This window comes from Neltuma alba, unplaced genomic scaffold (genome assembly GCF_004799145.2).
Source record: "Neltuma alba isolate B1F8T4 unplaced genomic scaffold, ASM479914v2 tig00010686_pilon, whole genome shotgun sequence".
In the NCBI taxonomy this organism is placed as follows: domain Eukaryota; kingdom Viridiplantae; phylum Streptophyta; class Magnoliopsida; order Fabales; family Fabaceae; genus Neltuma; species Neltuma alba.
In genome coordinates, this window is record NW_021635526.1 from 1 (window position 1) to 72089 (window position 72089).

The 72089-nt window shown below is 32.2% G+C and overlaps 4 protein-coding genes across 13 annotated transcripts in view; 2 read left to right on the forward strand and 2 right to left on the reverse strand.

Annotated features, from left to right (window-relative positions):
• Positions 1-8899: 8899 nt before the first annotated feature.
• LOC114758321 (quinone oxidoreductase PIG3-like) lies at positions 8900-11812 on the reverse strand. Its single transcript, XM_028947360.1, has 6 exons — positions 11528-11812; positions 10841-11020; positions 10210-10291; positions 9945-10052; positions 9673-9831; positions 8900-9317 (listed from the first exon to the last, which is right to left on the reverse strand). The coding sequence occupies exons 1-6, from the start codon at positions 11777-11779 to the stop codon at positions 9121-9123; spliced, it is 978 nt and encodes a 325-aa protein (XP_028803193.1). The 5' UTR covers positions 11780-11812; the 3' UTR covers positions 8900-9120.
• A 7365-nt stretch (positions 11813-19177) lies between these two features.
• LOC114758323 (pentatricopeptide repeat-containing protein At5g46460, mitochondrial-like) lies at positions 19178-29233 on the forward strand. Of its 10 annotated transcripts, none has more exons than XR_003741778.1 (5): positions 19178-19520; positions 20605-20726; positions 25454-25577; positions 27179-27346; positions 27423-27793. XR_003741778.1 is itself a non-coding variant. In XM_028947363.1 (4 exons), the coding sequence occupies exon 1, from the start codon at positions 22039-22041 to the stop codon at positions 24190-24192; it is 2154 nt and encodes a 717-aa protein (XP_028803196.1). In that variant the 5' UTR covers positions 21657-22038; the 3' UTR covers positions 24193-24491; positions 25454-25577; positions 27179-27346; positions 28799-29233. The 10 variants fall into 10 exon arrangements, 8 of the variants coding, with proteins under 8 accessions (XP_028803196.1, XP_028803195.1, XP_028803197.1 ...); XR_003741779.1 differs by having other exon boundaries at positions 20631-20726; XM_028947363.1 differs by lacking the exons at positions 19178-19520; positions 20605-20726; positions 27423-27793 and adding exons at positions 21657-24491; positions 28799-29233.
• A 3891-nt stretch (positions 29234-33124) lies between these two features.
• LOC114758322 (uncharacterized) lies at positions 33125-35364 on the reverse strand. The gene is made up of 5 exons (XM_028947361.1): positions 34766-35364; positions 34150-34596; positions 33874-34059; positions 33384-33754; positions 33125-33297 (listed from the first exon to the last, which is right to left on the reverse strand). Exons 1-5 carry the CDS (start codon positions 35362-35364, stop codon positions 33125-33127), a joined length of 1776 nt encoding a protein of 591 aa, XP_028803194.1.
• Positions 35365-69000: 33636 nt separating this feature from the next.
• Positions 69001-72089, forward strand: part of LOC114758325 (putative E3 ubiquitin-protein ligase LIN) — an 8520-nt gene continuing 5431 nt past the window's right edge. Inside the window, exon 1 of the mRNA XM_028947371.1 lies at positions 69001-69236. The gene's annotated coding sequence lies outside the window, so the exon portion shown is untranslated. The remainder of the gene's footprint in view (positions 69237-72089) is intronic.

Here is a 72089-nt window from a genome sequence, read left to right on the forward strand (position 1 = left end):
AAAACAAGCACATAAACAATGGCATCAGAAGTTAGATGAAGTTTTAATAAGTGGTGGTTTCTCTACTACGTTGAAGTAAAAAGATGTGTTTATACCAAAATTGTGAATGATGATTGTGTGATTATTTGTTTATATGTGGACGATATGCTTATTTTTTGGAACTATATGAATGCTGTGCTTGAAACAAAAATGTTTTTTAATTCAAATTTTGATATGAATGAAAGATCGGGGTGAAGCAAGGTGATTTTAGGTATTAAAATCACAAGAGATGAGAATGGCATCTTACTTTCTCAGGGACATTACATTGAAAAAATTCTCAGAAAGTTTGAACATTTTGATGAAACTCCTGAGTACCCCTTATGATGCTAGTGTGCATCTAAAGAAGTATAAAGGAGATCCGATTGCTCAATCTAAGTATGCACATATTATTAGGAGTCTATTGCCTTTAATGAATTATACCAGGCTAGACATAGCATATGCTATGTGCAAAATTGAGCAGATATACTCACTTCCAGGCAGTGAACATTGGGAGGCTTGAAGAGAGTATTACGATATCTGAAGGTTACCATGAATTATGGTATACTATATAGTGGATTTTCTGCTTATTAGAAGGATTCAATGATGCTAACTGGATCTCAGATTCAGAGGAGACAAAGTCCACTAGCAGTTATGTTTTTACTTTGTGGTGGTGGAGCTATCACTTGGAAGTCAGCCAAAACAAAGCATCATAGCTAGATCTTCAAGGGATTCTGAGTTAGTTGCTATGGAATTGGCTGGTACAGAGGGTGAATGGTTGAAAAACTTCTTAGCAAATATCCCATTAGGAGACAAGCCAACACCACATCAATATCATTACACTGTGATAACCAGGCTACAATAGCCACGCCCAACAATATAACATTTAATGGTAAAAGTAGACACATTCAATTGAGACACAATATTTTAAGGCATCTACTAAAGGACGAGGTGATCTCAATTGATTTTGTGAGGTCAAGAAATGAACATAGCAGATCCGTTAACAAAACCCCTGAGAAGAAAGAAACAATTATCGAGACATCGAGGGGAATGTGACTGAGACCAATTCGAAATTAACAAATAATAGCAACCCAACCTTTGTGATTGGTGATCCTATGAAGATGGTTCAATGGTAAAAACTAGTTGTTTGTTAGTCTTGCTAGCAAAATAAATTACCAGTTCCCTTCCCAGGATGTGTGAGAAAGTGCTAGTCTGCATATTGGTGAGGTTGAGCAAAGCTCTTAGTGATTTCATAATCCCATAGGATGGTGTATTCAATGCAGGTACACTTAAATGAAATAACCTCTACGAATTTGGAGTAGGTATGCTCCTATGAGATTGTGGCAAAGTCTTTAGAGCATTCATTATGCATCCAGCACGCGCACGGCCATTATAACGCTCAAAACTGCAGTTAACAGGGAAAATGTGGGGGTATAGTCTGACTCTTAATACCTCTATACACACCCAAGAGATGTCGATTCATAGAAGCAAGCTTCACTAGCATCTTTGTGTGCTAAGTGTTATTGGTTTAGGTCTAGTTCATAGTCAAAAGAACCACTAGATACAATGGTTATACCCATGTGTGTAACTCTGGCTCTTTATTTGACACATAGGGGATTGTTGTGAAAACATTACAAAGTGTGTGTCAAATAAAGTCCCACATGGGAAAGGCGAGAGGAAGACCAAGTGTATATATGAGATCAAGCTTCCTTGGGGAGGTAAATGGGCCAGGAGGAAAGTGGGCCTCGCACACACAACAATAGGCCACCAGGAGGGAAACGCAATTGAAAACTGGCAATTTTCCCCCTGCGAGTAAATTAGACATGGTAACACATTCATTTTACAAAAATCAGTTTTAAATATTTTGCTAAATTTTATTAAATAAAAAATGCTTACCAGAAAAGTCTATTTTTGAACCTATTAAAATTAAAAACGTTGCCGTGTTGTTTTGTGGCTGATCGGATGTGTCTTGCGGAGTGCTGTCGAACATTGTGTGCACCAATGTTCGGATCATTCCGTCTTCAACGAAACCTAGTGTCGTTTCTGTCATCTCTGTTTGGCAAAACAAAGGGACATGTTCTCTGGTGTGTGGCCGTTCACGTCTATATAAGGGCTCGTTGAGGGGGAACGTGAAATAATCTGCTGTGATCTTCCTCCTCCTCTTTGTTTTAGTGTTCCTTGTGTTGCCACTACTTTCGCTATTCTGCCACCTTGCTCCACGAGAAGGGTTTGTTTGATCCTGGGGAATGCCGCTTCCTGTTATACCGAGGGGTTGCGGAATAGCTCTCAAGGATAGTGTCCTTGTGACACTACTCGAACCAAATTTTGCTGGTTTTCCTTTGCTGCAGCCAACAATTGACAATTAAGTTCAATGGGATTTCTCCCGCATCCCCTTAAGAAATACAGCATATACAAGTGCATATTCATATTTAATCAGTGCAAGTTAAGTCACTGGTTAGTCCTTGGTCGTAAAGGTAGACTCTTTGACATCACAAACTTTTCCAATGGTTTCTTCTACCAATAATCAATAGAGTTAAATAGGTTTCTTCATATGCTCTTTAACACCTCTTAAGATGAGTAGATTGAAACATCTTTTTCTCCTTCGCAGGAAGATGACATCTAGCTTGCAAGACAAAATTATCTATTCCAAGGAAGAACCTTAATATTGAGGAAGAAAACACACTATTATTTTTCTCTTTTTAGGACCCTAAGATCACGACATTATTGAGTTCACTTATGTGGCAGCTATATTTTACAAGTTTAAGAAACCAATCTAAACTTTAGCACTAATGAATCATGCTTTTCTCTCTATATTATTATCTTTGGATTCATTAAAATAGAGAATTTTTATTTGAGTTATTAATACTAAGAATGAAGTGTTTTAAGAGTCATGTTATTTTTCTTTTCCTCTTTTTTATGTGCTCCTCCTCTGCCTCCTCAAAAATTTTCTCACTGATTTCTCAAAACTTTAACTATACTCACAATAAATAATAAATATCAGGACCCCATATATGGAAACTGATTTTGCTCCTTTCTATATAAAATTTTAGCACTCATTCCTTAACATTAAAGCCTCCCATGAGACACAATTAGAAAGCTCTTAAATTGGCAAAAATCCTAAACGAAACTATCAAATCTTTTGTAGTAATATTAGCCGAGACAAGTGTTGACTATATTTTTGAATGTTACCAAAATCCATAGCTAATTTGCTACTGCAATACGGGGGTGGATCTACACATCCATTTCAAGACGAGATTATAATGAGACACGGTCCATTATCTTCTCTAATTGGGACCTGGAGATATTTCACTCTTACAGAGAGATGCTAAGTTGTGCAGACTATCTAGCAAGGAGTGCTCATCATGTTTCTACGAAGGTGAACCAGATCCAACATCCTCCAAGTTTTTGTGTTCAACAGATGCAACGAGATTGGGTGTATAGCCATAGGGCGCCTCTAGATTAATTTCTTTAGGCTATTTTTTGTATTTTCAAGCTAAGGCTTGCCGTTCTCTCTTTAAAAAAAAAAAAAAATTGCTACTCTAGTGAATACCAAATTTGGGAAGCTGAATGGATATTCTGTTTGGTGGTCTGTATCAAGTGAGGAATAAAAGATCCTTCATTATAAGAAAATTAATCAGGAGTTAGGATCTAATATCTGAAGATTGTGTCATCAACAACAGTATGCATCCCTCATTTGCCAAAGTAAATTTACTTTTTTATTAATCATTTAAACAAGATTCAGCTTCTTAAACTGATATTTTTCCAAACATAAATCATATCACATTATCTTACTTTTATCTAATCTAATTTTTACAAAAGTCAAGTTGGAAAAAAAGTAACTTCTCTCACTGCTAATCTAAACACATTCTTAAACAATTTTGTAGGGACTTTCAAGCAAACATCTTTACAGTAATAAGACTCTAACACTACCATCTTCCCTTTTGAGTCTTCTTAATCATGTCAATAGCTAGTTTCTTTGGTTTTCTGACTTATTAAAAAAAAAAAAAGACTCTAACACTATCATAGTAGTCATGACATCACAGGATCCCACAAAACACACCAATTTAGCACCATATACTCCATAGGTTTACGAAACATAATAAACCACAATCACTTTTGCTAACTGCATCATCTGTTTAAAAAAAAATGTAAAGAAAGGAGTAAGTCTACCATTGACTCAGTGAGAACATAAATAACAAAATGCGGAGAAGGGAAGCAAAGGCGCATAAGAGTTTTTTGCAAGTGAATTTCATTAAAATAAAAAAAAAGATTATTCAAATGTGACGTTGAAAATTTTACACAATAAGGAGAATGAATACAAATTTTCTTAATCTTCATCTACAAAACAGACAATTAAGTATCATTCATCAAACATTCAATCACAGTAACCTTCTAATCAATATCCAACACCAATCATGTGGGGAAATAACCATCCCTTCTATAAATATATAAAAACATTCCAACATATCATATTTTTATCCATTCCGATATCTCATATAGCATATCGCAAATAACTCATAGTGAGGAATAACCGTCCCACCTATAGTTATACATTCCAATATACTTCATATACTCATATATCGTATAACTCATGATAAGGAATAACCATCCCACCTATATACACACACACACAAACATTCGATGTACTCATAGTTCCAATACTCGTATATGTTCCAAATACGTACGTACATTCCCCACACACACACACACAAATGTACATTTCGACATTTATACATTTCAATACTTATATTGCAATATATATACATTCTAACACTTCTATTCCAACATATATGCATACCAATAAGCATTCCGTATATATACACCATATATTCCAAATGTGTGTTACACACTCCAATACTTCTAGATATACTCCAATACTTACATACATTCTACACTCACACACACCATACGTTACAAAAATATATTAAAAATTTTAAAACGTAAATAAAACTTGAACTCAGTTTAGTTATGGAGAAAGAAATAAAAAGATTTGAAGAAGAAAAATGACAAAAAATATTTGAGGCAATAGTTTTCCTCCATTAAAAAAACTAAATCAGTTTTTTTTAAAAACATCAAGCAAGTTTGAAATAAATAAAAGAAATGATTAATTGAAATGATAAGAAAGCATAATTCTTTTCCTCCGCTAAACTAAGTCAGTTTTTTTTTTAAAAAAAATAGCATAAGTTTAAAATCAAGTTAATGAAAAAGATTTAAAGGAAGTGAAAATGAAAGAATTAACTGAAATAAAACCAACCTATTTTTCACTGTTAAAAAATTACATCAATTTAATTTTCGAAGATATAAAGAAACTTTGAAATGCAAATAAAAAAAGATTAAGGGAAGAAAGAATTACTTAAAAAAACATAATTCTTTTGCAATAAATCAGTTTATATTTTGAAAACATAAATATCAAAATCAAAGCTGGTTAAAAAAAGAAGGAAAAGATTTTAAAAAAAAGTTATAAACGGTAGAGAGAGAAAAAAATAAACATAAATATAAAAGTACCGGTTGAAGACCAATGCTAACAAATATTATTGTATCTGTTTGAATTCAAGAAACAATCCTTTGCCAAGGCAAATAAAACACAAAAGAAATCACCGTAAAAAAATTATTGGAACAAATTCCTATGATTAGGAAGTACTCCTCCAATCCTTAATATAGGACCAATTATTTAGTTAATTTTAGTCCTAAATATAAAACATATTTATTATATTTATTATTTTTTTTAAATTATCCTTATGGATACTCCATCCACCACAATTAAGTAGAAGAGGGGAGGAAATATTAAGGAAGATGATTATGATATTTTAAAAAAAATATATCATATTTTTTGTAATTAACTAATTTACCCAACTTTTTAATCTAATCAAATTAGTTTAAAATATTTTATATTAAGTATCGGAGGAGTATAAATAAAGAGGTAAAACAACCAATTTGAAATTGCTTCCCAACCAAACTAGAATAAGAAAAACAAGAAAATTGTAGATAAGGTTAAGAGTATGGAAAGGTGAAACAAATGGTGCCACCTTGCTATTTACACCTTCACCTGATGAGAACGATAGCAAAGATCCCCTTTTGCTACCGGTGAAGATTCATCCCTTATTACTATAAAAATCTTCCTAACATCACCTAGTAAAAAATAGAGATCGCACTCTACAAAGTTCTTCCAGGATTTTGACGTCCAAGAAGAGAAGGAGGATGCGGCAGGAACAAAGCAGGAGGAATTGAGGGATGAGGTGACGTTAGAGCAATTTTTCCCTCTTTACGCTAGCAAAAAGCGCGTGTTATGTATATCAACGCACACTGTCCAATGTTTCTTTGTTTTTTTTTTGCTAATTCCTTATAATTTTAATGAATTTTGAATCAAGTCCTTATAGTTTTTTTTCTTTTTATCAGGTCCTTATACTTTTATTTTTTTTAATTAGGTCTTTGTATTTATTTTTCTTTTAATTAAATCCTTATAATTTCACTAAATTTTTAATCAGGTGCATGTAGTTTTAATTTTTATTTATTAATTAAATATAAGCTTAATTAAATAGATTAATACTGGAATATAAAATATTAATAATTAAATTAAATTAATAATTATGTAATAAAAAAGTAATAGAATTAATTAATTCAGGAAAATTTTTTAGAACAATTAATTTTTTTGCTGAAAAAATTAAACTCATTATAATAATTCAATATCTTAAGAATATTATTGTTTATAAATTAATATTAAATAATATATACTATTTTATGTTTATATAATAGTATTATTACAATTTATAAAATAAAGAATAAAAAAGTTAGGGACTTAATTAAAAATAAGATGAACTTATAAGGACTCGATAAAAAGAAAAATAAATACAAGGACCTAATTAAAAACAGGTGAAAGTATAAGGACCTAATAAAAAGAAAAAAAACTATAAGGACCTGATTCAAAATTAGTTGAAACTATAAGGAGTTGTGGATTAATTATCCCTTTCTTTTTTATCCTTTTTTATAAGAAAATCATTAACCATACCTATGTGATGCTTATTTTAAAATTATTAAATCTAAGTATTATTCCTCACATCCATTCCATTCATTTTGTGTAAATGTTGACACATTTTTTTCTTATTTATAAGATACGAAGAAAGTTGCTTAATTTATTTTGAAATTTGAATTTTAAAATATTTTGTGGATTTTCTTTTCTGGCGAAAGTATCTTAGATAATATTCGTTGAAAGTAAGTTAAATTTAATAAGGAGGTAATATTTTTTTAAAAAAATATATCTTCTCATAAATCAAAATTTTTAAGTGTATTATGGATGAAGAGAAGGTTATTATAAACATCTAGAATTTTATGTCCCTTAGTTTACTAAATATAAATATTTTTCATGATTATATTTTTTTGTCAGATTCAAATTATTTTATTTTAAGATTGTGTTAAGAGTACTAGGAGAATCTTATTGGATATGGGATAGATGTATGACTTAGAAGTTAACTTAAATTTTTGAAAAAAGGTTTACGAAATTTTTGACGCAATAATTTAACGTTACCTTTTTCTTTGATAAGAGGGAAAAATAAACTACTGATCCACATTACAAGAGGCAAAATCAAAAGCGGCAATAGTACTAGATAGGTGAAGACCAGCCGGAAGGGATAAAGCTTTCTTGGCAAGTATGTCAGCTTCGGTGTTGTTCTCCCTCCTTGAATAACCGGCTTCCCCAAGCCATTCTTGCTGGAGCAAGTCCCGACATTGTTTGGAGCAAATTTACCTATCTTAATTCTCAAAAAGAGCACCACGCACCATGATAAATTTTTTTGGGGGGTTGATCTCAATATTTTTGGCCTTTTCTGTAGTTACAATCAGATTTGCCTCCACAAGAGAGGATTTTTCTCCTTTCTAGATGCCAAACAAACATTCCTTGCCCGTTCTTTTGTAAAATTTCCCCGTATTAATACATATCACTCCCTTCAGTTTTAAATATAAAACTCATTTTATAGTATAAATTACAATAAAAAATAGATTTTATATTTAAAACCGGAGGAGTATAATTTTATCCCTAAATCTATGTGACTTTGGCTGCTTCATGCTAATATAATATGAGAACATATTTTGCAACCATTTTATGGCAATCTTATTTTCCATACACTACTTGCATTTGGCGGACAATATAAATTCTTTAATATTCCACAATCCCATTTATATATATTTGTCCAATCCCAAGTAACAAATAACTCTTCATAATAAATAATTTTTTAAAGGCTTTTCCGAATCTCAATTCTAATCGTTATCTCTAATTTCCAATATTCCATACAAAACAAAACCACAGTTCTGGGAAACTTGAAGATGATACTTAGGGATGTAGTGAGATCTGACACTCTCATGAGCTTGAAAATCATCACTGTGGAATGATGTCCAAAACTAAAGACTCAATTCTCAGAGACAAATTTTACTTCAACTTCAGAATCTGGAAGAAACTAGAATCCGCAGTTGTACTGGCATGGAGCACATAATGAAAGGAGAAGATGGGAGATTTCATGGGAGGTGGTGATTTTGGAATTTAGCATCCAAAGTTGAAGAGGATGAAACAAAGTTCATGCCTTTTTTGATGAATAAATATGATGGAACTTGAAGTCTTGAAATAGCATCCTGTAAAGCTCTGAAGAGGCTTCCTCTTGATTTGTCAACAACACGTACTCCTCTTGAAGAAATCAAAACAGCCATAACATGATGGAACTCATTGGAGTAGGATCAACCTGATTATAAAAATGTCCTGCAGCCTTACCTTCCAGTTGATAAGTAAGAGTGGCAAGTAATTTATCTCCTCAAGGAGCTCTTAAAATCTTTGATATGAGATAATTTTCATTTTTTTCCATTATTATTTTTTTCTCTTGTCAATAGCATCACTCCATTCTTTCTTAAATACACACAACTCCATCAATTTCTAAACTCAATCACCTCAAAGAGAATCCTCACGGATACAGTAGCTACATACATTTGTTGTCTCGTACAGAATCAATTCATTATGGGATGCTTTATTGTTAAGCAACCATCATGTAGCTATAAGCATTATAACTTCCTAGACAGAAAGACGTCCGAATTCTAAAGGCTTGGGTCAGAATGGCCTGTGCAGGTTCATGGAAGAAGCAGAATCTTCCCAATATGTTTGCTGCTTTCCATGAGCCGATGAGCATCTGCCGCTTCAGATAGAGGAAATGATTTGTACACCACTGGCTTAACCTTGCCTGCTTCAATTGCCGGCCACACATGCTTCTTCACTTCACTGACGATCATGGCTTTATTTTCAGGACTCCTATTTCGCAAGCCAGCACCTGCATAGAAATTGACCATGTGATACAACTTGGGTTCATCTGTAAACCCAGACAAAGTGCATAATTTAAAAAGAAAAAGCATAATGAAAGGAGAGCAAATATAAGGTTGAAGTTATGTTGAGAAATGAATTAAATCAGCCAGGAATCCGGTCCCCCTATAAAGAACAAGGCTTGATTGTTAAGATGCACTCTAAAGTCAAATTATCACTATCGTTTTTGCAGTAGTGGAAGTAAGCTTTATCAGCTGTTGGATTATATGGATTGAAGTAAAGTGATCTTGAACCCAATTAAAAAAGCAAACGAAGAATCTTTATCAGAACTGAAACTGAAAAAGAATCAAGAAAGAAAGCAATACCTTGAACAGTAAGACGCTTAGCAAGTAAAGAAGCAAGATTTACTTCAGTAGATGTACCCCCCTGAAAGCCAATAATGAACAGCCTCCCATCAACGCTCAAGCTCTCAAGGTTCCGGCTATAATAGGATGCTCCCATACAATCAAGAATAACATTGACACCTATCATTAAACATCAATTACATTATGTAAACATTAGATCAATCAAGCATCAAGGGGTACTGAACAGATTCAGATCAATGCTTAAATGCTTAGGCCTTCATACAACAGAATACCTTGACCACCTGTTTCTTCCTTTACCCTCGCAACAAAGTCCTCCGTTTTGTAATTGATGCATACATCAGCACCAAGATCCTTGCAGAAAGCTAATTTCTCTTCACTTCCTGCTAATCCACATCTAAAAAAATGAGTGCTTGGCATTCACTACTCAGAAATTTCAATCAAAGAGATGCATGGTTAGCTCACGAAATGTGCCAATTTTAATGGACCTATTGAAGACAGTTAATTTACAAGAAAAAAGTCGTATAAAAACTCCTGGACCTGCTGTAACAAATACCCTGACTCCATGATACTTAGCTATTTGAATGGCAAATGTACCAATTCCACTAGAGCCACCGTGCACCTGAGAATTAATGAATTCAGGTTAACATAACTATTATTAAGTCATAACTAGAGACTCAAAGAAGGCCAGCACCACAGAAGGGAAAAATTCAGGTCATTTACCTAGAGCATACAGAATCTATAATTTGTAAAGGACTAAAGGTACTTCAGGAAGTATAGATGTATTAATAGAATATATTTCAAGTTATGAATGGATGTTATCCAATAAAATATTTACATCCTTGTGCGTCTTAAAACTAATTCAAACATGTTTTAAATTCCCAAATCAGTTGTGAAAACCAAATATAACATCAGAGTTGTGAAGTTCTATGCATGCGTTCAACCCAAACTCTATGCATGCATTCAACCAAATAAGAGTTAATTAAACAGAAGGGGGGGGGGGAAGCACTAGTAAGCTGCATAGCTTCATTTAGAGTGGTAAAAATTGACAAGATCGGAGTCATGAGATATGCTGCATCTGCCGACTTAGTTCAAAACAATATAGGTATTGAACATTAGCTGAAAAAATAATTTTCTCTTCATAGATTAAATTATTAGAATCAAAATTTACCAAGAATGTTTCTCCTTTAGATAGCCGGCTCATCATAAAAACAGTAGACCACACAGTACATGCAACCTCAGGAAATGCAGCTGCATCCTTTAGAGAAACTGCAGGTGGAATCGGAAGAACTTGTCCACCAGGGACGGCAACTTTCTCAGCATAACCCCCTCCACCAAGAAGAGCACATACCTATAAGCCCCACCTTATATATTAATGCATTTTTAATTCATTCACACATTACACGACTAGCAGGTTTCGACCACTTGAGTAAAACAGAAACTTCAGGTTAATGCTAATCAATGGAACACAAAGGACCCCAATATCAGTGTATCCGATCATTACTGAGGTTAAACGCATTGTTTTATTCAATAACCTTCATAGTTCATTGCAACAAGAAGGAGAAGTAATTTCAGCTATCAACCTGAGCATACTAGAACATAACAACACATAAAGCTTATTCCTTTGAAAGGCGTATGTTCTGCTTGTCTCCAACTAAGAAAGGTCCACAATACACAGAAACCGTGAAATTATCACAAGACGCAGTAGAAGAACTTTCCATTTTTGAGAGACCCAACAACTAAGTGCACGAACGCAATATTCCCTTGATATCTTTCTCATCGTTTCCTCAGAAACGTAGATTCTTAAAAATATCACCACCCTGCAAACCCAAAACTCGGAACATTCAAGGTTGAGTACCTGGTCACCGATTTTCCACCTGACAACATTTTTCCCCACAGATTCAACAGTTCCGGAACACTCCAATCCTGGGTAAGGGCTCGCACCTCTCGGGGGAGGGTATGAACCTTTCCTCTGAACCGTATCGGCCCGATTCAGCGCGGTTGCGGCTATTTTGATGAGGACCTCGTCGTCTTTGATCTGTGGGTCTTCTACTTCTTGAAGTTGCAACACTTCTGGGCCACCGGCGGTAGTTATCACTACAGCCTTCATTTTGTGAAAGCTGACTTTGCTTCGTCTCCCCCCGTCGCTAGAACTAGAAGGTCACTCACAGAACTTGCTAGCAATGCCCCTTGTATTCCTCGGCACCCATCATCGTGAAATAATACGGTGTCGTATCCTGATGAATGATTTTGCGCAAATCAACCACATATTCGAGCCGGTTATCACATTTTAGTTTTATATCATTGTTATATTTTGCATTTGTTTAACCAATGCCCATAGTAGTTTTATTAGACTTTTAGTGAATGTATATTTGCACAAATTATTGTCATTTTCAAGAAAAAAATCAATTCAAAATTAAAAGAACTCTATTATATAGGCAATGATGTTAAGACGACATGGAAAATTTTAAAAAAAAAAATTCACACCCTCACATATTTTAGCATGACCAGCACGAGGTATAAAGAATTTCTCACTTTATAAGCCTATTTAACTTTATATTTTTCTATTTACCATCAGCAAAGTATACTTCATTACTATAATATCTGGTAAAATTATGATATTTATTCATTAAACTTTGTGAAATTCAACAAGGATATCCAAACGTAATTCTAACAATCAATCAGCCCTTCCTTTTTTGTTCAACCATGATTTGAGACCTCCCACCCCTCCCTCTATACATATATATATATATATATATATATATATATATAACACATCTTGCGTACAATTTTGCGAAGCAACTTTCTTTATAACAAAAAGAATAAATCAAACTTATCATAAAATTAACTTTATCGATCAGAACAATTAATACCACGTTCTAATAACCAAGTGATTCTCTCTACAATAGAGATGATTGAGCAGATTTATTTATGCATTTTGAAATACTTATGCTTGATAAGTATAAAGTCACACAATTTATTACTGAAATAATTTAAGAATTTGTGAATAAATTTTGAATCATCTCGAGAATCATATTTCAATTATCAATATCTATAAAGTGCCTAAAATAAATGACTGTAATACATATTCATTGATATATTTCACAGTAGCAAATAGATAGTTCTTATCACTGAATATATTGATAAAACATATTTATAATCTTAACATAACAATGAAAATAACCATAAACGGAACTTTAATAAAAGAATTTCTTTTCAATAATACGAAACAATTACGAAAACCTTTTTCCTGGACACTTTTTTGGCAGAGGAACAAACACAACGAAAACAAGTCCAACTCGAAAGCAATGAATAATAAGCGTAGCAGGCGCAACTCTTAGGTTGCGTTTGGTAGGAAGTACTGGAAATGAAGGATTGGGATTGAGATTACAATTGAAAAAATCTATTAGAAGAGTGTTTAGTATAAGAGATTGTTTGATATATGGGATTAATCAAAACATATATGGGGATTGGGGAATACCATGGGGGAAGTGGTATTCCCCAATCCCACCTTTATGGGTTGTTTAATCCCATATAACAAACAATTACTCATACTAAGTACTATTTTAATGATTTTTTCAGTTGCAATTACAATTCCAATCCCTCATTTTCAATGCTTCGTACCAAACGGGACCTTAGGGTTTGAATAATAGGCGTAGCTTGAATGCTACAAATGACAAGCACAGCTTGACTACAAATAACTGGAATAAAAATTTTCAAAATATTATAAGAAACCATTCGTTTCAATTTAAGAAGATATTGCTCTTGTACATTATGAAAAATCGATCGTGTGAAAGACTTTATACTCACTTGTTAACTAATGATTTCAACTAGAATGATCAATTTTTAGCTTTTATCGTAACTCTATTTGCCTTGATTTTTGAGCAGTTTGTTTCACAAAATAGGTGCACATTTAAAACTTAAACCAATCTTAATATTGCCTGACAATCATTTCATATACTTATAAAATCAAGTAAGATAATCATGCAATCTTCAACAGTTCAAACAAATCTGTGAATCCAGATAATATCGAGACAATACAATCAAATTACCTTATCAACATTAACAATGCTTTATATCTGGACCTTTGGGCTACTCTCTAGAGAAACCATCTGAACATAATATAAAGGCTGTCATACATCTGTATGGCCATCCGCAATACAGAAATCCAGATGCATCCCCTGTTGATGTCATACTCACCAATTTAAATGTAGTTCATAAGCCAGAAAATGCACTAAGAACTGAGTATCAGCATTAAATTTATTCTTCTTTTCTTCCGTAACCCACTCTAATATCCTTATCTTCAATTTCTAATCTCTAAATCCAAGTGTTGTAAAATAAAATTTAACCAAAATTATGACAATTACCCATACATTCTCTTCTAGAAGCATGCTATATGTTCTCTTCTGAAGCCATTTTAACAAGCAGTTAATATGCACTAGCTGACCCATTTATTAGACACGTATGCACAAGTTCGTTTTATTTTTTTCCTTCATACCGTTACCAATCACCCGGTTCAAGTTAATTGTTTATACATTCAAAGACACTAAAAGCTAATAAAGAAGTGGTCCTATCTCCTTGAATTCCCGCCAACAATCAGTCATTTTTCTCCAATGTTTAGAGTTTACAATCAGCAAAGAAAACTTTTCAAATAGGTACAAATAATTGTAGCCTAGAGAAACAGATTTTACAGAGAAGAGGGAGAGGAAGAGCTCAATTTGCGTGAAGAAAAGAACCTCTTGCTCAACAGTTGAGGTGTCAGCTGAGATACCCCTTAATTTTGGAATTCATCCCAAATGTTTTTTTAAGCTTCTTTTTTATTTTTCAATTTTTTATGATTTTTCAAAGATTTCATACTCTAAGTTAAAAAGAAACCCGACCATTTAAAACATTAGTCTTTATAATTTAATAAAAACTGAACTATTTTGCTTATTGAAGGATCAAAATATACTCTTATTCAACAAATATCATTTAAAGACTCTTTAAAATGATCTGGGGATTTCCAGCTTGTTATAAAGAGTACTATTAACTGGGAATGAATTTAGTGATTGATAACAAAGGAGAATTTGAATCTTCAGCTATTCTTTTGACTTCTTAATTTCCTTTACTCTATTCTTTTCCATGATTGCATTTATACTTGTTTTGTGCTTTTACTTTGTGTAGTTACAAAAGCAAGAGATGCAAGATACTGTTTGATATGTCCCAGTCATTTTTCTTCATCAGTGGTAATATTGCTATTAATAACATGGTAATAGTGAAAGCAATGTAAGTGGTCCTGTTATGCACGTATTAATGGTTCTATACCAAGAAAAGTTGCATTGCCATGATCCAATATCTGAAACTTGTAATCTCCGGAAGCAATTTTTCTTTATGAACAATGATTATCTTACTTGCATTGTAGCTTTACTAGCTATTAAGTATCTGAACTATTGTCCTTTGTCTTGGCTGAAACTCTGGCATTCTGGTTTAGATCCATTTAATTAGTTTCTATTTGCTCTATAAAAAATGTTGCTATTAAATTTCAGGGGAAAGACAGTCTACAACACGTTGTAAATGTGATGCACAATGGACATCAACCTGAAATTCGGTGCTCCTTTGTGAAACTTATAATACTTTTGCCTAAACATCGTTCTTTTCTTCTTCTTTTTTCGTAGTACCTAAATATCGTTCAATTCATGTTGTTGGAGACACGAATTGGATTCTACCAAGTGGTTTTTTCCCCTCCAAAACAAATGCTTCTCCAAGTACAATAACATTCATTTGTAGGGAAACACGGTGTAAAACCTGCAACTAGTGCTTCGTTGAAATTTTTTAATATTTTTGTCCAAATTCTGTTCACTTATAAGTTGCAAATGTTCTCTCATCCGTATCTACTACCTCCATTCCTTAATATAAGATCTAGTTGATTAATTTGAAAAAATTAAGTTACTAAATTACTTAATTATAGCATATATTGTAAGCACTAGTGCAAAATATTACTTTAAAAAAATGAGGCAATATTTATATGATTTAAACAAATGTAATGAAAAAGTGCAATTTTTACTAAGCTTTTAGATATCTTAAGCATGTATGATCCCTCCGGTTATTAAAGTAAACAAGTAAAGTTTCTTTATCTAATTAATTCTTCCTCTTATTGTTAGTTCTTTGGTCTCATGTGTGGTAACTAACAAATTCGATAGAGTCTAATTAACTTTATTCACGTGCATATATATATTGAAATTACTTGTACTAATAAGCAAGGTAGGAAAGTTAAGTTGGAAGGAGAAAATTGAGAATTGAGTTGATGTGCCTTTGCATTCAAATCCTTCTGGCATATACTGTGTGTGTTTAACTCTTCATGAACCCCCCTTAAATTTACATATCAAACTTGCAAAAGGAAATCTACCAGGAGTGCTTGTTTGACTTATTATTCGGTGAAAAAGGAAACATTTTTGAAGTCTCTTAACATCTTTCCATCCTATCAATAGTACATGCGTGTGTGTGTAAATGCCATGGGTACAAATTCCATGATTTCTGCTTCAATTTCTCAACCTAACAACTATATTTAAATAATCAGCACAGAATAAAATTGCTTCAATTTGCTTAACTTTCACATGCCAAGTACTAAACACACAAACCTCTAAGCCAAAAAAAAAAAAGGTTTCAAACTGTAACAAACAGGGGAAAACAAAAAAAAAATCCATTTTTGGAGTTACCAAATTAATGAATCTAAAGCCTGTGAGCAAAATCCCAATGAATAATTTTGCAATCGAAACATATTCACTTCAAGAGGAAAAGAGGGATTGGGAGTTGGGATGAGGAAGAAAAGGATTGGGACGAAGAAGAGAGGAGAGGCCAAGAGCATCATCAACTAGCCGAGATTGAGGGAAGATAGCGTCGATCGCTGAGCTTGAGCAGATAGAGACGTGCTGAGAGGACTGGGTCTATGAGGGGAATAGTGTCAAGAGCCACCACCAACGATGCAAGATCAAGAACCAGAGCAAAGTGAGAGAAAAGGGAGTTAAGTGTAGTAACGACGAATTTGAGGGGAGAGGCAGAGAGCCCGATATGAGAAAGGGAGAGAGTTGGGTTAAGACTAGGGGTTCAAGGTTAAAAGTGTCGTGGGAGGAGGAGAATGAGGGAAGGAAATTCAATATATTTTAGGGTTAATGTACAATTTTAATAACAAAATTTACCCTAAAGGGTACTGGACACTATAAAATTTATTTATGTATAAAAATATATATAAAGTTATCAAAAGGGGGTATTTGGCACTACACTGTTAATGCTTGTTAGTATACTGTTAGAGGGATCTACAAAGTCAGTTTTAAGATGCATTTTTAACAATAAAGTTTATATCAAGAGGTATTAGATATCATGAAATTTACTTGGGTGTAAAAATATACATGACCTTTCTAAAAATGAAAAAGATAACAAAATTCTCCAACTCTCATAAACTTCCATTAACTTTATTTTTTTGGGTCTTACTAAATATCACTTCTTCTCTCTACTCAGTCCTACTTCCTCTTCTCCTTAGTATAATAGATAAATTTGAAAAAAATTAAAGAAGTAAAACAACTGCTTAAACATAGCATATAGTATATGATCTCTCTAAAATATTTATATGCATCATTTGATTATATATTAGTTTATAAGCCAAGTAAATTAATTTAGAGAAAAATAGTAAATATAATATTTTAAAGTAATTTATGTAATTTTTTTTAATCTTCTCGAATTAGTCATCCTACATTAAGGATTGGAGGTAGTACTTGGGTGCAAGCAATGAACCTCGTATCCTAGAAGGGAAAGACATTGTTTTGTGTAAATATATATAAAAGGCTTGGAGATTGAGAAAACGATATGACAAAGAGAGTGTGCGTGTTGATTATAATGAAAGAAAAATGGATAGACTTTGAAGTGAAAATTAATGAAGAGAAAATATAGCATTTGGTGGGACTCAAAAGAATAAAACTAATGGATGTTTATGGGAGTTAGAGAATTTTGTTATCTTTTTTTTTTTTAGAAAGGTCATGTATATTTTTACACCTAAGTAAACTTCATGGTACCTAATGCCCCTTGATGTAAACTTTATTATTAAAAATATATCTTAAAACTGACTTTGTGGGTCCCTCTAACGTAAACTAACGGACAATAAGAGCATAGTGCTAGATGCCCTCTTTTAATAACTTCATGTATATTTTTGCACCTAAATAAACATTATGGTATCCAGTACCCCTTAGGTAAACTTTATTGTTAAAATTATACTTTAACCCTATATTTTAATATTTAATCAGATTTTTCTAATTATTATAACTATTTTCTAACTTCAGTCATAGGTGATATCTTTTACTATTATTGTTTTCACTGCAACACATGTACAGAAGTCATAGGTAATATCTTTTACTATTGTTGCTTTCACTACAACGTATATACAGTAGCAAAAGGCTATTTTTAACAGATGTTGTATGGGTATTTGGCATCATCATATGATCTCTAAAATACTTATATTTATCATTAGATTATATATCATATGTTCCTCATAGGAAGACTGGAAAAATGACTTCCTCTGCGAGCATTTTCTTCATCTTTCTTTTGAACTTCAGCAACAGTCATAGGATCCATGGGCTAAGCAATGAGTGTTATTGTATTTAGAGAAGCATTTCTTTCAGACAAACAACATTTAGTAGCATCTAATACATGTTTTACTACCTCTAGTTCTTAATATGAGATCCAGTTGACTAATTTCAAATAAATTAAAAAAAGTTACTAATTTACTTTAAAGTATTTATAAGTTTTTATCCAAACTAAGTTGCTTCTTTTATAAAATTATGACTACTACAAAATAGTGATTCAACTACTATTTTTAGTATCAGTTATACATGGAACAAAAGCTGTATATAACTTGCTTTAGGTTTCCACTGACCCTGATGCAATAAGCTAACTTATGGCTTCTGTTTAACATTGAACAGATTCCATAAATACTTAAAATGATTTTAAATTGCTTTTCATTGTATATATTAGAAATATGATATCTTTTCCTCTATGAAATAAACACACAATTACTTTACTTTTAATCTTTTTAATATCTTTTCCTCTATGAAATAGACACATAATTACTTTACTTCTAATCTTTTTAAACTTACGCTTTTAAAAAATTTTAATTTTTTTAAACTTAGATACTTGAGTTTTAACTAGTTTTTAATTTTCCCTTTACATGATTAAAATTTTTTAGTTTTTCAATGAGAACCTTGTTTCTAATTGATTTTACAACTCATGCAGGTAAAAATTTGAAATTTTTTTTTTATATTTAGATGAAAAGGAGGCAATTTTTATTCTACCGCATCTGGCTCAAGGCAGACCAGCAGTTGTATGTCCTTTCCAAATCTACCGCGTCTGGCCCAAAATGAACCAGTCTTCATAAACCTTTTATCTACGGCGTCTGATCTAGATTGGGCCTGTCGCAGCAAGTATTTTTAATTTTTCTTAATGTATGGTGTCTGGACCAAGTCTCAACGAGCCCCTCCCCAACTTATTTTCCACTACCGCCTCTTCACTTCGCTCGATTGCTCGATCTCTTGCCTTCCTCTTGTTCTTTCTTCACTTCTGTCTGTGGATCTTCGTTGGGTTTCGTCGTCTATCTTCTTCAGTACCCCGTGAGTCTCGCGCTCACTTTAATTTCTTCTTCTCTTGCCTTCCTCTTCCGCTCTGTCTATGTCTCATCAGGGGTTTTCTCCAGTTTGCCGTGAGTGTCGCCTCCTCCACTTCTTTTCACTCTCGTTCTATTCATGGTTGTTCTCCTTTTCGTTCTGGTAACACATTCCGTCTCTGGCTGCTCCTTTTCACTGTGCTCACAGTTTCAGGCTTAGCTCTTGGTAAGTTTTTCGATTTTGCTTCCCATTCTGGATTCTTTTTCGTTTGGGTTCTTTTTATTCCTCTTCTTTGTTATGTTTTCAGCCAAGTGTTGAATTTTTTATTCTGTATTGAGATGATTTTTGTATTCTTGTACTTTGTTATTCTTTGTTTATTGTTTAACCTAGTGTTGATTTTTGTAAAAATATCTGGTTGAAATATCATATGGCTTGACGAATGTGGTATGTAAATCATATAATTCATATTGTACGATTTTTGAATACTATTGAAACAAAGTTGCTGGTCATGGTTCCATTTTTTTAAAACATTTTGGGGGGCGTCGAGCATCTAATGATATTTTCTTCAGAGTTTATTTCCTGTTTGATATTTAGGGAAAAGAAAATCATGTTACCATTTTACGTAAATACCTTTTTAAAATTCTGAACGAGAACAAAATGTGTAGAAACCTGCGAAATTGGTGGGTTTTTCTCAAATGTAACCCAACGTGCCTTCAAGAGTTCTAACACACAAGTCAATGCATTTTTCATTATGCAATCAACCCAAGCAAATTAAATGATGACTTAGAAACCTAGGGCACAACACAAAAAATGGATCATTCCCTATGTTTTTATAAAGCAAAAATTTCAGTTCATTTTTTAAAATGTTTTTTTAGCTATGGCCTATTAGTGTTTATTGATAAAATATTGCTAGTTAATTAATAATGTTCTTGAATTGAAATTCTGAACTCCATTTATACGAGGAATCAAGATACTTGTGCAGTAGTTATCATCTAACATTCAACAAAGTTCAAACATAATATGCTCGTTATTTACTTTGGGATATCAAGGAAAACATTTTTGTTGCCTCTTCCTGAGGGTGTATTAGTTGCTACTGACCTTTTATGGCCATTTTCTTCTACATTATCTAGAGCTCTTCCTGGCTCAAATTCCTGGAAATTTTTTCAATCCTCTTAAACTTACCAAGTTCCTTAACTTTTAAGTGGCATTCCTTTTCTTTTTCATGGGCTGGAATTGTTTTTATTTTATATGCTCCCTAAGATTAAGTTGTTTAAACTTTTGATCATGAAATTTGTTTCTTAAATTTTAGCTGCTTTTTAGGGCCTTTCTTGCTAGATATAATGGAACGGTTAGGGGACTGGCTTTGATATTTACTTCTCCATGCCGTGAGGCAATGCATCTGTAGCTGCTATGGAATGATCAAGTGGTTGAGTAAGTAGATTATTCATTCATTTATTTGTTTCTCTTATATGGAATACTGTGAGCCATAGTTTCTGCATGAATGCAATGGTTATTAACTTGAATCAATGGTCTTGAGAATGTATGACTATACTATTTTATATTTGTTTTGTAAAGTATTTTATTATTGGAGTCTTTTCTCCTTATTGACACCCTTCTGCTTGATCATAATGTGCAATATGATATTGTCTCCCATCTACTGTGGATGATTAATAGTGAACAGCTCTAGTAATACCTTTCCTGAAAAACTTCAATGTGCTTAGGCATCAAATTCACAGAATACAACTGGTAAACCGTACACGTCCAAACATACTCCTATCTTTAAAACTTATTGCTTATTACATTACAAAGTAATTTACTTTTCACGTTGAGATTCAAGTCATTTATATTTTTAAGTTGTAAAAAAGCCTTCTATTTTTTATGTTTAAGGTCTAGAATGCTTTGAAAGTTTTTGGGTTATGACAGAAGAAAGTAATTCTTGGGATATGGTCAGTGAGAATGATCTATAGAAAAGTAAAGATATTGAGTCAGACAAAGAATGTTATGTCCTCATTAGACCATACTAAGGTATCTCCACAATTTAGGAAGCTTTATACATGTTATGCTTTACTTGGGATTTAATAGCGATCTGTATATCCACAAAACTTTATTTATTATACAGTTCTGTGTTTATAATGAATTGAAAATATGGCATATTTGAGTCCTAGTGCTTCTTATTGGATCCCTTATTTGGACAAGTCCAGCTACGTTGGTATCTTTTATCAGCTCCAGATTTTAGGGTTATTTTTTTAAATTATTTGTCAGCTTCAGTTTTCAAAGGTAACATCTCGTATGAAATAATGTTCTTAGGTGGAGGATTTTCCTTGGGTTTCTGTCATTCCTGCAACAATACTTCAGGCTTGAAGAGCATGTTAGCCAAGTTAGTCAGAGCATCTGGCTTTTATATTTACGTGTTATCACAAATTTATGCAACTGCTGAAATTTAGGTTGGCTTTGGCATTTTTAGTCCTTGTGACATTGGATATGTACAGAGGTGCTTGTACGTATTTGTTCATGAGTAATTGGCAATCCCTGGATTTGTGTGTTTTATTTATTTATTCATTTTTTCTAAAAATGACTACTTATGGCGTTTGTTGCATTGAGCAACAGAAGCCATAAGTTGTGACTTATGGTGTCTGTATATGCAGAGGATTTGATTGCCTATATATGGAAGGATTCAATATATATATGTATTTTAACTTCAGGATGAATTCGGAGAGTTTTATTTAGGACTCAGACGGCATTTATGACAGGTTCATGCATGGTTATGACAATACTTTGTGCTGCTTTTATGAAGTTCATATATATACCTAGATCAATTTCATTTGTTGTTGTTAGAAACTGTACTACTTTAGCCACGGCAAATTCTTTAAGTGGATTCAACTGTTTGAAGAGTAACAGCAACTCAAGTTCTTATAAGCATTTGCTCTCTCATCACCTAAAGAATCTAAGTTTAGATGAAGCTCGCATCGTCTTTGACAAAATCCCATCTCCTGATGTTGCCTTGTATACCATGATGGTGATGGGTTACTCGCAAAATCATAGACTCAGAGAGGCTTTGAATCTCTTTCATAAAATGCCGTATAGGGATGTTGTTTCTTGGAATTCAATGATCAAAGGGTGTTTGGATTGTGGAGATTTCATTATGGCCAAGAGGCTTTTTGATGAAATGCCTAAGAAGAATGTTATTTCCTGGACCACCATTATGAATGGGCTTTTGCAGTTGGGCAGAGTTAAGGATGCTGAAAGATTTTTCCATAAAATGCCTTATAGGGATGTGGCATCGTGGAATGCTATGATTCATGGTTATTGCAGCAATGGTAGAGTTGAAGATGCGTTGCTTTTATTTGAGCACATGCCTACACGCAATGTGATTTCTTGGACTTCTATGATTAGCGGGCTCGACCAGAATGGAAAGAGTGATGAAGCTTTACTTCTTTACCAAAAGATGGTCAGTTTGGGCGTGCATCCCACATCTACTACTTTAGTTTGTGGGTTGAGTGCTGCTGCTAAGATATCAGCTTTGCATGTAGGGCTTCAGATTCACTGTTACATATTTAAGCTAGGTTACTACCTTGATGAGCATGTATATGCTTCACTTGTGACATTTTATGCGAATTGCAAACAAATGGAGGTGGCATACAAGCTTTTTCATGATATATTGCATAAGAATGTTGTGGTATGGACGGCTCTTTTATCAGGATATGCTTTAAACAATAAGCATGAACACGCAATTAAGGTCTTCAGAGAAATGATAAAAACAGCTGTCTTTCCAAATGAATTTTCTGTAACGAGTGCTTTGAATTCATGTTGTGGATTGGAGGACATTGAAAAAGGGAGGGAGATCCATACTATAGCGAGTAAATTAGGTTTGGTGACTAATCCATATGTGGGTAACTCTCTTGTTGTCATGTATAGCAAATGTGGATATATCAATGATGGGATAATTGCATTTAAGAAGATTAGTGAGAAAAATATTGTCTCATGGAACTCAGCCATTGTTGGCTGTGCACAGCATGGGTGTGGCATGTGGGCTTTAATAGTCTTTAAGCAAATGCTATATGAAAGAGTAGATCCAGATGAAATCACACTAACTGGTTTACTTTCAGCATGTAGTCGCTCGGGGATGTTGCAAAAGGCAAAGTGCTTCTTCAAATACTTTGACGAGAAAAGATTAACTGAACTAACAATTGAGCACTATGCATGCATGGTGGATGTACTTGCTCGGTGTGGGGAGTTGGATGAAGCAGAAGGGCTAGCAAGAAGCCTACCTATGAAAGCTAATTCCATGATATGGCTGGTTTTACTGAGTGCATGCAGGATGCATTCTAATTTGGATGTAGCTGAGAGAGCTGCCAAAGAAATTTTTGAACTGAAACCTGATTCAAGTGCAGCTTATGTTTTATTATCTAACTTGTATGCTTCTGCAAGCAAGTGGAGCGAAGTAGCTAGGATACGAAAAATGATGAAACATAAAGGAGTTTCAAAACAACCAGGGTCCAGTTGGATATCCTTGAAAGGTTGGAGGCATGAATTCCTTTCTGGAGATAGGTCCCACCCTCTCAGTGAGAAAATTTATCAAAAGCTAGACTGGTTAGGAGTAAAGCTAAAAGAAATAGGTTATGTTCCTGATCAACAATTTGCTTTACATGATGTTGAAACTGAACAGAGGGAAGAAATGTTGTCTTATCACAGTGAAAGGCTTGCAATTGCATTTGGGTTGCTTAAGACTGTGGAAGGCAGTACAATAACAGTGATGAAAAATCTCCGTATATGTGGGGATTGTCATAATGCAATAAAGCTTATAGCGAAGATTGTTAATCGTGAGATCATAGTAAGAGACTCGAGTCGATTTCATCACTTCAAGGATGGCATTTGTTCTTGTGGGGATTATTGGTAATATACAATTTTGTCCTTCTAATGAGTACTGCAAATCTACTACCAAGGCATTTTATATAATGCTGGAAAGAGGCGTCACTATGGTGCTTGCATGTTGGTTTTCATGAAACTAAGTCTCTTGGACTTCTTTTCAGCCAGTTTAAAGTGATTTTTGGAGGCTGAATTTGACATGAATACCACCACTTGAGCCAATGCTTCTGAGGCAATGAAAGAGTAGCCTAAGCTACATACAGAACTCTTTTCTTGTACTGGTGGAGTGGCATTTCTTTTGGGAGATGTGCTCCTTCAATCTCGATACAGGTAGTTCATATAATGGGTTAATAACCATAATTGCTTATCGATTTTCTCACTGAAAATGCATTTATTCAAATTGAGGCACTGAATGTAGTGTTATTCCTTGCTTTGCAATTTTGATTCATGGAATCAAACAATCAGTTTTTGAAAGTATTTTTTCTATATTTAAAGCTCGTTCCTGTTCATTTTATGCTCGTAGTAGTAGCCAAATTAAGTGCTGAGATAGTTTAATGATTAAGTTGCAAATGATTGACACATTCGACAAATGGACTTGGAAGAAGCCCAAAAATGGGTGCTTCTATCATCAAAAGGAATGGGTTTTGGCTGCAGCTTAGTACTTGTCAAAAAACAGTATTACCTCAACTAAGGCATGTAATTGATCGTTGTTATTTCTTTTGCTGTATCAAAGCAAATACCTAATAAAATAGTAGTCCTGTAATGTGAAAATTGTGTGTATTCAGATACACCTTTGTCAGACCTCAGAAACGTTAATATGTTTGCTTTGAATCAATTGTGATGATTTGTCAGCTATAGTTGTGTTGTCATAACATTGTCAGCATTTATGGCTTTGAAGAGGCTTTTTGTGCGTGGCCTTACAAATGCCTTGGGCTTATGAGGGATGAGCTGGGGTGGGCTCTTATGGCCGAATAAGTTTTCATACTTTTATGGCCGAATAAGTAAATACCTAATAAAATGAAATGTACGGAACGATTTATTTTTATTATGAAGAATCTAGTATGGCTTTTGGTTCCCCTCCATGAACTTTTCTTTTGCATTGGCTGGTGAAATGCTCTACTGTTATCGCCTTCATATAGAGGTTACTTTCTATTAATGACGATCAGAAGAACTTTGGATCAACCATTCTTTTTGCATGCATTCTTTAGTGACATTAATTGTAATAGACTATGGGGATCTTTGCTTGTGAAGTGAAACTGATTCTGCTTCCGTCCTTTTGTGATAATTTTCAGGTTGTTGGTGAAGCTATTGGATGATTTTTTTTCCCTTGTTAATTCTTCTAATATGCTAGAAAACCATTTGGGTTACAACAGAATCTCTTGCAACTCTATTTTCAGTGGTTCTTATGAGACGAAGGTAAATTTATATTTCTAGCTCTTGCTTTTCTTTCCTTTAAGAAGCTTGCCACGTTTTTGCACTTAACTGATTATATGTAAATTATTGACCAATAAAAAAAAAAAGCTCTTTATATAAATTAAACTGCAAATTCAAGTTAGACTTTCTGTGCTAGAGCCAAATCTTCGTGGGCTGTAAAAACTCATTTGTGCACCCTCTTGTATCTAGATCCTTACTTCTAGGCCTATTTGATTGCATCTATTGGAAGAAAATATCTTTCCTTTTTTGATACATAAAGGGAATATCTTTCTATCATGCAAAGAATGAGATATAGCATATCTGTTATTTAATCATAATCATCCTTTCTTTTTAATTTTTTAATTTAATGGATGAAAAATATCTTTATCTATGTTTTAGCCATATCTTTATCTATGTTTTAGCTTTTCCATTCCATTTTATTTTACATATCAAAGCTGCGTGCTTGAGTTTTGCAGCGATTCTTACAGTAGCTTTTGAAGCAGATTTATTTAAAATGGAAAAAAAAATTATAATGTATGATTTTCTAAATTCACCCACTGGAGACTTATTAACAATTAAGCAGTATACTCGTTTACACGTTCAAAAAAGTGTCTAGCCGTTTATCCATTATCTAGTTAGGTTTCAACGGTCAGGAGGAGCTACTCTATTGAGGTGGAACCCATTAATGAAGTTAGTGGAACTCCATAATTTCAAGACTCCTGGGGTACTACATATACATGCGAAAATCTGCTCATGCTATTGTTTGTCCTATATTTCTGAGATTTTTATGCATCTGGAGTTGCTCTCAGAGTTCCAAACAGCTTAATTTGTACATTTTCATGACCTTTTGAAACTATTGGCCTGTTTGTTTCACTTAATCATGGGAAACTCAATGGATTGTAATGATAGGGAATGGAATGTACTGTAATAATGTTTACATACTTTTATTTGTTATGTCATCAAGGAAAGATAATGCTTTGGTATCGAAATGTTTGGCTGGATTACAAATAACGTAGGAATAGATAACAACAAACCTAGAGACAAAATCACCCTTTACCAGATTATGCTCCTTGTATGTGGGTGTCTATATACATGACATGTGTACAGTGGCTTTGCTTTTATACTGTTGCAATCATGTTTATTTATCCCGTTAATTCTTTTCTCTCGTTAGCTTTTATGCAGGACATTTATAATTAAATTCCCTATGTAAATTCTCAACAAACTCCAATATTGAGTGGGCTACTGGAAGACGAGTCCTTCAAAAGCAAGCAGTCATTAGTTGGCTGCAAATGTTGTTGCTTAGATGTAATGAAATTTTGTATCTATGTTAAGTCCTTGCTTAGCATTAAATAATCTCAGCTTCAATTTTAGACACACGGTCTTTGCTCCAAATGTGATAGATCTTCAAATTAAGGCAAGCATTTATTCCTGAAATTTCCAGGTTGCTTCTTAATCTGAAAATGAAGAATGAATAGTCATACAATAATTTTAGCGTCATCATATAACAATATACATTGACACATTAATAATAATATAAACACGGTTGACACATCTATCATCAAACAATTTATAAATTGAATCAAACCTTTTGTATTCCATGCCAGTAGTCATACTCTTGCATCGCTCGGTGAAAATGGCTTTCGCAGCGTCTTTCATCCTTGGGCCTAACCAACAAGACAAGAGCAGCTGCTGATCCTCAAGTCGGTCTTTCGAGGGAACTGGAGAGTCACGAAATCGCCATAGATGAGCTCAACCATCTTCCATCTTCTAGGGTATCTCCTTTTTTGTGCTGCTTTTTCCTTTTTTCAATTCCCATTGCTCGTCTCCTAAATCGTTGCTCCAAAGCAGGGAACTCAGTTGATTTAGCCAGCGGAATTTACAAACATTAGGCTGTTAGGCTTCGGTAAAGTTTGGAAGAATTAACTTTTACAGTTTTGATACTTACGAGTCCAATGGAAGAACTGGCTGTTTAATCAATTTGTAAGCTGAATGGCAGTAGGCTTAGCTAAAGTTTGGGAGAACTAATTCGTAAACCTATATGGATATTTAATGGGATGTTAGATTTTACGGTTTTTCCTTTGAGTTACACATAATTTGTGTATGATATTTTTTTGACGGTTTAATCATGGAGCACTGACCTGTAAATAGAAATTTTCACTTTAGAGAAAATGACTGCAAACACCTTAAATAGAGGTATCTAATTTATTTCCAATGTAATATCTTTTGGATTTTATGAGTGGATTGAGAGTGCCGCTATATTCTTGCCTCTCCCTGTTATTGATGCAAGGGATCTTGCCATGCCTTCATGTAGCTAAACCAGTGAAGATATTTAGGGGCGTGGTGAAAACTATGAAACTTTCTTATTGCCCTGAATTTCCTATGTTGCCATATAACCCTCCGGTCCGCGATATATGTCCTATTCTCCCTACATTACCTGGTCCAAAATATAAATTCACTTTGATAATATTTAGACTATTTAATACTTTTTTCCTATTTTCCCTTTTGTACAATTGAATATTATAAGTAATTAATTAATTATAGTTGATATGTTCTTCACGTTAGATTTGGGAAGTTTTACAGATGTTTTATATCTTTAATTATGTAACTTCCATTCTACTACCAGTTTTTGTTTGTACGCCGTAGTTAAACTGGACCTATGTTGAGGACCAAAGAAGTGTAATCCATGAACGTGACCTGTTCCTCAAATTCCCTGAAATGGGGAAAACGTGTCTAGGGGGAAAAGAAAACGAATTTTCTTTATGCCATGTCTCAGTTTTGAAGGGCCCCCTTTGTCCTAAATTTGAGTGTTCTTCATGTGATGGTGGAGAAATGATGGATGTCTTGTGGGTATGTATTTAAGAGGGTTTTGTAGCACCTATCACTGAAGCCCTATTGCTTACTAAAAATAACCTATTTTAATCAGCACAAGATGATTATAAGCAATAGAATATAGATAACTGGTTGAAATGATAGCTCGTAACCTTGTCAATTTAGATGGCCGGTCACTTTGTTTTGTTCTTTTTGTCTGTTGGTCACTTCTTACCTGCTATGAATAATAGTTTTGTTTTGTTTTACGACCTCTTTCTTTTTAGTTATTGCTTTCTCTTCTATTTCTTGTTCTTGTTCTTTCTGTCCCTTGTGCTGGGGAAACATGCCTTCGTAGTAACTGACTAGGCTTGAGAAGACACATAAAGAACTTTAGGATTTCATTTTTCTTGATGCAGGCTGTCTATCAGAGAAATGGGAACTTATTTTTCCGCATAACCATCCAAAAAGCAACAGCAATGGAGCAGAATAAGAAATCATTACCATTTGACTTTGTTCTTTCCTTAAATAAAACCAAAATGCTTTTAAGTTGCCAAAAAGAAGTCCTGATAATATTTTCTCCGTACACTATTCTTGGGATGAAGAAGAACTTGATTCAGCCAAAGCAAAACTGAAAGCTCTGGATTCTTCCTCATGGCCATAGTGCTTACCCACTTTCTGAGCGTTGATTGTAAGGCATTGGAGATTCACTCGAGATCTGTGATAGTGTGATGTACTAGATTCTGTTAGTTGCATAAAATGCTTTCCCTTCGATGATTTAACTCTAGGCTACATGATGAATGTGTTGTGAATATATGAAAGGACCTAAAAAGATTTCCTTTTTGGTTTTTCAATTTCTGTTACAAATTGAGTTCAATTTATTCTATATTTTTCTTTATTCGTTTTTATTCTGTGCGCTCAATAGAACTTCAATATTTGATCAAATCGTCGAATCTAATAAATTAATAATAGCGTTCATTAGAGTTCGAAAGTATCCTGTGCCTTTCGGTCCTGAATGCCCTTCACAAAGTACTAGTACTTGGTACTTTTCATATAAGTGAGCCTAACAAAATTTGTCAGGTGGGTCTCACCCCATCTGTCTTATCACTCTCTCTCCTGCACGAGAGAATCCGTACATGTTTTCATCCCCATTCGGACTGGATGCTGGACTGATGGCTTGCACTATTTTGCCTCCGCCAATAAACAGTGTTTTTCTCTTCATCATGGTTTTCCTTTTAGGCCCATGCCCTTGTAACTTAGTGGCGTCAAGCTCCCTTATATGTGAAAAAATTACGAGTTCGATCTCGCTTATAACCTTACATCTTTGGGTTTCTTTAGTATGAAGTATTGAAGATGAGAGATAGATATTAGAATTACAGCTAAGAAAAATCATTAAAAAAGTATTTTGTATGAGTAATTGTTTGTCATGTGGGATTAGACAAATCTATGAAGGTGAGGTTGGAAAATACCACTTTTTCTTATAGTATTTCCTAATCCATATATATGGGTTTGTCTAATCTCACGTAACAAGTAATCTCTCATGCTAAACACTCTTTTAATAGATTTTTTTAATTTTAATCCCAATTCTTATCCTTCATTTTCAATGCTTTACATCAAATAGGACCTTGAGGAAATAGGTACTTTGTCAAAGAGGCCATTTATCCCCTTGCCCTTAGCCCCAACATGGCAACATCAACCACGTAATGTGATTCTATTCTTCACCCTTTTTTGGCTTTTCATTTCTCATTTTGGCTCTCTTACCTACCCTTCACTGTCACTACCTTGTGAGGTTGAGGATTCTATCAATCAATCATCAATTATATTCTTGAAAACTTGTAATACCTGATTCGTTTAAAAACGGGTCGGATATGATATTATAGGATCCGAATATCTTTAATTAATGAGATTTAAATAACATCTTAATTGAGATTTGAATACATTGAGTTAAATGGGAAATATTATAAATAAATGCAATTTCAAATAGAGATTCAAATGAAGAAATTAATAATTAACTTTCAATTTGAATAATATCTTAATTGAAATTTGAATATATTAAATTAAATGAGGGGTATCATAATTAAATAGCATGTCAATAAAAAGCTTAAATAAAAAAAAATTTAAATTTTCATCTATTCGCCATAAATTCTGTATCTCTAATTCAAATTCCATTAAAATGAATAAAAAAAAAATCCTATTAGAAGTAAATTTTAAACTATCTTAAATAATGCAATTTATTAAAATTTTAAATATAATCAAATAGGTATAACATGAAGACATCTGAATATATTTAATTGATAAGATTTGAATAATATTTTGATTGGGATTTATGTATATTGAATTAAATGAAGAGTATCATTATTAAATGGGATTTCAATTTGAGAGTCAAATGAAGGAATTAATAACTAATTTTGAGTTTAAATGATATCTTAATTGGGATTTGAATATATTGAATTAAATAGAAAACATCATAATTAAATAATACGTCAATTGGGGGTTTAAATAGAGAAATAAATAAATAATTTTAAATTTTTATATGGTCTTCTTAATTTTTAAATCTCTAATTCCAATCTCATTTGAATGAACAAAAAAAATTACACTTCTATAAAAAGGGAATATAATTTTAAGCTGCCTTAGATAATACTACCTCCGGTCCTTAATATAAGACCTTGTTTAACTTTTATTTTGGTCCTAATTATAAGATCCCAATCCACTTTGTCTCTCATATTTATGCATTTTTTTCCAAGATAGTCCCTCTAATAATTGTAGTCCTAACCAATATAATTGATTAGTAAGGATATTTTAGGAAAGACAATGCTTATTTATTACAAATAACTAACTTAACTTCTTTCTTTAATTTTCTCAAGTTAGTCAACTGGATCTTATAATTAGAACCGGAGGTAGTACAATTTATTATCATTTAAAATTTAATCAAATATTTTAATCCGTGCATTGTACGGGAAAGAAATCTTTAGTTATGGACTAAAGTGGGACCTTTGAACTAACAAGAGTAAAACAAAACACTCTTGCTTATTCGGAGTCTGAAATGAGTTGAATTATTTACTATTTATAAATTATGTATAATTATATTGCGTGTCGGATACCAGATTGATGATAGGTTTAATGCCTATGATTCGGAGTAAAATCTCGTCCAATAATTAATATGGTCTATCTCTTATTCGCCTTGTGTTTAATACTTGTTTTCCTGATCAAACCAAAACGTTCACATTGAAACTGAACTCTTTAGATTAAGCGGATGGTGAAAATTGGTTCAACAATATCAAATGACATGTAATATATGACAAACAACATTAGAGAAATCATAAATTACCCGGTTGTTATGAGCATCCTGTATAATTTATTCGCACATGCAGTTTGTATAAGGCAGAATTTCATTTGACGGAGCTAATTTCAGTTAGGTTTTTCCGAATTAAAGAAACCTCATTCAAGTCTTAAACGATTCTAATGAAATTAGAAGCTAAAGCGTTAAGATGCAAATCTACCCATAATATATTCATGAATGCACAACTTGCGTCATAAAATTCACTTGGGTGTAAAATTGTCAATGAATGTTTCAAGAAGGTGCAAAGATGCCATGATTATTAAATGTGAAAGACAACCATTACTTTCCTCTATGTGGCAAATGTTTCACTACCACAAAAACAATTATTTTCGTCTGTTCTGGAAGCTTTTTTTCATTTGTTTCATAGGAAACATTGACAGAAGAGATGTAGATAGGAGATACATATTCGTCTATTATAAATAGACGAGTATGATCAACTCATACTCGTCTGCTTCTAGGAACAAACAAGTATGAATCCATCGTACTCGTCTATTCCCAATAGAACAAATGAGTATGCTGGAACATACTCATCTATTCCAGTATGGTGATTCATACTCGTCTGTTCCCACTTGAGCAGATGAGTATATTATTTTTTTTAAAAATAAAATAAAATTCATAATTGTACATACCATAGTTTTCAGCAGAGCCTCATTCAGGATAGTTTCCATACAAATCGTATCTTAATAACATCCTAAATAATAACTTATGAAAATAACATCCTAATTAACTCAATGAAGAGGGGGGAAAAAAAAACTAAAGTCTCTAAACTATGCCTTTCAACCTCATGTATCATTTTGAGAGAAATACTCTTGAAGAAATTGTCCTACCAAACGATCTCGAACAGTATCAATGTCTTCATTAGTGTTGGGGCTGTCATCATCAAAAATTTGTAAGTTTGTAAATAAAAAATTTCAATTTAATCAAGGTAAGATAATTAAAAGAAAGCAAGAAATCAAATGAAAAAAAATCAAATAATTATAATCAAACTAATTATTACCATCTCAAAATCTTTAGTACATCTAGACTCAATAATTTCATACATGAAACGGATAATATAGTATCCGCACTCTGTACTTCCTGGTTGCAAATGACACTATAAATCAAAAGTGAATCAGGGTTATCAAACCGAGATACAAATCGTGTATCGGAAAGCCGGTTTTATGAATCTTAAATCATACGGTATCGTGAATCGTAAGATTCATGAACAATTATTAAGGATAATATATAAGTAATTTTCATATGAAAAAATATTAGAAGTTTGTAAATATTAGATGCTATACATTGTCCAAAAAAAATAAGATAGCCAACATATGAAATTTTAAACATAAATAGTCCCCAAAATCAATTCAAAAACCAAACTCCTAACTTAAAAAGACTAAAGTCACTAAACATAAAATTCAATTCATCATTCATCATCTCCAAGATCAATGTCACTCAATTCATGATCATCCTCCATTAATAATGTCGCTTCTTCATCGTCTTCCTCTTCCCCATCTTCAACATTATCTTCATTCTCATTCTCTTGTTCCACTATAGATTTCCCTTTGCTACTGATTTTGGCATTCAAATTTCTTGGACCTAAGGAAAAAACAAAAAGCTTAAATAAGTATGATTTTATATATTTAAACTAAAATCAACTTATGTTTAGTTTTAAAATATTATACCTCTCTTTCTTTTCTTGCTTGGAGCTCCTTCATCAAAAGTGAAACTCTCATGTATGTCCATCCATGACCCATCCACTGGCAAACATGGGTTTTCTTTTTCAGTGATCCACTCATCATCAAATTCAATATCTGATAAACAAATTGGATCATATGTCTCTCTTTTTTCCTCTCTAATCTTTTGTCTCATCTCAAGTTGAAGGTTGTACTTGACAAATACAAGTGCATTTAACCTTTGTTGTTCTAAGCGATTTCTTCGTTTAGTATGCACTTGATCAAATGTGCTCCAATTTCTTTCACATCCAGTAGCACTACATGTGAGACTCAAAATTCTCATAGCTACCTTTTGTAACTCCTTGCCTTCTCCTCCATAACTTTTCCACCAAAGAGCTAAAAGAAAAATAAAATAATTAGGAATGTTTTTCAAAATTTAGATTTATTATTAAGGTTAAAAATTAAATTCTTATAAATAGTATAGACCAGAGAACGATACCATTGTTTTTTGTTTCTAGTATCTATTGCCATGCTCCTTCCAAAAAGTCCCTTGGCAGACTTGAATGCCTCAAGCTGTTGATCAACTAAAAATCTTGTCTTCCTATCCGAAATCATTTTCTCAATAGTTTCATATAAACCAAAATAAACTTCTTGATCCGCATTAAATTTTTCATCATAATGGAACCTAAAAAAATAATGAATACGTTATCTTTTTCTAACATACAATTAAATAATAAATATTTAAATTTTAAACTTTAAATTGTATAAAACTTACTTAGGATTAAGAAAGTAGGCAGCCGCATGGAGGGGTCTATGTAGTTGTAAATTCCAACGAGTATCAATAATCTTCCATATCTTTTTATACCTTGATTCTTTCTTTTCAAAATTATTAGCAATCTCTTCTTTGGCTCTATCCGTTGCTTCATAAATATATGGCATAGCAGGTTTAGAGTCACCATCTACAAGTCTCAAAACTTTTACAAGTGGACTCACACACTTTAAGCAATATTTGATGGAACTCCAAAATCTAGAATCCCCAAAAATCATGTCTGCCATTTGCTTACCGTCACTTTTACTAGCAAAAGAACTAGAAACCCAATCATTTGAAGCAAACATGGTTCGAAGAGCATTCTTTTGCTGCAATATGCAACTTAGTGTAAGATAAGCTGTTGCAAATCTTGTCACTGCTGGTCTAGCTAATTCTCTTCCTTTGGAATATTTTCTATACAAGTTAAGGACCCATGTATGCCTATAAATGAATGTTGTTATTTTCTTCGCATTGGTGATGGTATTATAAAATACTGGAAGTTGCCCAATGTCTTCAAGGACTAAATCAAGGCAGTGAGCTACACAAGGGGACCAAAATAATTTTTTTTCCCTTCTCTTCTAACATTTTCCATGTTGCCATGAGATTTGAGGCACCATCTGTCACAACTTGGACCACATTATCCTCCCCAATTTCTTCAACTATATTGTCTAGTAATTCAAACATTTGTTTAGCATCTTTAATCACACTACTTGTGTCCACCGACTTTAGGAAAACAGTCCCACCAGGACTATTAACTAAAAAATTAGCAAGAGACCTCCCTTTTCTATCAGTCCAACCATCACACATCAAAGTACAACCCCATTTCTCCCATTCCCTCTTATACTTCACTAAACTTTCTTGAATTTTATCAACAGCTTTTTTCAAATGAGAAACTCTCACCTCATGATAACTTGGAGGTTTCAAACCCCTACCATATTCACCAACAGATTTTAACATTTGAATAAACAATGGACTTCTTACCAAGTTGAATGGTAAAGCATTACTATAGATGCATTTACAAATATCTTGAATTACTAACTCTCTATCTTTTACCATCTCATTCATCGTTTTCTGTTTGATAGTTTTTGATGTCCCTTCCTTCCCCTTAGCATCTTGAGCAGTTGCTTCTTCAAATATTTCAACACTACCAACATCTTTATTTTTTTCTCTATCTTCTAGCATTTTAACAAATCAATTTTTAACTTCATCAGGAACACTTGTATAGGTACTCACATTCTCTCTAGTTCCAGCCAAATGATGTTTCATCCTGGCTACCCCACCCCAACATTGATGTGAATAGTATTTGCATTTAACCATAAGTCTATGGGGAGGAACACTTTCACAATGTTTCCATGTAATGTCAGCTTCCTTTTTTTTCTTATTCTGATTCTGACTGATTTTTCCCACCAATATAATATCCAATAAAAAAATAGAGTAAAAAAAATCATCAAATAGGAGTAGAAGATTAGAGAAAGAACCAGCAAAGGAGAAGACTTCAATATTCAAACTTCAAAGCTTCCAAATTTCAGCCCCATGGAACCAGTAGAAGAGAAGAAAAAAAGCAACTAGCGTGGGGCACAAGATATGGAGTAAAACGTAAAAAGAAGAGCAAGAAGGGAATAAAAAATAGGGTTTGGCAGTTACTTCCCATATATAACCGAAAGAAAACAAAAAAATAAAAAAAAGAAAATAGGGGGTTTCACTGTGTCGGGTCGCACATAGATTCAAGTCGGATTTGCGCGACCCGACGTTGCCTAGAATCACACGATCCACCAATGTCGCGCGATTCACAAGATTCCGGCCTGAATCGCGCAATTCAGGCTGCGATACTGATGCATTGAAGATACACTGGGAGATTCATATCTCCCAGTGCAAATTTTGTAATGAATCGTGCGATTCGTATCCCTAATCGCACGATTCTGATAACCATGAAGTGAATCACAAAGATAAATATACGTATATATGAAGTAATTGTTGATGAAATTGAAGAACTTAAATTGAAACACTTACTATTGATTTGTGCCAGGTCATCTTGCTATTTTTACCGTTGCGCTTCCCACGTCGTATATAATATGTTTTCAAAGACCTATGACCAAATAAAAATGACCAGATATTAGAATAATTTAATGAAGTAATAAAACCATATATTAGATTATAAAAACTTACGTATTGAAAACACATTTAATATTTCCACTTGGACGACGACCCAATAAATCAAACCAGCAAATGACATTGTTTGTGAGGCAAGTAACGCACAATGACCAATGTTTGCTGAAATATTAAAAAGAAATGAAACCAATGAATTCATGAAAAATTATATATGTATAAATAGATATAAACTACTTATTGTTCAATAATTGGGGCAAAATAGCAAGATGATTGGGTTTCTCCAATTGTGTTATCCATGTATCTCATCCGCTTATCAACGGGGTTCTTCAAAGGTTGCAAAGTAGCTTGACACATGAATCCATATAAGTCTCCCTTTCCTATAGGAGTGCACAAGTTGTGGAAATAACTATAATCAAGTTAAAATGAGTCAAAAATTATTTCATATGCATAAGTTAAAAATGACCAGATGAGATGAATATGATAGGCCCATGCTCGTCTGTTGGCCCCCAATAGACAAGTATGCACTACTAGAAAAAGTACATATAACGACGCAAAACAACAACTTAAGAAGAAAAACGCCGTAAAAAAAAACGGTGGCATTTTTGTAAATAAATGCCACAACCCTTCACTTTCCACAGCGGTTTTCTAAATAATTGCTGTGGAAAGTTTCAAAATATACCGCGATAGGGTTGTCTTTTTCACATTTTCACAGTTTCATATGAGTGCGCTGTGGTCCCCCTCTGTTCCACCACCACCAAACTGCCATTATTGGCCATTCCCTCTCCTTTCTCGCTGTTTAAACTCCTCCATTTCACTTGTAGTTGCTTGCTGCCATCTGCTGCCGTCTTTACCGCCTATATTCTCACATTTGCATCTTCTCCACTAAGTGACTATCCTCTTCTTTCATTCTTTTCATTTTTTCTTAGTTTTTTTGGATATTTTAACCATAAAAATCTATTGTATTTCAAATGGGTTGATTGGTTTTACATTTTGGATATCTTGTGTTGTTCATTTTACATTTTTTATGTGCTTGAGATGTTGATTGGTGGCATTTGGTCTTAGAAAACCTCAATTCCTTCCTATATACAGCATTAGAAACATATTTAAATGTTTAAAGTTGATTAGTTTTGAAGTTTTTTATTTTTTAAATAATTTTTTGATATTTATTTCAAAATTTTGGTATTTTTTGGTAATAAATTTGAGAATTTACTAATAAATAATTTGTTTAGTGTTTTGTGAAATTCTTTTTTCATTATGAACTTTGATTGATGATAAATTGTTGTTTAAAATTTCATGATAAATAGATATCATTTATGTTTCCATTTTGGATTCAGAAATTTTAATCTTAAGAATCTTTATTCATTAAATTGGTTTAACATTGAATTGTTACTTTTGTTTTATTTGTTATATTTCTTCAACTTTATCCTATCTTTGTTTATTACATTGTTGGTTTGGTTGATTGATTGATTTGTCTATTTTTTAAATGATTTGGGATTTGTAATGGGAAAAATTAGAATGGACGACCTGAAGGGAATAATATTTTTAGAAAAATTTATTTCTTTAAGTATGTGTTTTAATTTATTTTTGCAAAAAGCTAAATTTTATATACAAATCTAATTTTATTTGTTCTATGACATTAAATTAGAAGCAAGTGTTCCAAAAGAAATTATATTAAATTAATTTAAAATTTTTATAAAGCTTTATGCATGTTGAAATATGTTATAAAGAATAGTTTTGATTTAAATTAAAATAATAAAAATAATTTATTATTAACTATTTTACAAAACTTATATATGTTTGTCTGATTATATATTTTTATTGACATTTTCGTTCATTCACTATGTATGACTATTTTTTTTAGAAATTACTTAATCTAACTTTTAAAAGTAATTACAACTATGCTTATTGACTCTGTAGAACAATCAATCGTAGTTGGATAAAAGCTAAGAGAATTAACAAAGAATATGAGGATGGTGTTGAAAAGTTTCTTGAGTTTGCTAAGAGAAATGCCCTTAGTAAAAGAGATGGATTGTATTATTGTTCTTGTGTCAAAAGTTCAAACAATAGTCAACGGAGTATTCCTGAGATAAGAGAGCATCTTGTTTGTGATGGGATAAATTTACGGTATACAAATTGGATATGGTATGGAGAAATGAGAAAGACTACAATGTCTAGAAAAGAGAAAATTGTGAATGAAGACTTTGGTGATAGAATTTCGAATATGTTTCGTAACATATGGTCTGAGTCCTCTACACAGTTCTCTCCCACATGTGAAAACTTGTGTAGTGATGCAGAGACGTCTTTGTACCTAGAGTGTAAAGATGATTACATAAGGTTGACAACCGTGTTGAAATTGATGAAGTTGAAGACAAGAAATGGTTGGATTGATACTAGTTTCACAAAATTGCTTGAATTGTTGAGTGATATTCTTCCAAAAGGGAATTCACTTCCAAAACGAATGTATGAGACAGAAAATTTTGTGTCCAATGGGTTTGGAATATGAGAAGATACATGCGTGCTCTAATGATTGTATATTGTTTAGAAATGAGTATGAAGGGTTGAATAAGTGCTCTAAATGTGGGACTTTAAGATACAAAGTTAAGAAAGATAATGGTGATTATAATGAGATGATCAAAGGTCCTCCTTTGAAGGTTCTGTGGTATCTTCTAATAATATCATAATTTAAGCGTTTATTTGCTAATGCCACAGAAGTGAAGAACTTGAGATGGCATCCCGATGAGAAAAAAGAAAATATGTGATGGAAAGCTTCGTCACCTAGCAGATTCTCCTCAATAGAAAACAATATATCAAAAATTTTCTCAATTCGGTAGTGAGCCAAGAAACCTTCGATTAGGGCTTTGTACGGACAGAATTAATCTATATGGTAATCTTAGTAGCGCACACAGTGCTTGGCTGGTGCTCCTCATAATTTACAACTTGCCTCCTTGGTTATATAGGAAAAGAAAGTATATCATGCTATCTTTGATGATCTCGGGGCCAAAACAGCCGAAAAATGATATTGGTGTGTATTTAGCACCTTTGATTGAGGATCTAAAGAAATTATAGGAGGAAGGTGTTGATGTGTTTGATGCATATAAAGAAGAGATCTCCAATTTACGTGCCATGATCTTCACCACGATAAATGACTTTTCAGCATATGAAAATTTGTCATGAAGCATGTCTGTTATGCAAAGAAGGCATTCATTACATGCAACTTAAACATGGTAGGAAGACATCTAACATGGTCACAAAAGGTTTTCTAGTTGGCACCACCCTTACCGTAGGTTGAAGAGGGCATTTAACGGCTCACAAGAATATCAAATGGCTCCAATACCATTAACTGGAGAAGAAGTTTATCAACAAGTTAAGGGAATTAGTGTGGTCTTCAGTAAAAAGAAGAAGAAGACTGCCCATGAGAGGAGTATATGAAAAAAAAAAGATCTATCTTTTTTGATCTTCCATATTGGCAAAGTCTTGATGTGATGCACATGGAGAAGAATGTATATGAGAGCCTAGTTGATACATTTTTACATATAAGTAGAAAGGCTAAGAATGAAATTAATGCAAGACGGGACTTAGTCGAAATTAGAATAAGAAAACTCCTCTACCTACAAGAAAGAGAGGGTAAGAGGGCTTATTTACATCCAGCTGTGTACACATTATCAAGGGAAGAGAAAACAAGTTTCTGTGGTTTTATCAATAGCATTAAGGTGCCACAAGGTTATTCTTCTAATTTGAGAAAACTTGTTTCGATGCAAGATTTGAAGATAACGGGGATGAAGTCTCATGATTGTCACATGTTGATGTGATAATTACTTTGACTTGTTATTCGAGGCATTATGAAAAACAATGTGAGAAGCACTATTACAAGACTTTGTATGTTTTTCAATGCTATTTGTAGCAAAGTAATTGATCCTGCTGAGTTAGATAAATTAGAAAATGAAGGTTATGTGATCCTCTTCCAATTGGAAATGTACTTTCCTCCATTACTTTTTGACATTATGGTCCACTTGATAGCTCACTTTGTGCGAGAGATAAAACTTTATGGCCCTGTATGTTTAAGGTGGATGTACCCATTTGAGAAATACATGAAAATCCTAAAAGGATACTCTAAGAATCCTTATCGGTTTGAGGCATCAATTGTTGAGAAATATGTAGCTGAGGAGGTAGTTGAGTTTTGTTACACATATCTTGATAAGGTAAAGACAGTTGGACTTCCTCAATCTCAACATAATTAGGGGAGAAGCAAGGGAATACGGGGTGTCATAGTAAGGTCTATGTCAAGAGAAGTTGTAATGCAGGCACATTTATATATTTTAAACAACATGGATGAAGTTTTGCCTTACTTGAATGCTCACAAGAATATGCTAAAGAACTTGAATCCAAGAAAAAATGATATACAACTAGCTAATGAGCATAACAAATTATTTGCAGAGTGGTTCAAGCAAAAAGTATTAAAAGATGGCAATCCTTCTAAGATAATACAGAGGCTAGTTGTAATGCCTTGTTTTGAGGTTGTGTGTTGGGACGGATATGACATAAATGGTTATTCATTTTACACAAAAACCCAAGATGATAAGAGTACCATGCATAATAGTGGGGTGATGGTAGTAGCTAAAGCCATGCATCTTGCTAGTTCAAAAGATAGAAACCCAACATTGGCGTCAATGTTCTATTATGGAGTAATAGAAGAGATATGAGAGGTTAGCTATACCAAGTTTAAAGTTCCTGTCTCTAAATGTAAGTGGGTTAATAGTACTGTTGTGCAAGTAGATGAAGAATTTGGATTTGTTTTGGTCGATCTTGAGAGGGTTGGATACGAAGATGAGTCATTTATTTTAGCAAGTCAAGTGAAACAAGTGTTTTATGTTACTGATCTAGTAAAGAAGAAATTGTCTATCATGATCCAAGGTAAGAGGCAAGAAGTAGGTAGAGATAATGATGATTTAGAGTTTAATCTTGACAAAACCCCGCCTTTCATAGCTACTTGACCCAAAACAGTTGAATTAGATTTGATAGATGATGACTATGCTGCTAGAGATGATCATTATGGAGGAATTTGGGAGGATAATCATTGTAAGGCCTAAATAAATTATTTGATATTTCTTATTAAATTCATTTCATATTTATCATTTATTCATAATGTGATGTTTTTTGTTAAATATACTTGATGTTTTATGTTAACTTTACTTGATGTTTCTTATTCTTACATTTATTGGTTGTTCTTTGAATAGGAAGTGGATGGATCCGGTCAACAGGGTTTTGGCGATGACAACTTGTTTACTACTAAGAGAAAGGGTAGAGGGCCAACCCGTATGAGACATTTGGCTTTACGTGATGAGACCACACAACCTATGAGGATTACAGTAGAGTTTGATGATAATTTGAAAGCTATAGGTCCTGAAAGAGCTCAATTTACTAGTTATATGGGTTATCTCGTACACAATAAAATTGGGATTAACATTCCTAATTAGAGGATGGTAGACAAAGATTTGAAGCAAACCATTTAGGAGGATATTTTAGTATATTACGAATTCTTTTCTCTATTTCTTTTAATTATAATTGCTTATTTACTTATAACTCTATTGTATTGTATTGTAGTTAACATTTGATATTCCCGCAACTGAGAAAATAAGAGACTGTTAGTTTAAGCAACTTGATAAATGGTGGAGGGATTTTAAATCCATGCTTACAAGAGAGTATGTTCGTGGAAAAAGAAAGGATGAACATCCTAAGGAATGATACTCTTTTGTTAGTGATGAGACATGGGAGAGGTTTGTGAAACAACGTGAAGACCCTGCATTTTAGGTTTGGTTTCTTCAAACTTAGTTTTTAATTAATTTATATTTTATTTAGTTAAACTAACTTTGTTGAATTTGTTTTATTGTCATAAACATTGAGTAGGAAGAACAAGCAAATATCTGAGTAGAATGTGTACTCACATACTATGTCTCGTGCAGGATACGATAGGTTGGAAAGAAGTATGATGGAGGAGTTGAAAAGAATGCACAGATGGCTACTGCTCTAGGTCCTACTAACTACATTCCACCCATTAAGTGTCCTTCTCGCCAAGAAAAATGGAAGGTGGCAAGATTTAAAAGAGGTCAATATATTACTTCAGAGTTTGCTGCTATTTCTCAGAGGATTGTAAGTAATATTTGTGCATTATGCTTTATTAATTGCTTTTTTCAATTATCTTAAATTGAATTTGTTGCCTTAATGTTACAGGATACACTTGAGGAGCAATTATCCCAAGGTACATTTGTTCCTCATGGACGGATGGATATCTTGGCCACTGCTATTGGAAAGGCTAACTATCTCGGCAGCGTCAAAGGGACCTCTAAAGGAATTGGCATTAAACAGTTCTTTGGCCTTGGTTCATGAAGAAGCACTGGATCATCTTTCACTAGCATGGTATTTAAAGAGAAGCTTGACCAGTGATTATAGGAAGAAACAGAGAAAGTTCGAGCTGAACTCAGTGAACAACACAAGGTAGAAATGTAAAACATATGTGTGGAGTTCGATGCCAAGTTTCAACAGGCTATAATGATGGGCACGACCGGATTCCAGATGCCTTGAGTATCTGAACCTTCCCACGTAATAATCACACATCTTCTCAAATCTTCTAAAGGTTTATTTCATCCATTTAAACTTATTTAATGTGCTTTGACAAAAAAAAACTTATTTAATGTGTATTGACCGATTTCTTTTTATGTTTCAGGGTTCACCTATAATGAAAAATAGGAAGGGCAGTAATAATTAGACGCAGCAATTGACAGTGTCTGACCCTAACCCTCGCCCTGACCCTATCGAAGACAATGGAATGCCATGTGCTCTCTATGTGGACTTTGAAGATTCAGCTGTTCATATCGCTAATGGTCGAGCATTCTTGGGCACAATGATCCATGGCAAGGAAGTTTCGAAAGATCAAGCATGGGTGACGCTGAATAGGATTCTTCATGTTCAAGGTGATACACCAGTTTCCAACCCTACTAATGAGGTTTAACTACTAGCTCAGGCTAAAAGACATTTCATTTTGTGGCCAAAGAGACTTGTTGGAAAGCCATTAACAAAGAAGGCGACAAAGAGCACATCATTGGATCTTGTACTCCTGCCTCTTCCTGGTGACATTGCGGTTATGTATTCTAGTTTAGCAGTTCTCTATTCCATGGTGGCAAATATGGAGAAGCCCCTTACTTTCAAGATGCCACTAGAGATTGTGGGTTCAGATGTAACATATGACTTTACCATTGACAAGAAGGGCCTTGTTTAGTTCCTCAACTTTGAGGAGTTGGATATAGTCTTCATGCAGCTAGCTATTTTGTAAGTTACAATATCATTTTCTTATTTTATGTTATACTTAAGCATGTCCTAATGTTTCTTATTTGAACAACAAGCACTTTACTCAAATATGTTAGCAAGGAGGACTTGAAGGAAGATATGACTTTATGTCTCCTCAAAGGGTGCAGAAAATAGTCAATACTGTGGAAACGAGGTCGATCTACATGATGACCACAATTACTCAGACGAGAAAGCAAATATATTTTGCACTTTACGTGGAAGGGTAAGTATATTATTATATTTGAGATATACAAGTTTTATATAAACGATTATAATTAACATGGTTCGTGTTTTGTAGTTATCATTAGACCCTAATTGTTTGTGTCCCTTTTGATAACAAAGTCTATTGGTTTGGTTCCCTCCGTGAAAGTCCAACCGAAGAAACTAGAGATGTCATCGACATATATGTTAGTTTATGTGTATATATTTATTACGTGTAAAGTTTATAAAAATGTGCTCTAATGTTATTTTTTTTAATTGTTGATAGGGCTTTTCATAGTTTTAATGTTGTGGCCAAGCAGCCAAATAAGCAACTACCAACATGGATTCTCCTACAAGTATGTTGTTTTGAGCTAAATGTATGCTTATAAATCTTTTCAATAATCAAAGTTAATGTTTATGATTAAAGTCTAATATTCAATTTTATATTTCATTTTGTTAGTACCTTTGTCAACCAAGGAGTGTTGAACGCGGGTATTATGTCATCCGCTACATGAATGACATCATTGAGACAGGTATGACTAAGAAATTAAATGAGGTAAATATATGTTACATTGCATCAAGTTGATTAAACGAGAAATTAAAAGAATTCTTCAATTCTTTTCACTTTTTTGATCAAGTATACTAATGACAATGTTATTTTTTATTTACAGGCATTCCAAAATGCTACGCCATATGACATGGAGGAAATCAACTTGATGAAGGAGACTTTGTTAATAACGTTGCTACAAAATTTTGAAAACATAAAATAGTTAGGTCATTCCTTACAAAGTTTATTGTTAGATTATTACCTAGTTGATTATTTGTTGATATATTACGTGATTCAATAAGAATTGGATGTTAGTGTTCATATTGTCATCTTGAAATTGTTCTGCATATTTTGCTCTGTTACCTATTTGGGTCTTTAAATTGTAGGGAGGTAGGAAAAGAAATTCATGCAGATGTTTAAAAAAAAACTGAGTTTTTAATGGCAGTTATTTGTATAAACGCCATTAAAACCATTTATCATAGAAATTATATTAATAACCGCCGTGAAAAAATGAATTTCAATGGTGGTTTTACACAACCACCGTGGAAAGTCAACTTTCCACAATGATTTACAATCGCCATGTTTTATTTTGCTTTCAACATCGACAGTATCTACTTTGCCTCCAAAACCGCCATGGAAAACCTTAAATAACCATTGTTAAAAGCTTTTTTCTGGCAGTAATGGGGCTTATACTCGTCTGTTTGGATCAACAGAAAAGTATAGGCCCTCATACTCATATGTTTTAATCCAACAAACAAGTACGAGGTACTTTTCTCCTCTATTCTCAATTTCAGACAAAAATAGGGGACTAAAATAGAACTTTATGTAGCAGTGTTTGTTACTTTATTTGGTGATGATTCCTTCTTCCGCACCGTCGACAATGACCCCCTCTTCTGATATTGTTTGCACTTACATCATGTTCTCCTTCATTCTCATCTTCATTCATGATTTGATTTGACCTAAATATGCTCCTCCTTCCTTCACCCTTCTTCCCACAAATCTATAGATATGCTCTTCCTCCTCCTTGGGTAGTTGTACTTCTAGAACAAAGATTGCATGACTCCTCGACATTACTTTTCATTTGGTCAAAACAGTATTGTCCAGATTCTCTACCCTAACTTTGAGCAATCATAACTTTTAATACACACATTCATTTTAAGTTATCTATCAATTGGTTTAAAGCTTAGGATGTGCTCTAATTATTACCAAATTTTATGGTAGATTCAATCATTTGTCTCCCTTTAACTCTGTCACCATTTTGTGACTCATTTAGGGATAAACTATCCCCCTAACTTGCAATAATGTTATATAATTAATTCCTTTCTTGCATGTTATCATTCCATCAATCCATAAATTATTCTCATAGTTATCTCATTCAGTCATACATGTTAATACCATCAGACATTAGTGCATACGATCCACAACATATTTATGAATGTATCATCATAACATATTACATCAACATAAGGGCTACATTAATTACAAAAGCTCAATTATCACATTCTTCTCTTCTTTCTTGCATTTTCACTTTTTAGTTTCTTCTTCCATGCTTTTTGCACCTATTATGGTTGGTTAAGGGAGAGTGAGATTTAGGAGAATCTCAGTAGCAAACATTATCTTTCATGCATGTAAGATAAATGCAAGTGCATGACATGCTTGGTATCACATATTTCCATGCTTTAAAATGTAATATTCATATGCTCAATATTTCAAACACACATGGCCATGAATTAAACAAGTAATCAATCATGCTTTCATTAATTATCAAACAGCATCAACACGCAAGCATACGTATCAAGCATACATTAGGGTAAGTTCACTACCTTTTGTCCTTAAGTTTTGTTCTTACTCCTTTTGATTCTAACCACCAAGATTGCTTCAACAATCTTACCATTCCTCTTTCTTCATATCTCATGGCCTTAGATTCACATTGCACATCAATAACCAAGTTGTTAAGGTCATGAAATCACTAATAATTCTTAATTCTCAAATTTGTTCCTCTTTAACCCCAACTTTTTACTTCTTTGATCTTAACTTCTAAAATCATTCTCTTGGTTTCACTCACTTTTTCATGTGGAATCCAAATATGAGGTTGGATTTAACAAAATCCAACTCCTTCCCTCGAAAACCCTTGAGGTTGAAGTATAGGGGTTTATAAACCAAAATTTCTGATGCTTCTAAACACATTTTTTTCCATATAATCCCACACAATTTTATCTTTTAAGCTCATTGAAAGCATTAAATCAACCTGAATCAAATCATAGCATTAAACCCCATTTTGGCCAAACCATATGTGCCCCTTTAAAAATCATGAAATTCCTTCATAAACCTTAATCCATTCCTTAATTATGTTTATCAAACCATGTACAATTAAAACAACATAATTCTCTATGGTTTAAGCTTCTAAACCTCACGAGATTAAGTCATAATCAACCACTAATTAATCACTAGTCAATCATTAATTAATTACTAATCAAGGTAATTAAAACTTTATTGAGAGATTAAACGTACCTTGATTAATCTCCGAAGCTTGCTTAATATTTCTCACTCTTTCTCTTCTTCTTCTTCTCTCTTTCTCTCTCCTTAATTCAAGGACACAATAGTCCCTCCCCAAGTTCCTCTCCTTGGCTGAAATGCTCTTGAATGGGGAGTATTTATAGCCTTGTGCTTAATGCTTTGCCCTCACAGTTGCTTAAAATTACAATGGCTGTGTGGCTTGATCTTTTACGATCCATTTCATCCCTTTGCCAAATGTACAAATCCTAGGCCATGTAGTTCAATTAAGTGCCCAAGTGTTTCATGACATCATCTCCCCTTACATCACTATACTTACATCAAGTTTGCCACGTATTAACATGTGATTCTTATGCCTTACTATATGTCTCTTAATCAAGCCATCAAGTTCCATGATCTTGCCACATGTTCCTTGCTTACATCATTAAACTAATTCCACCGCTAGGAAGCCTTACATGTGGTGCCTAAAGTTAAGAGGAAGAGGAAATTGGAAAGCTTTTGATCTACTGGTCTCATTCACCTCTTACTAGTTCCTTTTCTTTTCTCACATTTCTAACCAACAACTTAGAGAATTCCTTCTATGTGTCTTTCATTATTTTGGCATTAAAAGAGGAAGGAAAATGAAGGAAATTCGTGTATAATTACTCCCTTAAATATTTCCCCACCTATCTTGCCAATTTACACCATATCGATACTTTTTCGGGTCTTTACTTATCTGGTATCACTAGGACATGTTTGACACATTTTTCTTATCATAAATAAGTCCACATGGCATTATATATGTGTGCCATAGAGGGAGAAACATTCTTGCCTTTGCTTTCCATTAAAATATTTAATAATATTTATTTCGAAGCAATCTTATTGACTTCTTTCTACTGGTCTATAACTTTGAGAATATGTCTTTAGGTACCATCACTACTTGTTTATCATGGGAAATTTCTCTAATTTTTTTAAAGTCAAAAGTCAACCTCTAGACAATTTATTTTGACTTTCCCCATATAGTGTATAAATAGGCTTTAAATTTTATTAAAGCCAACCTCTTTGCTTTCTAGGACAAAATTATTTTTAACACCTGTAATAATTTATCAACTATTTAATCCCCATTTTTCTTCAATATCTGAGGCCTTCTCATATTTTAAATAATTCAATTTCGGCTAATATTCGTAACTAGCCAAAACCCTGAAATTTCATTAATTTGCTCTAAGGGTATTTTTGTTATTTTTAACCCTATATAGGCCTGAAAACCTCATTTCCCATTTTTCTGGGATTTCCTGGGATTTTGGGGGTACTTTCCATTATTGCTCTTTTCAACCTGAAACTTTTCGAATTTACAATTACATCGCTGCTTGGATTTAACCTAAAAAATCATCTCACTAAGGTTCTAAGCACAACTTTTGGCCCCCAATTATCTCTAATTCTCTTACTTGAGCCCTTGAGACTTCATCAGGGTTTTTATCTTTTTCTTTTTTCAGTCTTAGAAAATTTTCATTTTACGATTTAGTCCTTAAGAATCCCCTTGTCCCTCCAAGTAACCTTTGGGACTCTTGCCAAAAGCGGTATAGTAGCCTTTCATTTCAAGCTAACTCTAGTACTTGTAGGTCCAAAATTTGGGATGTTATACAACAGTAATTATATGTATCAGGCTAACAAGTTATCATGAATTCTCCTTGTTACAATTGGCTTTTGGCTTGGAGCCAAATATTTTTCCTCTTAAAATTTTTACATGTGCGATATTCATCCTTATTGCTCCATTACCATGCACAAAGATGGGACCTCAAAGAAGGCTAAGGATTTATGTTGGCTATGAATCTCCTTCTATAATCAAGTATTTAGAACCATTAATAGGAGATTTGTTTACAATACGTTTTGATGATTGTCATTTTAATAAGACAATTTTTCCAATATTAGGGGTAGATAATAAGCAGTTGGATAGAGAAATCACATGCAGAGTATTATCATTATCTCATTTAGATCCTCATACACAACAATGTAAGCTTGAAGTTCAAAAAATAATTCATTTGCAAAATATTGCAAATCAACTGCCAGATGCATTGACTAACCCTAAGACAATTACCAAATCTCACATTCTAGCTAAAAATGCTCTAATTAGATTAATTTCCTAGTAGGACATCTAGAAAGAATCAGTGAAATCAAACATGTTTAAAGCGTGGTAGACTAATTGGTTTTAAAGATAAAACTTCTTGAAAAGAAAAAAGAGCAAATAATCATGATGGTCATGATGGTCAAATTGAGGAGGCAAGTCCTATAGGAGAGAATCGAAATAGAACTAGTCAAAAGACCCTAAAAAAGGCCCAGGTACCTGAGAATAAGGGTGTTCAATTATGTCCTATCTCAGTGTCTTTTTCATGTCCTAGTCATTTTGGGATAGGACAGTCTTGTCTTGAAAATTTTTGGGATGGGACAAAATTGTCTTGGGACCAGATGGCATGTAGGACGAGGGTGTCCCATCCATGTCTGGTCCTGAATTGTTATCTTTTTTATATTTTATAAATTCGCTTAAATTATTATGTTAATAATATTATATTAATAATTTTTATGACTTTATTTTTATCTTAAAAAGAAAGTATAAAGTTAACCTAATCAATTTCACACAGCATTAGCATTGGTGCTTCTATGCTGTATAAAGAGTTCAACTCACCTGTTCAGCCTTCACTCACGACTTGAGAACTAAGGTCAAATCATTCTATTCCACACTTGAAAAAATATTTAGCTTTTGCCTCTGCCCATATCACCTCCTGTGCAAGGTTTTATGTTTTTTTTGTTTCCTTTGTTTTGTTCTTTCTGCAATATGCCTTTCAACTTTCAAGTGATATGTTCTTTTTTATTTCAATTCCATGACATGACGGATTGTATATGCCTGCTGTCAGAGTCTAAACAACACTCTAATATAAATATTATTTTAATCATAATAACATTTGTTGTTTTGTTCCGTGAGTGGCCGTTGAACTTTTAATTTAAAAAATTAAGTAGCATCATTCTTTTTGATTTTGTTGATTTTGTTGGCAAAACTAGTATTTTAATTTTTAAAAAGTCATCTATCTTTACTTCCTATTGTAAAGAACAATAGCCTCTGCACAAACACTTAGAGAAAGCACCAAAAAAAAAAGTAGATCCCCAAACTCAAATTGCATCAGCACCAGTTACTAAAAAGGAAAAAGACACAGATGTGACAAATAATATGGGAGAAGAAGAAGATGGATCAAGAAAGAGACATAGATCTTCCATTTGGGAGCATTTTGAAAGGCCTTCTTTAGACTCAAAAGGAGAACTCAAGTATTACTCAAAAACAATTGCTTGTGGCCTTACACATGGAACAAATGGATTGCTGAAACATGTAAATAGGTGTCCAAGAAATCCAAATAGAGCTAACAAATTTAAGCAATCTTTGTTATCAAGCTCTTGTATAGGGGCCACTAATACTTTGACTCATCATTTATTTGATCAAGAACTATGTAGAAAAGTTCTTGCAAAATTTTTGATATTAGCTGAAATGCCTTTTCAAATTGTTGAAGGTGAGGGTTTTAAAGAGCTATTGAGTGAATTAGAACCTCGCTTTCGTATCCCCTTAGGAGCAATAATTACTAGGGATTTCTTGAAGTTGTACCTTCAAGAAACAAGAAATTTGAGAAGGTATTTTAATAGAGCAAAAGTTAGTGTTTCCCTCATTTCAGATACTTGACTTCTAATTAGAATTCTAACTACATGTGCTTGATTGCTCATTAGATTGATAAAGATTGGACATACCAAAAGCGAATATTAAATTTTTGTGGAGTTGAAAACCATAAGGGTGATACAATTGCAGCAGAAATTGAGAAATATTTATTATTTTAGTGCATTAATAAAGTGTTTATCATCATTGTTGATAATGCTTCTTTAAATGACATTACAACATTACAGTAGCAAAATTGAAGGATGTTCTAAAGTATTGGAATGGTCTAGTATGTGATGGGAACTTCTTGCACTTGCAGTGTTGTACACATATTTTGAACTTGGTTGTTTCTGATGGTGTAAAAGATATGTACAAGTGTATTGAAAGCATTCAAAATGCTATTAGGTATGTATAAAGTCCTCTGGCAAGGTTTCCTAAAATCAAACAACTTGTGGAGAAACTGGAAAAATGATTAAAAGAGTTTACTTATCATGGATTGTCCAACTAGGTGGAATTCAACTTACAAGATGTTAGAGCGTGACATTAAATTCAGTAGTGTTTTTGAAAGGACAGAGAAAGAGATATAAATTACATAACCAATTTCTTAGAAAAAAATTAATTGGTCCTCTTGATGCTTTAGATTGAAAAGATGTAAAAGGTTTTGTTTTGTTCTTGCAAGAATTCTATGACATCACTTTGCAATTTTCAGGATCACTTTATATTACCTTAAATTTATGCTTCCAACAAATAGTTGATATGTTTGTTATGCTAAATACAAGTGCAAATGATCCTAGTTCTTTGGTGATTGACATAGCTAAGAGTATGCAGAGCAAGTATAATAAGTATAAGGAAAGGTTAGAAAATCTTAATCCTCTATTAGTGATAGCAATTGTACTTGACCCTAGGTACAAAATGAAATATTTGAAATATGCTTTTGAGGATATGTTTTCTGATGCTACACAACAAGAAGCCATGACAAAAAAAGTCTCAAATGTCTTGTATCATTTATACGATCATTATTAGAATAGGCTCAACACATCAACAAGTCAAACTCAGAGTCAAGCAAATAAGTGGCAATAATGCTTCTTTAACTCAAACACATAGAACTTTGTTGTGTTCTAGGTCTTCATTACAACATTTACTAGCTGACATAGCAGATAAATATGTAGAGGTGAACAAGTATATTCAAGCTGAGTTAGCTGAAGCACGTGATTCGGACTTTAATATTTTGGGATCATGGAAAGTGAATGGCTTTAAGTACAACGTCCTTTCATTGATTGCATGTGATGTGTTAGCCATGTCTGTCTTTACTGTTTCTTTAGAATCTATATTTAGTACAAGTGGTCGTATCATTGATGAATTCAAAAGTTTGCTATCATCAGAGATGGTTGAGTCACTAATTTGGGCATAAAATTGGCTATCTCCATCAGTAGTAAAACTAAAAGACTTGATACTGATAAATACAATGACACTTATGTTATAGTACAATGTAACATCTATTCGTTGTTCTATTTAATTCTCATTTTGTTCACATTGTTAATTTAGTAGTAATTTTTTTTGCTTGTGTTTCTTTTTTGTAGAAGAATCAGCAGCTTCAAATATCTTAGATGAAGAGGAAGGACCGAAGAACTAGAAAATGTTGAATTGTTTATTGTTTGCTCATGTTGTGTGCTACATTGATTGAGTTGTTTTATTTTAGACATAATTGTTATGGTTTGTTGGAGTTCGTAACTGGTAGCTATCAATTGTTACTTTAGTGAAAGCCGGTAGCTATTAATTGTTACTTTGATAATGTTATTTACAAGTTCTTCTATAAGAGTTTATTGATATCTTTTAGTGGTCATTTTATGTTTATTTATTTTTTTATCTTTTAATATTATTGGAAACTTTTTTTAAACCAATTTTTTATCACCACCAATTTTGGATAGCTTTTATCTATTTTTTGTACAATTTTTATCATGGATTTTTTTACATTTTATGTAAAGTTGGTTTTCAAATTAAAAAAATAAAAAACTAGATGGGACGTCCCTATCTTGTCCCGTCCCAATTGGGAGCGGGCACCATCAAGACGGGACACGGGATGGGACACAGGACAAAAAGTTGTCCCGTCCCATCCTATCAACACCTTACCTGAAAATAATAAAGAGATCTCGATAAGTTATGTTACTACAGAAAAAAAATGGAATCGAGAAAATATAGTTATCGATAACATTTTTTCATATAATGTTGCCGTTGAAATAATTAACCAAAATGAGGATCTTGAACCTAGATTATTTGAAGAATGTAGAAATAGAGATTATTGGCCAAAATAGAAAGACGCAATTCACTTTTTGTCACTTTCAAAAAGTGAAGTTTTCAAACTTGTAGTCTAAATATCAAATGGTGTAAAACTAGTTGGGTACAGATAGGTCTATATATGCAAACAAAATGAGAAAAATAAGATCATTAGATATAAAGCATGAATTGTAGCACAAGGGTTTTCATAGAGACATGGTATTGATTATGAAGAGACATATTCTCCTGTGGTGGATATGATCACTTTACTTGAAATGTGTCTAATAGATGTTGTTAACATATTTGTATAGGTATTTAGATGGTGAAATTTATATGAAAATTCCTAAAGGATTTAAATTGCCAGAAATATGTAAGAATTCTCTAGAAGATTATGCAATTCGTTTGTATAAGTCCTTATACAGATTGAAACAATCTGGAAGAATGTGGTATAATTAACTTAGTCAATATTTATTGAAAGAAGGTTATAAAAATAATCCAATTTCCCTATGTGTTCTTATAAAGAGAAATAGATCAGAGTTTGTCTTAATTGTTGTCTATGTGGATGATTTAAATATAATTAGAACTCCTGAAGAGCTTCAAAAAGTAGTTAATTGTTTAAAGAAAATTTGAAATAAAAGATCTTGGAAAAACAAAGTTTTTTCCTCAGCTAACAAATTGAGCACTTAGCAAATGAAATTTTTGTACATCAATCAACTTATACTGAAAAAATATTAAAGTGGTTTTATATGGGTAAAGCGCATCTATTACCTACTCCTTTGGTTGTAAGATCGCTTGATGAGGATAAATATCCATTTTGCCCTCAAGAGGATGAGAAGAACTTCTTGGTCCTAAAGTACCATATCTTAGTATCATAGGTGTATTAATGTATCTTCCTAATTCAACATGAGTTGAAATTGCATTTGTTGTTAGTTTATTGGCAAGATTTAGTTTTTTCCCAACAAAAAGACATTGGAATGAAATTAAGCACATATTTTGATGTCTTTGAGGGACAATTAATATGTGATTATTTTATTGTAATAAATCAAAATCACAATCAATTGGTTGTGCTGATATAGGATTTTTATTAGATCCACACAAAGATAAGTCTCAAACAGGATATTTATTTATTTATGGGGATACAACTGAAAAATCCATTTTTATATGTATTTTCATGTCAATTCTTGAGAGTTTTATGCATTTATTTGGCCAAAATTATTATTCTTATGCTTAAAGTGTGTGTGAAGGTCATTGTGAAAAATAATTGTTTGATTGATTGAATAAGTGCATAAATTCCTGATCTGATTTAATTCTTTCAATTCCTTGTTAATGGCTGAAAAATATTATCTTTGAGTAATTTTATTTGTGCAGGAATTTTGGGAGCAATTAATCATCAAAAGTTAGAAAAAAAATGACAAGCAAAGTGCCTAAGTTCATGGTTTGAAGATTGAAAAAGTGATGCAAAAATGCACAATTTTGTGCTGGAATTAAATGACCAAAAACACATAGCATTGAGGGCCCAAGATGCAGCAAGAAATGAGCCCAAAATGCAGTATATTAGTGCTAGAATGTTACTTGATAAAATGCACGGTTTTGCTGTAAGGAAGAGGAGAATAAAACGTTCATTTTGTGTAGCTGCCACTTAAGTTATGCTCTGTATTTTTGGCCTAGAATTTGACTAAAAAAAGGTGCTAAAAACCAGTTCAAATTGCTCTCCTTCTTCCTCCCAAAAACTATGAAAGCTGGACAGTTTTGAACCTCTCCATTATTGCATATTTAAAGCTTGATTCAGCTGGCATTTCGCCTTGTAATATCTGTCCAAATACTTTCATATTGAAGGGGAATAAGTTCCAGATTGATTTAGCATTTAAGAAGACTCTTCCTCTTCTATTTTTCAAACCTTTCTTCTCCTCCTCTCTCTCTCTCTCTATATTTTCTACATATTTCCTGTGTTTCTCCACATTTTCCCTCACTATTTTCGCATCCTCTCTTGAATCTACCATAGAAGGACGTCCATTGAAGCTTGAAGTGAAGATTTCATTCAAGAGTGGCTAGATTTCTCATTCTTCTCCCACAATGGCAATGGCTAGAGCTTGGGCAACCTGAGGGAGTTTTCAACTGATTAAATCTCTTCCTTTTCATTGCTTTAGTAATTTCTAGGTCTTAAGATTGCTATTTGATGTTTAGATGGACTGTATTGGATCATATTTGTGTTAGGGATTTAATTGTGTCTCTTTGGAATTTCAAGACTTATATTTGGTACTTGAGCCTTCATATCTTCAATTTCTTGTAATTGACTTGGTATAGCTTTTGTATTGGAATTGTTGAGACTATCTAGTGACAATTCAAGGTGGCTTGATTGTTAGATTCCTTTTATGTGTCTAATGCAATTCTTGATTCCAATTTTGCTAGTTGTGCTTAATCAACCTAATTGTGGTTAATTCACATTCAAGAAGGCTTGGTATATATTAATTCATTTAGGCCTAGGCTAAGAGGTAGCTCTTAGTGTTTTAATTGCTAGCTAACTCCTAAATCATTTGAAGTAAGGAAAGCCTAAGTCATTGTGAGAGAGGAACATTCATATTATTGTTAGACCCTTGTATTTCATTCCTATCATTCAACCATTTTAGTTTATTCTAAAAGATAAAATTCATAAACAAGTTATTTAAATTCATTTAGAAGTAAGTAAAATCAAACCCCCCAAATTTGTTAACTTTACATATAGTTTACTTAGGTAATCATTGTATTTTGGCTCCTTAAAGTGATATGACCTGAATTATGCCACTTTGTTGCATTTTTTTTTTCAAAGGATGTGTGGTTTTTCCTAGATGAGACTGTTACTAGGCGACTAAATGGGACTGTTCAACCCCTATCTCATGGTGTTCAACAAAACAAACTTTATCAGCTACCTCATCAAATCACGCAGAAATAACTGCAATTCATGAGGTAAGTCGAGAATGTGTTTAGTTGAGGTAAGTGATTCAACATATTCAAAGGATGTGTGGTTTTTCCTAGAAAGATTCCAACAGTGTTATATAAAAATACTACATGTATAGCTCAATTAAAAAGAGGGTATATCAAAGGAGATAGAACAAGACATATTTCTCCAAAGTTCTTTTTCACTCATACTATTTTGAAAAGTGGTGATATAGATGTTTAGCAAATTTGCTCTTATGACAACCTTGCAAATTTGTTTACCAAGATGCTACCAACTAGTTAGTGTATGGTATTGGAATGCATAGACCCAAAGACATAAAATGATGTTATGAATAGGGGGAGTAAATATTGTGTACTCTTTTTTATTTACTAGGTTTTTCTCTCAATGGTTTTTTCTTAGTAAGGTTTTAATGAAGCACAATATTCATTATGGATATCTAAGGGGGATATTATGAATATTATATGAGTAGATGCCCACAACCCCTAACCCTTAGGATTCTCATAGGATTTCTCACTTTCAAGTGTCATAACCTCCCTAGTGAATGACTTAGGAGGAGCTTCTTATTGTTAATGCCATTATGGTGTGCTTTATTTCTTTGTAATCCTAGCATAGGACTTCAATGCTTGGAGGCCTACAAATAGAGACCATGTATAAGGCATTTGTACCATGAAACAAAGTGAATGAGAAAATGCTATTGTCTTCTTTATCTTTTGTTTTCCTTTATACTCTCTAGTTTTCTTGTCTCTTCTTATTTTATAACATTTATTTATTTTTTTTGAAGTTGGCTTCTTATTATGGGAGCTTTTTCGGAAAAAATTTTGATTCTTTTTATAAGACCATAGCTTTAATGAGCATTATATATATTTTTTATATATGTCTATATTTAAATGATGTTGAAATAATAAAAATAATACGATGTTGAAATCTAATGTAATTAATAAGGATAATATTAAAAATTACATAAATTTTATAATAAATTTAATAGTTTTAACTGCTTTTACTAATACACATAAATTAGTTAATGGTTCTTGTAATAAGGAATATGTTTTGTTAAATGGAGGTAGAGGTGAAGAGAGAGGAGGTTATGATGTTTGTTTGGTTAAAAGGGAGAGATAAGAACTATTTATAAGTTAACAAATATACCTTCAACATTTTATTCACATTTCTTTCTTTTTTGATAATATTTATAACAGGATTATTATTTTTTAATTTTTAATATTAATAACATGTCATTTCACCAAGGAAAATCTTAACAACTAAATTTACACCAATAGATACTATGCACCAAAAAGTTTAAAAATTAAATTTATACCAAGATATACTATGTTTATATGTATTTAAAATGATGATTTTATTAATCTCAACATGATATCTCGTTAATTTTACAATAAGGTGACAGTGCAATTTTAACAACTAAGTTTATACTAAACGGATACTATGCACATAAAGTTTTTTTTTAAGTGTAAAAATATATATGAAGTTACCAAATAAGGGCAAAAATAATAACGTTGTTAATGTCCGTTACTTGTCCGTTAGTGGGACTCATAAAGTCAGTTTCAAGATGCATTTTTAACGACAAAGTTAACATTAATGGGCACTGTGCATCATAAAGTTTACTTAGGTACAAAAAATATATAAAAACTTTCTAAAAGAGAGAAAAAATAACAAATTTTATTAACTCCTATAAATATTCGTTAACTTTATTCTTTTAAGTCCCATCACCAGATGCCACGTTTTCTTCTCACTTATTCCTACTTCCAAGCCCATCCATCTTTCTCTCATCATAATCAATACACATACTCTCTCTATCATGCCGTTTTCTCAATCTTCAAGTCTTTTATGTGTATTTACTCAATATGACATCTTTTTCTTATAAGATACAAGGTTCACTACCCCTCTCACCAAACATAGTTAGTTTTGTCTTGCCTTTCTGTCATGCAACAAGACCCTAAAAATAAATGTGTGTGTATGTGAGAGAGAGAGAGAGAGAGCTAAGAGAGAGAAAGAATGGTGGGACATTTACAAATAGATAAATACAAATAAAAGGCGTGAAGGTTAAAAAAAGAATAAAGTTAATAGACATTTATGGAAGTTGTGCTCTATCAACAACCAACTTCCACCTAAAAACTATATAAAATATTTACCTTGAAAGGTGATACCATCTTTATTCTGTATCCAAATTATATAACATATGATATTCAAGAAGTTTTATTCTATTTATTAGTCAATATGTAATATTTACCTGGAAAAGTGATATCAAGTTCTGGCATTTGAAAAATGGAAGATGCATACATTAGCTCAACAGCAACATTAATTGCAGGTCAACAAGCATCATGGGCACATCCATTATCAACACATGTTGACACCTCGATCCATAGGAGAGGGCTTGAGTTTCCCAGTATACACATATCTCAAAAAAAAAAAAGAGGAAGGCTTCATATCCAACCTTGCCATAAGGCAAGAAATCACTCATCAAATACTTTAATTTGCCTTCCTTTTCTTGAGGTCCTTTCTACCCCTTGAATAACTCATAGAAAAACTTGCTTCTAGAGGCAATAATACATCGATGAACAACAATTGGAATTCCCTCAACAATTATGTTAGCATCACTGTAATCACAATCATAATCAACCAAAAGTTGCTCTAAATTAAATTAGAGCTAAGCTTACTCAAACTGATTGCTTCGAGATTAAGTCCAAGATCAGGGTAACAAGAAGCACATGCATTGTGGCTAATTGAGCCATTTGATAAAAGGGAAGATGAAATAAAGCTTAAAGATAAGGATGGTTCAGCTGAATGAGCCAAAGATCAATCTGGTTTTTTTTTTGAACTATTACCAAATGGGAATACAAATAAAAAAAAAGGTGACCAAAGGTCAACACTGATTTCCGTATCTCAATACTTACATTTCAAGTGTTTATAATTTTTTCATTTGATGAACTCCTCTTTGATTAAATTTTGAAAAACTTAGAGTCAATATCTTTAAACAATCGAAGATCAAACTATAATTAAAAAAAAAAAACTATTTCTCATATTTCTTTTTTAAAACTAACGTGCATGTTTTGAATTGAAATAACTTGAGCCAATCATACACATAAATGAATGAGATTAACGTAAGGATTATAGCCTAAAGTTTATACCTGTGAAATCTCTGAGGCCTTGATTCATCTAAATTTGTGAGTTTTATCCTTCATAAGCTCTTCTCAGATCATCTTCGATCTTTTCATCTTTTTATGTTCTTCGTTGCTTGAGTGACGCTTAATATTATATTAATCTCTCTTCATTTTTTTTAAACATCCTATAATGATATTTTTGACCAAAAAAAAACATCCTATGATGATATGGCATACATATAAAATAAGTATGAAAAACTAACTTCTTTGAGATGATCTGGTTTCCTCTGTTATATAGTTCGACCTTGCAATGTTTTACAATTTTTTCAAAAAAAAAAAAATATAAATAAATAAAGCGAGATGCCCTAATGTGAGCTACCCAATTAAAAACTAAAGGAACATATGGAGATTTAATTTAGTGTCCAAAAAAAAAGTTGAAAAATAATGATGGAAAGAGAGGAGAGTTGTTGCATGTGGATATGAATATAGCCAGCCACCTGCAAGGGTCCAGCATGTGGTCTTCTTGCATTAGATTGCGACATCACCAGCTGCCCCCATCTTCTTCCCTCTTCAAATATCTCTTCAATAATTTAAATAATATAAAAAAATATCAATTAAAAAACATAAATTTATTATTGGAAAAAATGTAAATTACAAACTTTAAATCTACCATTCAAATTAAACCATATTTTGAATGGTCTAGATTTTATTATACCGATGAGTATCATGTATTGATCATTGTGATGAATACTGAATGATGGCTCATATGTATGTATATATATGCCCAGGACAAGTTTGGGTACCCACTCTATTTAGACACTGTTCATATCTGATCCAAATGGTTCGTAAGGGATGTTTTTAATTAATTAATTTTAAGTGAACAAAATATTTTTTAATTAAGTGATAATTAAGAGATTATTTTTATTTTAGATTCTATACTTATTGAAATAATTTTTAAAAAAAAAATAAAAATATTAGATCTGAAGTATCTAGATGGGATGAGTTTTGGGTGCTTACCTCTAAACCACTTCCATATATAAAGCTGAATAATAATTAATAAGAATCTATTATTTCCAGTCCTAATTATAAGACTTTATTTGTAGTTATAATATCTCGTTTGTAGACTACAAATAAGATTTTATAATTAGGACCAGAGGTAGTAATAACCACTTTAATCTTAAATGATTAGCCAACGCAGCTTTATTTATTAGCAAAACTTATTTTTAACTTAGCCAATCATCATTTAAAAATCCTTCTGGTAATTATTGAAGGGAAAAACGGCCTTTTAGTAGTAACAACTTTATATATAATCACAAATTTTATGCTGCTATTCATGACCTAATTACCATATCAAAAAAATATTGCAACAAAAACGAGACATCAGCAAGAGGCTACTAATTAATAAACACAAGCTTCCACAACACAAGCTTCAAGAAACAACATTTTTTTGACAAAAGAAAATTGTTCTTTTGGACACCAAACAATAATTCTCTCATTTTTGGATTTGAGAGTTGGAGTATCCGATGTATTCAACTGTATCTCGAGATTTGTACTGTCGCGAAATATTTTTATTTTTTGGCCAACAGTAAAATATTCTTACTGATTACCTATTTTGAGACGGTTACACAAATCTCAAAATTTTCGAAATAGTTAAAAGGGTTAAAATCTCAGAGAATAATATAATATTATTTCGTGAAAAATTATTCACCCAATGATTACTTTTTTGCTTTCCAATAGTAACAAAATAACCTAGCTAGTATAAGAATATACTCCGTCAGTTCTTTCAAACTAAAGATGACAACTTATTAACTTTAAGACCAATTCATGTAATTAACTAAGGTAGTTAAAAGCGATCTACTGGGTAGTAGATTACTAAATTACTAGCAATATACATGGTTCTCACTTCTCATAAAAAGCATATATAAATTGCAGCAAATATTGTTTAGAGGTCAAAAAAAAATAATTATTCCAGGCCAAAAAAATAAAAATAATTATTCAGTTTTATTTATTAACATTAGTTTCTTTTAGCTGAATAATACTTCATTTTATTTCAAAATCAAAGGGAAAGCTACAATCCCCAATATCCTGTAATCATTAGTTTATATTATTTTTAAAATTTAGATTTTTTTGTAAGAAATATACGATATATAGTCTCACCGCTAATTCAAACCCAAACATGCCCGATATCGGAAAGAAGGAAGCTCCTTTAATATAACTTTGTTTTTCTGTCAAAGTTTATTACTTAAAATATATATTAAGTTTTTTTATTTCTCTAAATCCAATCAATTTAAATTTGGGAAACTTTCAGGAAAAAAACCCCCAAAATTTATATTGTTCAATTTAGTCATATAACACTTCAAAATGCCAGAGAAGTTAGAATTTCGAAATTTAAGAAAAATGACAAAAATACCTTTTTGTGAATAACACTTTATCTCAGAATAATAATTTTTTATTATGAAATAACAAGTTTCAATTTGAGATTAACAACACGTTATTGTGTGATAAATAATATATGAATCAATTAAAAATGATCATAATTCATCTAAGAATAACAAGTTCTGATTGTGAAATTACAACTCTCAATTTGGAATTAACAACACATTTTTTTCAACGGGATTAACAAAAGAGCTTTTTTTTTTTAATCATTTTTCTTGAATTTCAAAATTTTAATTTGAGTTTACTTCCTTCTTTGCGAAGTGTTAGATGCCTAAATTGAACAATACCATCTGTATGATTTTTTTTTTTGGAATTTTCTCTTGGCATCCAAAAGAAAAAATAAAGGCCCACCTTGCTTTTTTTTTTTTACCTTAAAAAAAAAAGGACCTTGCATTTGCATATCGTACTTGGTTGAAACAAAATCAATTTGAGTACTTCTGTGAAGAGTAGCCAGCTGTAGCTTTTTTTTTTTTTTTGCCTGAATGTTAATTGCATCAATCATTTTTTTTTTTTGGTTACATATATCGATATATATGGTTCCCTCAAAACAAGGACAAACATCACATGACTGGGAGGACTTCTCATTCACATTTTCTCTGATATTCTTCTTTCAAAGGTAATAAGCCTAATTGTCTTTTTACTGTACCTTTGTCATCATATGATCATTCCCCTCTTTCTCAACTTTATCTCAATGGGGTCATCTTCATATGCCCAAAACACTTCTCATTGGCCAATCTGATGTTCTGTCACATGTCAACCAACACTATATCATTTATCTCTCATCTCCTTTTATCCTCATGTATAGATATATTTGCACACAGACAGACGCATATGCGCGCGCGCACACATATATATGCACACGTCCTAAAAATCGATATGAGAGAAAAACACAATCAAATACCCTCGGGCATGCAAATCCCAATTCATCAGGACGTTGAAATGACCTAATCACCGTGAAGTCTTTAGGGGGACTAGTCTGAGATTAAGTTTTGTAACAAACTTATCTAAATATCCTTAAGAAATGACAATGAAGTTTAACAAGTAACGAGTTTCACTTATCAATTGACAACAAAATGGTAAATAATTTCATAAAACTTTTTTTTGCTGAATATTAATAATAATAACATTTTAACCAGTAATAAGTTTGACTTATCATAAATAACTACAATAATTGAGGTATTAATAATTTATTTTATTGAGGGCAATTAGGTCATTTCACAAAAAATCCAGAATAGTCTCTAAGAATATCATAGGAGTTAAATAATTTTAGGGGACCATTTTCCAATTCCCATTGGTTTTTTTATGTCTTTATCACAATCTATATCTGCATATGTATAATAAATCCATAGAGGGGAAAAAAGATCAATCGTGTCTTGTTTACAGCTTTTAAAATATAGTAATTATATTTGTAATACTTTTTATAGCAGTTTTAATTTGGCTTTTCTTCCCACCACCGAATTTTTATCTTTTGATCTCTCGTTCGAAACATATATAATATGTTTTGTTGGAAAGAGAAACATATATAATATGTTTTGTTGGAAAGAAAAACATATATAATATTACCCCTGATTCTTAATATCAGAACCAATAAACTAATTTGAGAAAATTAAAATTTTTTAAAAAAAATTACTTAATTACAGTATATGTTATATGATCTCTTTGATATACTTCTATGTATCATTAAATTATATATCAGTTTTATAAGCCGAATAAATTAATTTGAAGAAAAACAATAAAATAAATTATTTAACTTCTTTAATCTTTTCAGCTTAGTCAATTATAGTACATTTTCCAACACGTGGTGCGTGCACCATGATCTTGCAAGAAATACGTTATTTATGAAAGAAAACTAATTAAATGAATTAACTCTTCTCTTTACGTTGTTTATCTTTGAATTATGGTCTGGCCTTTCTTGACAACAATAATGAGGGCCAGTCGTTAGACTGTGTTTCTTCCATTGTCGTTTCTGTAAATGCATGCAGCAAACATATTTATCTCTAGGATGACAGTAAAAAACAAAAGTAGCAACAAAGCTAACTAAAGACAATAAAATAGCCTCTGCAAAATGAAGCTTAGTACGTGCAATATATATAATCACCAATTATCGTTTGTGTGTCTGGTCCCCCTTGATTTATATATATATATATATATATATATATAATGTGGAAAGTGATAAGAACCACAGTTCAGAGGGATACTACCCTATCTCTGAAGACGGACAATAAATAAAGAAGAAAATGCCAACGAGGGACCACTTTGACAAGAGTTTCCCATGTTATAGGGTAATTAGATGTCTGCTCATATGCATGGGATGGGAAAAGGAAATTTCAAGTGCGGGATGAACTGGAGAATCCATTGGACTGTGAATAATCCAAATGGTAGATGCAAATTTGAATGGAAATAAGCTTAAATGGATTACTGCTTTCCTTTTTGAAAAGAAAAACCAAGTGAAGTTCAACTGAAAATAACGCATCAACACAGACCACAAAAACTGATACATGCATCTGCTTTCTACGTAAGGTTTTGAGTTTAACTTTATGAGTAATTTGAAGTGAGATACTGATGAGATTTCTTGAGGTTTCCAAAAATAAACAGAAAAAGTATTAATATTTTATGCTAGCTTCCTTTGTATAATATAATATATATTCGAGCCTATTTTAATTTGAAGTTTTTTCTTGTAAATAGGCACGGAGGAAGTATATATAAAAGCCGGAATTTATCTATAATCAAAGTATTGGTACTTTTCTTCATTTATGAAAATTTCAGGAAATCTCATGTCATTTGATTCAAATTCTTTGATTTCCAAAAATTTGTCCCGCATGTGGAGGCATAAAAAAGAAATTTTTTTGGCCTGAGAAGCATAAAAAATTAATAGTACTACAGGACGCATGAGGCAAGATTTGCTAGGAATAAACATGGTATTGAAACCCAGTTCGAGTTGGTTAGTTAGACCTGTGAATCGGTCCTTTAATTTGTCAAGTTCAGTTTATTTTTTATAATGAAATTGCACTCTTCAATAAACCTTTGTTTTTATTCAATCATAAGATAATATTAGAAATAAACAAGACCAATTCAATAATTCAGAAAATCCCATTAACTATTCACAAAAAATTAGTATTTTTTATATTTTGAATAAGCTTTTGTTGTTATTCATTAATCACAAGATAGCTTTTAAAAATTAACAAATGTAAGATTTAACAATTCACAAGTTTCCATTCATAACAAAACGTTCTTAATAAAATTGTTGCCTAGGACTATGAACTCCAGCGGGTGAGGCTTTTCTGTATAGATCTGAAGAATCCACCCTACTTTTGATCGAGAAAGGCATTACTTAGTTTCCTTTGTTGAGTTTTAATTAGCGTTGTTTTCGTTTCCTATGTTTGTGTATATATATAAAGAATGAAGTATTAAGATATCTACTTTCTCACATAGACTAGACAAAATAAGACAGAATAATGGAAGGCATATATTTGAATTTTTTATTTTTAATGTAAAATTATTCTCTTAAAGTTTTCATTTAAAAGACAAATCTATTACATGTTAAGAGATTTCTTGAAAGCAGCGAAGCCTCTTAACATAACATAGTTTAATCATGATATTTATAGAATATTAAAAAATGCTACAATTAATATAAAGAAAAAATAATTTATATATCAGTATAACAATGAATGTCAACTTATAAAAATGCACATATGATAAAAATTATAATAACTCTTACGATTTACAAATGATAAACAGTCCCACTGATTCATTAAATTACATGTAATACAAATGAAAATGTGTTTAATAAAATATGAAACCGAGAGAAAGTAACAACCATTGCCTTTCTGAAGTACAGACCAAATTGACTGAGAACCAAGCAAAATGGTACCAACAAGAGTTGATTTAGTTAATAAGGAATTGACTTAATAGCTCACAAGATCGTGAGTTTGAATATCACTACTAATATAAAGACTTTGTTGGAGGATGTTCTGTGAGAATTTATTTGTAAGTGCTCTCTAAATTGAAGGCACATGTCTTTGTTGAAGTGGTACAATTATCAATTTAGTTTGATAACCAAAACTCAAATAACCAACCCGAATAAACCAAATTTAATTTTAGTGTGATTCAATTATCAATTTTACTTCTCTTTACTGTACGTATCAAATATTTCTCCATGTGCATGAGTTTCAATGGCAAAATATTGAACATCAAACCAGTCATTAAATTGGTTGAAGTGATACTTCAAGAGTCCGTGATTTAATCTTGATCTAATCTACGTCAATCCAATTATGATTAAATAATATAATGTAACTAAAATATATAAAATAGTATTTACACATAATCCTAAAAATCATTTAAATAAAACATTAATCCATATGTGTAAATATAACATTCATATATAAACCACATATAATACAACAAAACAGAATTGCTAAATCACAAATATGGCATATTGTTTTTTTTTTTTAAAACTCAAAACAATATCATTTTATGCTCTGCAGAGATGAAAAGAAAATATAAAATTTAACCTGGTCAGTTAATCTAAAATTCCTTATTGAATCGGTTAGATGAACATATTATTGGTCTCATTAGTTAACTCGGGTTGAATTTTATTATGATGCCCACTACTCTAGTCATAGCCATATTAAATTCAAAGCTTCATGTAGAGCAATTAGACCTTGAAAGATTATAATATGATGAGCATCAAAATTTGTGAATAATTAAGCAACAAGAACTGCTTTGTAAAGTACGTACCAACATGTGTCTGTCTTAATTAACCCTGCGAACGACGTGTCCGATGACCATCATATATAATAATATATGCATGTTTGCAAGATCCATGCATCAGACGTAACTCCAACTTGCATTATTATTTAGTTAAATAAAACCATTTGACATAATTAATTTTGCAGCATGTATGCATATATGGAAGCGGCTTTCCTTTTCTACCCTTACCGTCTCCTCTACCTACCCAAAACTATGCTGTTTTGGGTGTTAAAATTGAAGCCTGACAAATTTTTTTCCTCTTTTGGTTCAAATCAAAATCCTTTATTTTGAAGTATTTTATAGTAATATTTAATATTTTAAAATAATTTTTAGTACACCTAACACCTAAAAATATATTTTGGTAGCTGCATTATGAACTATTTTTTTCAGTAGTAGTCAGTATCAAAAACTAATTTTTAGTGTATACAGTATCCTACATTATTTTCTTATAATAACACCCAATATCCTAAAATTAGTTTAGAATACTGTGTGCTATTGAAAAAACATTGCATGTCCAACTTGCTAGATACCTGGTGCTACTAGAAAGTTATTTTAAAGTATTTCTCTAGTCCTAAATATAAGTTTCATTTTATAGTATAATTTATACTACAAAATAGGTCTTATATTTAAGACCGGAAGAGTATTAAATGTAATAAAAATTATTCCAGTAAAAATACTTCAAAGTAATAGATATTGATTTAAACAAAAAGGTAGTCAACCTCTATTTTTAAGATACTAAATGCTATTGAAAAAATAGTTCATAAAGCAGCTTGCTAGATATTAGGCACTATTGAAAAATATTTTTAAGTGTTAGGAGTGTTAAAAATTATTTTAAGATAGTGAATGTTATTAAAAAATAAAAAAAATGACCCCCTTTATTTTTAGAGAGAATTACAATTAAATCTCACAGAAGAGAAATAATTACCAAAAGATCTCAATAACAATATCAACAGCTTATAATGACAAGTCTTATAGTGCGAATGACAACCTCAGAACTTATTTTTTAATTATTTTTTTATTTAGGACCTCACTGTAATTCTCTTTTATTTTTTCATTAGGATGATATAGTTTTGGACTGACAAGGAGAAGTGTACGGTAAAAATAGGGGTAGAGGGGCAAAGCCGCTTTCAATACATAAGCACCAGAATACAAGCAGCACAACTCTGTTCGTTGCATTATTTGTTGCCACGCAGCTTCCTAAGTTGTCCATTTTATATTATTTACTTTGCAATGTGACGACAAGTACAGTTTAATAAATAACTTATCAGTGGGTCCCATGCCCACAACGAATCCTCGTGTTCCCAATTTCCAGCTGGAGTCTTCTGGTACATGAATTAATTGTTAAATATTAACAGTATTCGCACTGAGGACAATAAAAAAACAAAACAAAACAAAACAAAATTTGGTAGCAACTTGTAACAATTTATAGAAATGGTTTGTTAAAAACCAGTCGCACAATTGTAAAACTGCTTTGGGAATTCGTATTATCGTGAGACAATCTTCCTAAAAATGTGTGTGTTTTACTGTTAATCGTACCAAACAGTTTGTGTTTGTGATTTTTTGGGTTTCAGGAACAAAAAGCTTTGTACTTTTGATTTGTCCCACTGGTGCCGTGGTTAGGCAAGCTTATTTTGTTTTCAGATCTTGGGAATCTCGCATACACAAGTTTGATGTCTTTTTGACATAACAACTTTCTCAAATAATTAAGCATTTAATGATGCTTTAAGGACAAAAAATTCAAAACCAACCAGTAGATCAGCTCATGGAAAGCTTTGTTAACTTAATAATTGGTCTTGAGTTTAAATCTTAGCATGAATGTAATTTTGTTAACAAGTGGTATCGAGTTTGAACTACATAAATATACAGTTGTCTTAAATGCATGTTTAGGAAATTTTTTCATTTGTAACCCAATCCGAATTAGTCAAGATCTGATGTGATTATTAGCAGTAGATGGCAAGTGGTTTGATATCTTAAAAAAAATAAGACATTGATTTGATGACATTTGTATTCTTAAAACAATGATTTGATGTCATTTTTATTCTTAAAACAATTTTTAAAAATATCAATCATCCTAAAATACGTAGATAATTATTAAAATATCTTAATGACAATTGAGTAATATATAATGACAAGTTTTAAAATAGAAAATAAAAATTCTTACTTGTTATTAGGATTTTTTATGATTATATTCTTTTTTTGGAACCCCTTAATAATTCTCCCAAGTACAGATTAAAGATCCTCAAATATTAAAGTTGTTGAAATTTCGTTAGTGGGCTAATAAACATTGATATTAACTACTAATTTAAAGAATAGGGTCTAGTTTGACTTATAAAAAACTTCATTAAAATACCACTTGAAAATTTTAAACTAGCTGAAACTATTTTTTTTTTAATTTTGGAAAACGTTTTTTCTTACTATCTAAGAACTAGTTGACTAATTTAAAGAGATTAAGAAAATAAGTTGAGTTAGTTATTTGTAATATATAGGTATTGTCTTTCTTAAAATATCCTTGCTAATCAATTATATTGGCTAAAACTACCATTATTAAAAAGACTTTCTTGTGAAAAAATACATAAATATGAGAGAAAAAGTGATTGAGATTTTATATTTAGGAGTAAAATAAAAGTTAAACAAGATCTTATATTAAAGACTTAAGGTAATATTAAGTTTACTGATACAAATTTTAATATTATAGAAAAATAAAATAAAGTCGTATAAAAAATTTACTGCTTCTGTAAAACAAGGACTAATCAAATCTTAGCGATTTTTGGTCTTCTAAATAATTAGACTTTCCTGCGTGAGAATTATGGGTCCTTTTCCCTAATTTTCCCTAAAAAAAATAAATAAAACCCACCACGTATTTTTATATACTCCATTGCTCTGTTTTTATGGGTCCGATAGGCACGAGAAAACTGTCCAGAGGCTCTCTCTCTCTCTCTCTCTCTCTCGCATATTGGGTTCTTGCTCTCAACGCCAGATTAGATTCTCTTTCCTCTCGTTCTTCCTTCTTGTCAACTGTGTGTTCATGTGGTTGGCTTCATACAATCTCAAGCTGGGTGCTGTTTCAATCGTTGAGGTCTTCTTTCATCGTTCGATACAGTGCTGTGGTGTGTCTGCGTATACAGAGCTTCAAATTTTTTCTTCATATATGTGATGTTGTTGGGGGTATGTTCCAAGATCTTCCTCCTCTTATGCTTTTAGAATACTGGATTTTTATTTTTTATTTTTTATGTAGTAGAACGTTGCTTTTTCCTCTTTGCTCTGTTATGCGTATGGACAGGAAAGTCTCATTGGTGTTAGATTTGAGCTTTATCAAGTTTTGGCGACTAAATAACTTTGAATTGTAAGGCTGTAATTTTAAGAGGAACATGTTTTAGAACTTGCCAAATTAAATGCACACTAGTGTTCGGCAAAATGTTTGAAAGGAAAATTTAAGGCAAAATATTGGTACTGAAGGGAATAGTGAAACTTTTGTGAAACTACTATGATGCTTGAATGTTATCTGGTTGTTAAACCGCGCAGCATGACGTTTATTTATAGGTTAGAAGTTGTTAAGAAATTTAATTTATGCAGCTTTGTGACTTAACAAGGATCTTTAAAGTTGCTTGATTAGCAATATGAGATAATAATGATTGTTTTATGACTTGATTTTTATAATGCACACCCAAAATGTTTGGAAAATTGTGTGTAAAATTGTCTGAGTTAATTTTGTGGATTGCATGTGAAGTGTTTGATTAAATGCCAGAGAAGAAAATCTTATGGAATTGATAATGAAATTTGTAGATGACAACAAGGATCTTTAAAGTTGCTTGATTAGCAATATGAGAATAAATGATTGTTTTATGACTTGATTTTTATAATGCACACCCACACGAGGTGTTTGAAAAATTGTGTGTAAAAGAGGAAATTGGGTTAAATAAGATTGTCTGAGTTAATTTTGTGGATTGCATGTGAAGTGTTTGATTAAATGCCAGAGAGAAAATCTTATGAATTGATAATGAAATTTGTAGATGACAAGTTGAGCAAATTATTAGATGAGAGTCAATTAGTGTTTTAATTGAAATTTGATTAAAATATTGAATATGAAAGGTATTTAAAATTCAATTCAATGACATTATAAACAACACTGTTGGGAAACTCCAATGGTTAGGTTTGTTTATTCTCATGTTAATTTTGGGAAATATGTGGTGAGTGATTGTGCTTGCGAAGTTGTGTCGAAGAATTCTAAAATGGTTTAAAGAACACAAGGCTTCTATACTATGAAGTTATATATTGATTGTGAGGTAATGAATGCATTTTTATATAGAAAAGAATTTGGTTTTACAATTCGAAATGAAAAAAAAAAAAAAAAAGCATTCTGTGTGTGTGTGTAATAAATAAGGTAAATGTCTTGTGATGGAAGGATTCTTAACCTTGAGAAAATATGAAGTAAAAGAATTACATTGAAGTGATGATATGGCTCATCTGGTTAGGTGTTTAGGTGGTCACAAGAGTGATTGTTTTGGGAAGTCTCAGAAAGAATGAATCATATTTTCAAAAACACACTGGGATGAGTGAATAGCGTCTCATGATAACTTTTGTAAATAGTGTTTGTGTGTATATTTCAATTTGTTATTTTTTCATTTTATATGATCGATATTGATTTTTAAGCATTATTTCCGAAAAAACCGGTTTGTTGGAATTATATCACTTTTTTTTTAATGATACTTAAATGTTCAAATGGAAGAAAAAGATATTTTTTGTTTTCTTAATGGTAAATTGATCCCATACATGCTTCTAATGTGTTTGTGAGGATTGCATAAAAAAAAAACAGGTTGCTAACAACAATATTATTAGTCTTTAATGCGTCATAATTAATATTGAGCTCGCTTGTTTCATGACTTCAATTGCACTTGTTATTTGTGGCTTTTTGTGGCTTTGGCTATGATTGTTATTCACGAATTCGACTGCGCTTGTTCATTCATGGCTTGTTTCATATTATTTCATGATGGATTTTCTCTAAATGAGCTGTTTAAATGTTGAGTTACTTTAAAAAGTGTTTTATATACTTAATTTCATTCATATTTTAATGAGTTTTACAGAAATTGAAAGCAATGGTAAATCACTTATTTGCATAATTTGTTATTTTAGTATGTGTATCTCAATGGGGCATTATTCACTAATAAATTATTTTGGTATCAAATAACACCGCTGGCCTGCATATTCTGTTTTGAGGGCCTTCATTACTAATCAAAACTTGTAGATCTATTTGACTAGTTGCTTATTCATGTAAATAGAAACTTACACTTATTTACTATTTTAATAGGCTAAAATATATATTTAGTCCTTTAATTTTACACAAGGTTTAATTTAGTCCCTTAACTTTAAAAAAACATACATTTGGTCCTTTAATCTTAAAATCATTAGGCTTTCATGATGATTTTTTGTAACAATCATGGATGTTTTGAAAATTAAACTAAATATGTTAGCATTTGAGAATATTTTATCAACATTTAAGATCTTAATGTCATTATTTTTTAAAAAAATTTCAGGGTTAAAAAGACTAAAAATATATTTTTTAAAATTAAGGGACTAAATTAAAACCTTGTATGAAGTTAAAAAACCAAATACTCTTTCGATCTTTAATATAAGACCCATTTAACTAATTTGATTAGATTAAGAAAGTTAGGTAAGTTAGTTAATTATAAGAAATATAACATGTTTTTCCTAAAACACCATAATCATCTTTATTAACACCACATCTCTCTTTTCTACCTAATTATGATTGTGGGAGTATTTATAAGGGTAATTTAGAGAAAATTGATAAATATGAGAAATGAGTCTTATATTTAGGATAAAAACCAACTCAACAATTAGGTCCTATAAGATCAGAGAAGTATATACTTTAGCCTTTTATAATATTAATTTATAGGCAGGATCCATGTCCTGTTTTATCGTTCTGAAATGTTTGCATGTTCTTACATGTCTTAGAATTAATATATGTGCGCTTGAGATTAGAATAATTATTACCTCAAGAAA

Coding starts and splice junctions, on each gene's coding strand:
- LOC114758321 (XM_028947360.1), bottom strand. CDS start 11,779: ATGAAGGCTGTAGTGATAACTACCGCCGGTGGCCCAGAAGTGTTGCAA. Junction 10,292..10,840: donor CTAAAGGAGAAACATTCTTG/GTAAATTTTGAT, acceptor ATTAATTCTCAG/GTGCACGGTGGCTCTAGTGG. Junction 9,832..9,944: donor GGAAGAAACAGGTGGTCAAG/GTATTCTGTTGT, acceptor GTTTAATGATAG/GTGTCAATGTTATTCTTGAT.
- LOC114758322 (XM_028947361.1), bottom strand. CDS start 35,364: ATGCTAGAAGATAGAGAAAAAAATAAAGATGTTGGTAGTGTTGAAATA. Junction 34,597..34,765: donor CTCATGGCAACATGGAAAAT/GTTAGAAGAGAA, acceptor TAACTTGTATAG/AAAATATTCCAAAGGAAGAG. Junction 33,755..33,873: donor ACTAGAAACAAAAAACAATG/GTATCGTTCTCT, acceptor TTGGTGGAAAAG/TTATGGAGGAGAAGGCAAGG.
- LOC114758323 (XM_028947363.1), top strand. CDS start 22,039: ATGACAGGTTCATGCATGGTTATGACAATACTTTGTGCTGCTTTTATG.